The 72089-nt window shown below is 43.7% G+C and overlaps 1 protein-coding gene and 1 pseudogene across 3 annotated transcripts; both read right to left on the reverse strand.

Annotated features, from left to right (window-relative positions):
- Window positions 1-8233: 8233 nt before the first annotated feature.
- ZNF496 (zinc finger protein 496) lies at window positions 8234-54603 on the reverse strand. 3 transcript variants are annotated; one of them, XM_055551969.1, is made up of 10 exons: window positions 54459-54603; window positions 54074-54299; window positions 52572-52688; window positions 51797-52223; window positions 51196-51379; window positions 44955-45031; window positions 19431-19542; window positions 18822-18929; window positions 17625-17738; window positions 8234-11672 (listed from the first exon to the last, which is right to left on the reverse strand). In XM_055551969.1, exons 4-10 carry the CDS (start codon window positions 52184-52186, stop codon window positions 10915-10917), a joined length of 1743 nt encoding a protein of 580 aa, XP_055407944.1. In that variant the 5' UTR covers window positions 52187-52223; window positions 52572-52688; window positions 54074-54299; window positions 54459-54603; the 3' UTR covers window positions 8234-10914. The 3 variants fall into 3 exon arrangements, with proteins under 3 accessions (XP_055407944.1, XP_055407930.1, XP_055407937.1); XM_055551955.1 differs by having other exon boundaries at window positions 19431-19563; XM_055551962.1 differs by having other exon boundaries at window positions 19431-19563; window positions 54074-54264; window positions 54459-54591.
- Window positions 54604-65693: 11090 nt separating this feature from the next.
- LOC129626587 (nuclear transport factor 2-like) lies at window positions 65694-66174 on the reverse strand (annotated as a pseudogene).
- Between the last annotated feature and the right edge of the window lie 5915 nt (window positions 66175-72089).

Consider the following 72089-nt stretch of genomic DNA (forward strand, 5'->3'; position numbering starts at 1 on the left):
ATCAGGAAAGGAGTACATCAAGACTGAATATTTTTACTCTGCTTCTTTAACTTCTATGCAGAGTACATCATGTGAAATCCTGGGCTGGATGAAGCACAAGCTGGAATCAAGATTGCTGGGAGAAATATCAATAACCTCAGATATGCAGAAGACACCACTCTAATGGCAAAAAGTGAGGAAGAACTAAAAAAACCTCTTGATGAAAGTGAAAGAGGAGAGTGAAAAAGTTGGTGTAAAACTCAACATTCAGAAAACAAAGATCATGGCATCTGGTCCCATCACTTCATGGCAAATAGATGGGGAAACAATGGAAACAGTGACAGACTTTATTTTTTGGACTCCAAAATCACTGCAGATGGTGGCTGCAGCCATGAAATTAAAAGATGCTTGCTCCTTGGAAGAAAAGTCATGACCAACTTAGACAGTATATTAAAAAGCAGAGACATTACTTCACTGACAAAGGTCAGTCTAGTCAAAGCTATGGTTTTTCCAGTAGTCATGTATGGATGTGATAGTTGGACCATAAAGTAGTTTGAGCAAAAAAAAAAAAAAAAAAAAAAAAAAAGAAGAAGGCTGAGTACCCAAAGAATTGATGCTTTTGAACTGTGGTGTTGGGGAAGATTCTTGATAGTCCTTTGAACTACAAGGAGATTCAACCAGTGAATCCTGAAAGAAATCAGTCCTGAGTATTCATTGGAAGGATTGATGCTGAAGCTGAAGCTGAAGTTCCAATACTTTGACCACCTGATGGAAAGAACTGACTCATTGGAAAAAACCCTGATGCTGGGAAAGATTGAAGGCAAGGTGAGAATGGGATGACAGAGGATGAGATGGTTGGATGGCATCACCAACTCAGTGGACATGAGTTTGAGCAAGCTCCATGAGTTGGTGATAGGGAAGCCTGGCTGCAGTCCAGGGGTCGCAAAGAGTTGGACACGACTGAGTGACTGAACTGAACTGAAAGTTTATGTGCCTGATGCACAGTGAGGCCAAATAAAAATAAACATTAAAGTTTGGAGCACAGAAAGATTTACTAAAGGGCCAGGCAAAGAGAATAGGTGGTCCAGGCTTAAAAACGTTGAATTCCCCTATGGTTTAGGAGGGAAAATTTTTATAGGCACAATGTGAGGTGATGTGTGACTTTCTTCTGATTGGTTGATAGTGAGATAACAGGGCAGTACTCCAGAGATCTTTTACTCAGCAGGAAGTTACCATCCTCCAGCAGGGTAGGGCTTAAGTTCCAGTAGAACTTAAAGAAATTGCTACTATATTTCTTGAGGAGGAACCAAGACAATGTCCCAAGGCTGCACTCTTGTTTCTTGACCACTCCTCCCTTGTTTCTGCATTCCCTCCTTTTCCAGATTAGCAAATGCTTGGATCTGCCCTTTTGAACCCAGGGAAGGTAAAGAGGCTGAATGAAGCCTCAGTTCAGTTCAGTTCAGTCGCTCAGTCGTGTCTGACTCTTTGCAATCCCATGGACTGCAGCACACTAGGCCTCCCTGTCCATCACCAACTCCCGGAGTTTACTCAAACTCATGTCTATAGAGGCGATGATGTCATCCAACCATCTCATCCTCTGTCGTGGCCTTGTCCTCTCACCTTCAATCTTTCCCAGCATCAGGGTCTTTTCAAATGAGTTAGTTCTTTGCATCAGGTGGCCAAAGTATTAGAGTTTCAGCTTCAACATCAGTCTTTCCAATGAATATTTAGGACTGATGTTCTTTAGGATGGACTGGTTGGACCTCCTTGCAGTACAAAGGACTCTTAAGAGTCTTCTCCAACACCACAGTTCAAAAGCATCAGTTGTTCAGTGCTCAGCTTTCTTTGTAGTCCAACTCTCACATCCATACACGACTACTGGAAAAACCATAACCTTGACTAGATGGACATTTGTTGGCAAAGTAATGTCTCTGCTTTTTAATCTGATGTCTAGGTTGCTCATAACTTTTCTTCCAAAGAGTAAGTGTCTTTTTATTTTATGGATACAGTCACCATCTGCAGTGATTTTGGAGCCCCCCCCCCCCAAAAAAAATGTTACTGTTTCCACTGTTTCTCCATCTATTTCCCATGAAGTGATGGGACCAGATGCCATGATCTTCGTTTTCTGAATGTTGAGCTTTAAGTCAACTTTTTCACTCTCCTCTTTCACTTTCATCAAGAGGTTCTTTAGTTCTTCTTCACTTTCTGCCATAAGGGTGGTGTCATCTGCATATCTGAGATTATTAATATTTCTCCCAGCAAACTTGATTCCAGCTTGTGCTTCTTCCAGCCCAGCATTTCTCATGATGTACTCTGCATATAGGTTATATAAGCAGGGTGACAATATACAGCCTTGATGTACTCCTTTTCCTATTTGGAACCAGTCTGTTGTTCCATGTCCAGTTCTAACTGTTGCTTCCTGACCTGCATACAGATTTCTCAAGAGGTTGGTCAGGTGGTCTGGTATTCCCATCTGTTGAAGAATTTTCCACAGTTTATTGTGATCCACACAGTCAAAGGCTTTGGCATAGTCAATAAAGCAGAAGTAAATGTTTTTCTGAAACTCTCTTGCTTATTCGATGATCCAGCAGACACTGGCAATTTGACCTCTGGTTCCTCTGCCTTTTCTAAATCCAGCTTGAACATCTGGAAGTTCACGGTTCACATACTGTTGAAGCCTGGCTTGGAGAATTTTGAGCATTACTTTACTAGTGTGTGAGATGAGTGCAATTGTGCCGTAGTTTGAGCATTCTTTGGTATTGTGTTTCTTAGAGATTGGAATGAAAACTGACCTTTTTCTGTCCTGTGGTCACTGCTGAGCTTTCCAAATTTGCTAGTGTATTAAGTGAAGCACTTTCACAGCATCATCTTTTAGGATGTGACCTTTTAGAAAAGGTCAGTTTTCATTCCAATCCCCAAAAAAGGCAATGCCAAAGAGTGCTCAAACTACCACACAATTGCACTCATCTCACATGTTAGTAAAGTAATGCTCAAAATTCTCCAAGCCAGGCTTCAGCAATCGTGAACCACGAACTTCCAGATGTTCAAGCTGGTTTTAGAAAAGGCAGAGGAACCAGAGACCAAATTGCCAACATCCGCTGGATAGTCAAAAAAGTAAGAGAGTTCCAGAAAAACATTTATTTCTGCTTTATTGAATATGCCAAAGCCTTTGACTGTGTGGATCACAATAAACTGTGGGAAATTCTGAAAGAGATGGGAATACCAGACCACCTGACCTGCCTCTTGAGAAATCTGTATGCAGGTCAGGAAGCAACAGTTAGAACTGGACATGGAACAACAGACTGGTTCCAAATAGGAAAGGAGTTCGTCAAGGCTGTATATTGTCACCCTGCTTATTTAAAACTTCTATGCAGAGTACATCATGAGAAATGCTGGACTGGAAGAAACACAAGCTGGAATAAAGATTGCTGGGAGAAATATCAATAACCTCAGATATGCAGATGACACCACCCTTATGGCAGAAAGTGAAGAGGAACTAAAAAGCCTCTTGATGCAGGTGAAAGAGGAGAGTGAAAAAGTTGGCTTAAAGCTCAACATTCAGAAAACAAAGATCATGGCTCTGGTCCCACCACTTCATGGAAAATAAATGGGGAAACAGTGGAAACAGTGTCAGACTTTATTTTTTTGGGCTCCAAAATCACTGCAGACAGTGACTGCAGCCATGAAATTAAAAGATGCTTACTCCTTGGAAGGAAAGTTATGACCAACCTAGATAGCATATTCAAAAGCAGAGACATTACTTTGCCAACAAAGGTCCGTCTAGTCAAGGCTATGGTTTTTCCTGTGGTCATGTATGGACATAAGAGTTGGACTGTGAAGAAAGCTGAGCACCAAAGAATTGATGGTTTTGAACTGTGGTGTTGGAGAAGAGTCTTGAGAGTCCCTTGGACTGCCAGGAGATCCGACCAGTCCATTCTGAAGGAGATCAGCCCTGGGATTTCTTTGGAAGGAATGATGCTAAAGCTGAAACTCCAGTACTTTGGCCACCTCACGTGAAGAGTTGACTCATTGGTAAAGACTCTGATGCTGGGAGGGATTGGGGGCAGGAGGAGAAGGGGACGACAGAGGATGAGATGGCCGGATGGCATCACTGACTCGATGGACGTGAGTCTGAGTGAGTTGGTGATGGACAGGGAGGCCTGGTGTGCTGCGATTCATGGGGTCGCAAAGAGTTGGACACAACTGAGCGACTGAACTGAACTGATGCAAAGCACACAATACTTCCTGGTTTTCTGTCTCATGAATTCCCCTCAGGACACACAGTCAGGAGAGTAGGGGGTGGGGATGGTAGGGCTACAGTGGCTGATGGCTTGATCCTTGTTTACGGAATGATAGGCAATATTCCCTATCCACAGTGGACACCCACCCAGTTGGTGTCAGAGCAGTGGTGTCAGGATAGCAGCAGGCTCTTCTCAGCATCTGGACCCAAGCTGGTTTTCAGGAGTCCAACAGGAGTCCATTCTCTCTTGGGAGGGCAAAAGTGACAAGGTGCACATTGCACATTATCAATATCCCACTCTGTATCAGATACTGAGCTGACAATGTAGACAGATAAACTCAATGAGATTTCTGCTCTTGGTGATTAGCAGTGGAGAAAGCTTTGAACAATCTCCTTCCCAACTACAGTGTGGATCTATGCCACCCTCTCTGAACTCCAATACTGCCCACCTGCCTAGCACTTTCTCAAAGGACAGAGTGTGCCCAAGCCAAAGTTATGTGTTGTCACCAAAGGTAACCACATGAAACTCTCCAAAGGCATGAGAGAAAGCTTTAAGGATGCTGGGGCCCCTGTTTCAGTAGCCATCTTTGCTGGAACACCTGGGTCTGCATCTATAAATTTGGTGAGTGCACATCTGGTTAGACTTTTGGCTTCTCAAACAGATGGTTAAGGGAAGTTGCTAGTGAAGTTTTCAGATCGTGACTCCCATATCATCTTGAGATTAGGCAAGCCATTCTAGAAAAACATGAGTGGTAAAAAAGGGGAGTCCAAGATAAATTTTGTCCAGCCACTCAGCAACCCCACACCCTACACCCCACTCCCCCTATCTGCAACCTGACAACTTAAAGTTTGCTGAAGATGAAAACTGTTGGTGTGATTCCCATATGAGTTTACATACTTTTCCACCCAGATCTTCTTCCTCAAAAATACTCAGGGAAAACACTTAAAAATGTGTAGAAATCTCATTTTGAATTTACCTTCAATGGACTAGAAGCAGGCTCCCATCTCTTCTGAGCACACAGACACCTTAAAAGGGGAGGCAGCTTGATTCGGATAGGATTAATTTACCCCAGCTATTAAATCTGCACTTTTTCTGACCTGCAACATTTTCAGGACAGGTATCCTGGCCCCTTTATATTTTGACAAGATGTAGCAAGACCTGTATATAATAGGCTAGTATAGACACAACTGTATCAAAATTTTTTTTTTTTTTAGCGAGTGATGGAAAAGGTGATGCCATTTACTTACATGCTAAGAGTACAGTCCTTTGACTTGTGAAGGTTACCAACCTGGCTGTAATACTGAGGTAGAAATTGTTAGGCAGTTAGTGTAGGAACTTGGAGACCTCAGCCTATTTCAATAAACATCCCACTGCATTAACCTAAAATTATATCCTTTGTCCCAAATTCCTGGCTCTCAGAGGAATGTGTTCTGGGTCTGATAATTTATCAGCACTCAGATCCAGGAAAGGGGAGTAATTAACTTCTGTTCCATATGCCTGAGGGAAAAACAACTGGTGATCATTAATTTTTAGTGCATATATCTGGTCCATTGTACAATAAGGTGATAAAAAAGGGTCACGGTTGGCAACTAAATGTCTAAGACAACTTAAAACCTGAGGATCAAAAGATAACTCAGGAATGCTACAATAAAAATTGTGACCTTTAAGTTGATTGGTTAAAAATGACATATGCTAAGGGTAAGAGCCAACCAGAAACATATAGATCAATACTAGTAAGAATATAAACTACTACAGATAATGCTTTCAGGGGACACTTCACCCCCTATCAATGTCTATGCTGAGAACTTTGTACTTGTCTTCTCTCTGAAATAAATTCTGTCTGCTTGCTACCCTGAGTGTTTGCGTGTTTGTGAAGTTCTTTCTTTAGCTCTGAGAACAAGAACTCAGATTCCCGTTTCAATATCCTTGGCTATAGCCTAGATACACAAGGGAAGCCTGGCCCTTCCCACTTATATATGAATCTGGTCTTCCATTTCATCTGCATTTTTTTTTAGTGGGGAATTGATAACACTGCAATGTACCTTGGTGATTATATGCACATTAATCATGGTACCTTGGTTGTTGACTATGGTTTAGAGAGAGGATAAAATTCCCAGTCTGTATGGGATGGTCAAAGCAGGTTTGGCTGGAATCCAGGGCTTTGTACTTGATGAACTTATGGCCCTTTAATAACCAGCCAGCAGATGCTGGATGCCTTAGATGTGGGGTGAGGCAGCAGGAGAGCCTGTCATCCAAATTTCATCCCGATGTTCATTTCCTGGCAGCAGGAGAGCCTGGTCATCCAAACTTCATCCTGATGTTCATTTCCTGGCCAAGCACAGGTTCACATGTTACCTAATCTGTAGACTTGTTTGCATTGGAGGACTGGTGGGCATTGACTATTACTTATAAGATAAAACAGCATTAACTTCTGTTGCTAACAGAAAAACACCTGGGCTTGTTTGGTGGAACTGGGTGTGTGTGGGAGGGGGAGGTGACATAAATGTCATCAAATTCCCTGTATTACACTGCAAGCAGAAGTGTTTGTGCCTGATCAAAATTCTGCTTTTGGTAGAGGATGGAAACTATCTCATGGCAGAAAAGCAACCAGGACCAATCTCCAAGTCTAAGGTTGGCACAGACTTGTGCCTTCTCTTCCACTTGTATCATGATTTTGTTGATTAAAAAAGACGCACAACTTGACAGTTTTGAGATAAGTTTTATTTCAGGGCAAAATGAGGACTGCAACCTGGAGGACAGCACCTCAGATAGCTCTGAGACTGCTCCAAAGAGGCGGCGGGGGAAGGGCAATACATAAGATTTTGGTGAAAGAGGAGTTCAATACAATGAAATGTTCACTTTATGAAAGTCTTTCTGCCAGTCATGAGGAGCTGATGGCATCATTTAGTGATTTAGTGCTTTTCAAGATATGAATAGATGCAAGGGTCGGGATCATGAAATCAGTTCCAGAAAAACTATCTGAAGACCTGGTTCCCCGAGATTCCCTGGAGCACAAAGTGCCTCCACTCCACCCTGAACTCCCTCAGGGTGTTGAAGGTCAACAGCTGCAGCAGCACAGGGTTCAATGTCCTCCGCAGAGGCAGATGCCCTTATTCAGTCACTGGCAATCCTCCTGGCAAGTGCCAATTTGTAGTTGACAACTTATTAGCAAGGGACCTTTCCACCATTGGCTTAATCTTGGTTTTTCCCAGCTGGGGCAAGAGGTTAGGAGAGGTTGTATGAAAATGGCTGAAGTTGGGTGAAACAGCTAACAGCTATGGTGCGATCAGGAGTGTATCCTAATCCTGTTCCTGGTTACTGGGATTTCCCTAGTGGTCCAATGGCTAAGATTCCATGGCCCAGGTTTGATCCCACATGCCACAACTAAGAGTTTACATGTTGCAACTAAAGATCCTGCATGCCAGAAAAATCCCACATACCACAACTAAGACCTGGTACAGTCAAATATATATATATAAATAAACAAAACATTAAAAAAAAATAAGTCATTACTTCCTCTCTCTTCTAAAAAGAGAGGTAATCAGATCAGGTGACCAGAACTACCTATCTGAGGCCTAAAAGTTTTATAAGGTGATGTCTGACATCCAGAAGGGCTATTTTCAGCATCCTCCCACTTCAAGTTCTTTTCTAAAAATTGTATTTATTTCACTGTGCTGGGTTTTCCTTGCTTCGTATAGGCCTTCTCCAGTTGTGGCGAGCAGGAGCTGCTCTCTAGTTGTGGTGCACAGGGTTCTCATTATGGTGGCTTCTCTTACTGTGAAGCACGGGCTCCAGAGCACAGGCTTAGTGGTTGTGGCACACAGGCTTAGTTGCGCTGTGGCATGTGGGATCATTCCAGATCAGAGACTGAACCCGAGACTCCTGCATTGGCAGGCGGACTCTTTACCACTGAGACACCACGGAAGCCCTCAAGTTCTCTTTGTCAGGCCAACTGATGAGCTCTCTCAGCTGTGCTACTCTTACTGTTTTAATTGAAAAGTCAAACACGAATATTAGTTCAGCAAGTCAAATTTTTATTTTGCACCTGTGAATTTATGGGAACAATGCCAAGGGATCAGAGGAAGAGGGAGGACAGATATTTTTTGGATGTGGGGTCTGCAACATCCACGGGAAGGTACACACACGGCTCATCTGTCTGCCCAGCCACCCAGGAAGGGAGGGGAGGAAGGGTGAAGTGGGTCGGTTCTATCTTCTGGAGAAGCTTTTTCCAGAACCCAATGGTTCCTCTGCATGGGAAGAACCTGGGATTTGAGCTGCACCATCCAGAGGGGCTTCTGAATCCAGGGGGAAGGTGGACTTCTGATTAGCTAGGTACCCTGGTCAGGTTTGTGTCAGTGAATTTGATACTCCCTCACAATATTTGGTGGGTACTGATCAGATATATAGCCTCCCCATGGGTTTCAATTCTGTTACACCCCCTTTTGTCTTTCTTACTTATGATCTGATTTTACAGATAAAATATACTAAACAGACCAGTTTTCTTCTTTTATACAAATATCTAAAGTGGGTGAGTTCATAACTTCCTCCCTTAATGGGACTGTTGGGCAAGAGTGCATAGGTGGGTAGAGCAAATGTACACAGAATCTGGCCTCTATTTGAAATTTTCTCTTCCCTTGTCCTTCAAGATACATATTTTCCCCTTTTCTGGCAAGGTCAACCCAAGAGGGAAACTATTTAGAAAACAAAGAGCCCCAATAGTTTATTTCTTGTTCAGGGTATAATCAAATTATTTTATTTACTGTTCCTGGGTATATAGATGTATCTACACAGGCACAGAAATCATAACTGTAAAACTGTTACTATTTCATTGGCTTTGTTATCTCTTGATGTGATAATGAAGTGACAAAGAGCAAAGGGTCTTGCATTCATTTGCCCGGCCTTACTGCCTGCTAATGGGACCTGACATATAAATATAAAACACAGGCCTGGTAGCCGGCTTTCTGACTCAGCCATCGATATACCCACCACAGCTTCCGTGCTTTTTCATCACAGAGCTGAGCCAACCTGGCCAGTCTTTCAGGATCAAGACGATGGTTTTCATTGCTTGAGGCTTCACTACCAGTGTCACTCCCAGTCCAGAACCCCAGGCTACGAACTTTAAAGGCTATCCTGCAGAGGATCCCCCACTCTGGGAACAGAATCTTGAATCTGAGTTCTGCTTCCAATGGAACTCAGAGTAAGCTAAATCAACTTTGTACTAATTCATCTGAGAATGAGAAATATCAGCAGAACCTCAGGATTATCTAGTATTGTGGGTTAAATTGTCTTCCCATTCCCCCAAATTCATATTGAAGTCCTAACCCCAGTACCTCAGAATGTGAACTTTTTTGGAAATAGGGTCATTGCAGATATAATTAAGATGGGAACAGTCTGGAATCAGTAGGGCAGGCCCTACTCCATATGACTGGTATCTTTATAAAAAGGGGAAATTTGGAGACAGTCACATACACAGGAACACCATGTAAAGACGGAGAAGATGGGGTGATGCTTCGACAAGACAAACAACATCAACAATTGTCAGCAATCACTGAAGCTAAAGGAGAGGCAAGGAACAGATCCTTCCTTTACAAGAATCTAACCTTGCTGACACCTTGGTCTTGGACTCCAGGCCTCCAGAACTGAGATGATGAATTTCTGTTGTTCTGAGCCACCCAGCTTTTGGTACTTTGTTACAGCAGCCTTAAGGAATTAATACAACTGGCACACGAAGTTAATATATATATAGAATGACTTCATCAAAAGTTCTGTTTCTCCTGCTCAGCTCATCCAGACCTAAGAACTTCTCATTCATGGGACCTGAGCTCTCCTTTACGGGACCTGAGTGAGCTCTCCTTTCCTAGACATGACACAATGGGGAAGGGAAAGTTAAGCGCCTTTCAAATGATGGTGCTGTCACTTCTATCCCACAACCGAGTACACCAAGGACCTTCAAGGTACTCTTTGTAGTGTGTGCCAACAAACAAATTAAAATGTGGGCTTTAACGTGGGCTTTGCCATGAATGAGCTCACAATTCCCAATAACCAGTCACCACCATAAAAGAAAGACTTCCCTTTGGCAAGCTATAAAGTCCCCCACAAAGGCTTCTGAGCCTGGAAGGGCCATCTGATCATTCTGAGGTGTTCTTATGGACCAGATGGTGCCTGGGACACAGACTTCTGATGACGTGACATGGCTTGGTGTGCTTGGCCCTGCTGCCCTTGTGCCAACAGGTCCAGCCCCACCTTACTGTCTTCCCTAACCCATCACCCCACCTGCAGCTTCCTGCTGTCAGGTAGGAAGAAATTACCTCCAGACCTCAGGATGGGGTAGGAATTCAGACAGGGCAGGAAGGGAGTACACTGCAAGCTGGCAAGGGACAGACCCCTCAAAGGTTTCCTGCGGTAGGGGGTACCCCAGTCCCTCCACCACGTGGGAAGCACTGAACAGGGTTCTTTTAGACCCGAAACACCGGGCAAGTCAAAGCTGGTGCTGACACACTCTCCTGGCTTTCGGCACAGCAGAGACAGAGCAAATACTTAACTGGCCACTATCTCGTTTCTACCTGAGAGTTAAAGGTCAGGAGGACGTGGTCTCTGTCCTGGGGGAGTCTGAAACTAGTCAGTACCAAGCACAAGTGGGATACACTCTACCCACGCTGGAGCTGCACGCAAAAATGTGTGCTAAGCCCCGGACTCAGTAGGAGTTCAGAGCCTGCTTGGACCGGCGCTTCATGTGCAGGCGCTGGTGGCGGAGGAGGTCCGAGTTCTGGGAGAAGCTTTTGACGCAGTACCTGCACTGAAAGGGCCGGGACTTGTCCATGTGAATGTTACTGCGGTGCCGGGCCAGGTGCTCAGGCCGCTGGAACACCTTCCCGCAATCACAGCACTGGCAGCGCAGCTTGGCCTTGCCCTTTGTCAGCGGGTCGTCAGAATCCCCACCCGTGGTCCCTGACGCCTCCTGTTCTTTCTTCTTCACTAACTCTAGTCCGTCTGGCTGCAAGTGTATCCGCCTGTGTGAGAGCAGGTGGGAGTTGAGGCGGAAGCTCTTCCCACAAGCACCGCACCTAAAAGGTTTCTGGACCTCGTGGGTCTCCAGGTGCCCGTCTAGGTCCTCACTGTCACTGAACAGCTCCCCGCACACCGAGCACTCGTGTGGCTTCTCCTGCTCCCTGCGGCTCCGCAGGTGTCGGATGAAGTTGACCCTCCAGCGGAAGATTTTGCCACAGTTAGGGCACACGTAGGACTTTTTAGAGGAGGTCTGCACCTCACCCGCTGCCTCAATGCCGCTCAGGTGGGAGATGGGGAGGCTGTGCTGCTTCTCTGTGGGGCTCCGCGGCTCGTCTGTGCAGTAGGGGCCGAGCTGGGAGTCCTCATCTCCAGAGCTGGACAGCACAATCTCGATCGTCACCTCCTCATCCAGGCTATTCTCGGGGAATGGTGCATCACCTCCCACTACCAGAAAGCAACAAGGTGATCAGTGATGCTGCCCAGGCCACATCTGAGCCCCTGCAAACCCTACCGAAGAAGGTTCTGCGTTGGTCCAGAAACCCACATGTTTGTAAGGAATCCCCTGTAGCTATCTCTGTGGTATGTCTTGTGAGAAGGAATCCAAGGAGCATGGGCCACACTGCTAACCCATTCTGCATACCTCTTTCTTCTCTCACTTCCCTACCTTTTTCTCCTAAATCCCCAGATCCAGTCCTTTTATTCGTTTCTTTTCTAGCCACTGAGATCCCTCCAAGCTCTAAGACTTTGTATCTATCCGTGTAAGCCTTGACCATTTACACATCATTTAACTCTACCTTTCTTAATCAGACAAGGGAAAAATTGTCAGGGTGCATTAAAAGCCTTAAGACAGAGAAGGGTCCTGTATTTTATAAACAGTGACAGGAGGCTGCCAGCTACCATATTCTAGGCACTTAAATTCCCTAGGGGCTATTCAAGACTTCTGACATGCACAAGGCCATTTGATCCTGGACACAAGCCAATAATGTACTACTTGCCATTATAAACATAGGCAAACTCAGGTCACGTGCTTAAGGGCTCAGGGCTAGTGATATTGAGCCCTGCTGTGATGGCAGGGCTTTTCAAAGGCTCCAGATTACTCAAGGTCATATCTCCCTCTCGGTATCATATCAGAAGCCAACCAACAGCCACTAGTGGTAATGCATAAAGATGCACTGGACTTTATAAACTAACTGAAGCTGGCTCAATGGATCTTGAGTCTGTGATGTTGGAAAGATATACTGTGGGGAGGAGCTGGGTGGGCAGTGGGGACCCTGATATGAGGTCCTTGCCTGTAGCCCAGAGACCATTACACAGCTTTCCTTACAGTTGTTTCCTCATTTTTGTGAAATGAGAGGCTCAGGTCTAAAACAGGGGTGGGGGATAGTGGTACCAGGTCCTTTGAGACAATAATAGGAATATGGTTATTCTGGACTTAACTGCTAGAAGGAGGAGAGTTGTGGCAGCTTAGGGAAGTGAGGGCAGGTGAAACTGGACAGAACATAGCAGGAACACCCAATACCATACCAAGCAGGGGAGACACTGGGCAGTGGAAGAGTCTATGCGGGTATTTATCCATACATCAGAGCACAAGTGTGAGGGGACTGGGTACAATGTGAAATGGGGGAGTGGGAAGGAAAGACTTGAAGATTTAGAAAATTTTCAGTCTATCTATCCTGCAAAAAATGAGAAAGTATGTTCTGGAGAGAATACCAAGCATGTGGCAGGACAACCACTGATCCTATCGAGCATCTAAGAAGCCAAGAGTGGAGATGAGATAATCCAGGAATGGTCTGTAGAGGACCCTCTTGTCCGATGGCCTGGACCCTTGTAAATTTCATGGGTGGCCAACAGTGTTTCTGAGAATATCCATCTTGGAATAAAAAGGAAAGAAGATGAACTAAAGGAAGGCTTTCAGACAGTCCATGAGGTCAAAGAGTTGGACAAGAATGAGCAACTAACACTACTACCTCTATCAAACTTCTAAAATAAACTAATAGAGCTATCTGGATGCAAACATGGATTATCCTTGAAAGAAAAGGAAGACAGCCCCAAAGGCAGTTCAGAGGTTGACAGAGCTGCCACTGCATCCACAGGTGCATAGGGTGGACAAAGCACTAAGCCAAAGATGAATCTCAAACCCTAAAATCTAATGGAATTTGCCCTGTTAGGATTCAGACTTTCTTGGGAACCATCAGTCTTTCTTCTTAGATGATATTTAGATTAAGTTATGGATTTAGAGCTGATGCTGGAAGAGATTAAGGGATGTTGGGATAGAATGGATGTATTTTATATATGAGTAGTATGAATTATGGGAGAACAGAGAGTGAACAGGAACAAGTATGGATTATGGGGGAACAGAGGGTGAAGTATTACAGGCTGAATTGCACCCTCCTAAAAATACATAATCCCTAGTAATTAAGAATGTGACTATAGTTGGAGATAAGATCTTTCAAGAGATAATATGCAAGAGACCTCTTGGAAGAAGAGATTAGGACATAGACATGCAGAGAGACGACCATGCGAAGACACAGGGAGAGGACAGCTGTCTGCAAGCCAAGAAGAGAGGCCACAGGAGAAACCTCTCTACTGAAAACTTGATCTCAATCTTCTAAGCCTCCACAATGTTGAGCAAATCAGTTTCTGTTGTTTGAGCCTCCCAGTCTGCAGTACTTTATTATATCATTCCTAGGAGACTAATGTAGTACATATGGGATTTGTGCTTATGTGCTAACTCACTATAGTCGTGTCTGACTCTTTGCAACCCCATGGACTGTAGCCCACCAGGCTCCTCTGTCCATGTGATTTTTCAGGCAAGAATACTGCAGTGGGTTGCCATGTCCTCCTTCAGGGGATCTCCTAAACCCAGGGATCAAACCTGCATGCCTTAGGTCTCCTACATTGGCAGATGGTTTCCTTATCACCAGCGCCACCTGGGAAGCCCACATATGGGATGACAGCCCCCTGAAACCAGATCAAGTGACTAAAAATGGATGCAAAGTTTCTAAAAAGGGGAAAATAATTCAACAATAATGTTGCTGTGTGCCACTGACACAACAGTGTAAAGAATTTCTAGTAGATGAGATGAGACTTACAGAGGTGTGTCCATAATACTGCAGAGAAAAAGTAACATTAGGGATGTCTCAGCTCAGCACTGAGATAATATTATGGGTGATTGGGGGAAGGTGCAGGGCAGGGGGGAAGGTGCAAGGCAAGAGAGAAGCTAAACTGTTAGGATAACAGTAGAGAAAACGGAAAAGTTACTGGTTATACGTGCTTTTACCTGTATTGTATCAATCTTCAACAATAACCCCATAAGGTAGACTTGACTATTATCTCTATCTTACAGGAGAAAAATTTAAAACAGATAAAATAGCCCAAGGTTCAGGGGAACTGTGCTTAACTGGGGGTGGGGGTAGGGGTATGTTCTAAGATTATGACCATGCTCTTCCAAGGCCAAGGAACAAAGGCTGCTTTGTATTTTCAAGAACAAAAAGCTCATGACCAGGTTGATGGCTAACTCCTCAAGAAGGGTAAGCTGTGGCTTGGGAATAAATCATTCCCTGTCAGCTGGAGGTGCTAAGGAGAGAAGCAGGAGGATAGGAAGTTATACGTAAAAAAGTAAGTAAATAAAGACACCATAACAAAAATATCCTTATAACGTTAGGATGGGGAGGCTTTCTTAAGCAAGATACACAAAAAAAGAGATGAATAATTGTATTTACATATTTAAAATGTTTTTTAAAAGAACATTTCTGTGCAGACTTCCCTGGTAGTCCAGTGGTTAAGAATCTGCCTGCTAATGTGGGGGACACAGGTTTGACCCCTTCTTTAGAAAGCGCCATGTTGTCACAGGGTAACTAATCCCATGCGCCACAGCTACTGAAGCCTGAGTGCCTAGAGCCCATGCTCCACAAGAAAGGCCACCGCAATGAGAAGCCCATTTACCACAATGATGAGTAGCCCATGCTCACTGTAACGAGAGAAAACTGGCAAGCAGCAATAAAGACTCAGTACAGTCAAAAATAAATAAATAAATAAAATTTAAAAATTATGTGCTAAAAGACACATAAAGTTAAAAAGTAGTAAGAATTATGTACAAATAATTAGGACAGGGTTTCCCCAGTGGCTCTGCAGTAAAGAATCCACCTGCAATGCAGGAGACACAGGAGATGCAGGATAGATCCTGAGTTGGGATGATCCCCTAAAGGAGGGCATGACAACCCACACCAGTATTCTCGCCTGGAGAATCCCACAGGCAGAGGAGCCTGGTGAGCTACAGTCCATGGTGTCGCAAAGAGTTGGACATAACTGAAGTGACTGAGCACGCAACGCATGCACTTAGGAGGCAATTCACGGAAAAGGCAAGCAGATATGGAATAAAGAGCATGGGGTCTGGAGCCTAATCACATGGGTTCAGATCCTCAGTCTGATACTATGGGCCAAGGATTTGTGTCTTTCCAAAATTTGTATGCTGAAGCACTAATTCCCAATGTGATGGTATGTAAAGTGGGGTCTTTGGAAGGTAATTAGGTTTATATGAGATTTTGAAGGTGGGACTTTTGTGATGGGATTAGTACTTTTATAAGAGGAGACAAGAGTTCTGTGTACCAAGGAAAGGTCATGTGAGCACATTAGGGAGAAGGAAGCCAACTAAAAGCCAGGAAGAGAGTCCTCACCACACACTGAATCTGCTGCTGACCTGATCTCAGACTTCTCAATCTCCAGAACTGTGAGAAATAAATTTATACTGTTTAACAGAACATATCTCTTTGGTATTCTGATCTAGTAGCCTGTGCTGACTAAGATGGTATTTATCTCAGAAGGTGCATAAAGATACATGAATATAATCACATGAAGACCTTATACTGGTGCAGTGCTTGGGACATAAAGACACAGAGCTTACCAAATGTGAAGGGGGAAGGGAAAAAATGAAGAAAAAAGAAAAGGACCAAAGAGTATTCACTAGGCAATTCACAGAAAAAACACAATAAACAAGAAAAGATATCAGTCTCAGTGGTAGCATTATAATGTGTGGTTGGACTGACACAAATGGAACTGGTTGGAAGGATCCTTTGTTGAGTGTGGATGTGGCTATGCAGACCCTTCACCTGCTGTGAGAAAGTGTGGGAAGAACTACCAAAATAAAAACGATGCCTATTCTCTGCAATCTATCATCTGACTGATCTTAGATAGATAGCAAGCCTTAGCTTCTTGCCATTTCAAAATAGATTTGGTATCAGAGCTCAGCAATGGGAGAGTAAAAACTCCCCTGTGGTAATGAAAATCCACATTCTGTAAGTATGCTGCCAGGGCTGAGACCTCCTGTGAGCAGGCAGAAGCAGAGAGGATTCAAACTTCATCTTGAGAATCAAGCTGAACTGGGAATAAGCCACACAGGGACGATCACCCTCGGCACGCAGAAGCAGGCTCCTCAGAAAACCAGGGCATTAAAGCTTGTGGGGAGGGAGTACTGTCAACCTAGATCTGCTGTAGATTTACAAAAACAGAAAATCCCTTTAGTTTACACAGGATAGGGGGTGAATACAAATGACTGTGAACTCTGCATGATACTAGGTGGAAATACCAGAATATCACACAAATCTTGCCTCCAAAAGGTATCAAATTGTGCATGAGTCACTGTATTTGCAAAAAACCCTCTGTGACATAGTGGATTTAAGTAAGGACTGGAGACTCAAGAGTCTAAATGTTGCTGGGCACACTCTCCAGTGGTCCTCCTTTTAGCATTCTGCTAACCTGTTCTTCAAATGCAACACTGTCCAGGGACTCTGGTCTTTATGCTCAGAGAAGAAATATGCAGACCATGTGTCCAAAAGCACTATGTCAGCACCCTGCCTCAACCAACCCACAAGAGAAAGGCATGGAGGGGAAGGCCTCAGATTGGGAGTCAGCTGGAAAAGATCCTAGAAAAACAAAGCTAGGGCAAGCAGCCTCAGGAACTCTCAGCAGAAATTTCAGAAAGTTCAATTTCTGAACCTACATCACCCCCACCACCACCAGCACAGATGTATATACATATACAACACACATGCACACACATATATCACATATGCACAATTTTACACATACAACACAGCAGACATTATATAAACATACATGTACCACATACATAAATGCCCGCAGGCATGCTCACATGTATACAACACATGCCACATACCCCACACATATACACACTCACACACAATACACCAAACATACTACATACACACACAGCATACATGCCATTACCACATTCATGCACACACATACACGGATGCACATGTACACATGATACCCCCATGCTACATGCACCCGCATACTACACACATATATACACACTCAACCCACACATCACACACAGGTGCACCCACCCCCACACCCTCCTATGAATTCCTTTACCTGAGCAGGTGCTTTGAGGGAGTGCTGTCTGCTGGCTTGTCTGGAACTCTGGCACCTGCAGCTCATCCCGCTTTCTTCTTTCTTCTACCTGGAATGGCTGGAGACTTGGAAAGTCTTTCCAGAGAAGAAAATGAAAAATTCATTTTTCCTCCTGCTGCAGCACTACCTGGAAAAGGCATCTTAAGAGATGTCAGGCTATGATCCAAGAGCAGGCCTGGGCTCTCTCTCAGGACAGTCACTCAGTAAATTAATGTCTGATGAGCAAATGAATCTGTAGGCAAAATGGGCCAACACCATAAACATGGGTTTTGAAGCTAGAGAGCGTGAACGTGCATCTGGGTTCTGCCCCGTCCACTTGACTGTGGACAAGGAACTGCCATCCACGCTGTCATTTTCACTTTCCGTGGTGGGATTTCCAGTAGTCCATGCAGACCCTGCATAAACACAGTCTGGACAGTCTGCTGGGGCAGAGACGGGATGGGAAACTGAGCACACCAGAGGCCCTGGCTGCTTGTTCCAGGTGTGGGTGGCGAGTGGAATACTGATCTGCTCTGTGCCAGCTCAAAGTCCCAAGAGAAAGGAGGCCTGGGGGTACTGCTGGCACGGTACAAAGCTTTTCCCCTGAAGAAGCAGGCGTCTTAAGGCATTAAAGCACAGTGGTTATAAACACAAGCTCTGGTGACATGGAAAGCTGGGGGTGGGGGTAGAGGGGTGGGAAATGCTGCTTTTGAGCTGTGGCATGTCAACCAAACCCCAGTACCTCCCCAAGCCTCAGTTTCCTTACACTTCCTGCAGTATGTGGCTGGAAGAAGACAGGTGAGGCATCCAGAGGCACTGTGCCCAGTGCCCAGCCAAGAGGTGGCATGGCCTCCTCTTCTCCTACCTGACTTTTGGAGACTATCTGACCTCACTTATAAAGGGGTCATTGCGTTGTTACCACAAGCCAGGTGTTACTTACAGTGGAGGAGAAAGATATTCCTATTATATCCTAGTTCTTGGTTGAAAGAGGGCAATCCCCACACCTGGGAAAATTGAAAAACCACATTCTTTCCGTAAGGAATGAGGGATGAGGCAGGATTCATTCTACCAAGACATGGTCCAGGGGTAACAGAGGGCTCAGAGAGTGGCAGAAGGAACAGGCCTGCTTCTGGCTGGCAGCAGCCTTCCATTACACTGAGTTCTGGTATCATTCCTCACCCAAGTAGGAGACCTGGGACATGTCCTTCCCCTGGAAGTCCTGCAACTCTGGAACACGTGGCTCATTCTCTTCTCCCTGGGAGAGATCCAGCTGGGCAGCTGCATCATCTGTTCACAGAAAAGGGAAGGATATGCATTCATCAGGCCTCTGCTCCCACAGGAAACCAGGGTGGGAGGACAGTGGTGACTCTGAGACAGGTAGAGGAGAAAGAAGTTGGAGGGACACACAACACACCAAGAACACCAACAGGGGCCATGCAGGGAAAGTGGAAGGACCAGGGCAAGCAGGGAGAGGGCAGGGGAGGGGACACTAAAGGGGAAGTTGTGGGCTTGGGATAACTCTTTCAGGCCTATCAGAAAACCAGCAATGAAAAGAGTCAGAATAAGAACGATAGAAGAAGAGTAAATGCAAGGGATACAAGTTATATTTGGTTGTGTATGTAAAATAGGTAACAAGCCTAACTTTCATGTGATAGCACCAAGCAATGGTTAATCTGCAGAGTGGCCTTGGCACTGCTGTGCACAGGTGCCTCCCATTAGGGTGGACAGTGAGGTAAGATGTGGACCCCTAGGTCCCTGGTCTCAGGAGAGAGCTGAGTTAAGTCTTACTTGGAGGCAGTGAGACCCCACAGTCTTCTCCAATGATGAACTCTCCATAGAAGCCAGTCTGGGCAGGGTCTAGAAGGGACCAGTCCTCTTCTGAGAAGCAGAAGATCATATCCTTGAAAGGAGAAACCCGGTTCTGAAACCACAGAACAAGTATACCTCAATCCAGGCACAAGCTAGGGGAGGGATGTGGGAAAGAAGATGAGTCTGAGGCAAAGCCCCTAGCAACATATACAGCTGGGATAAAGACAAAGCAGAGAGGCTGCTCCAGAGCTCACAGTCTCCCCAATTCTAGCCTGAGATCCACCCTCAGATGTATATGGTTTGGCAGAATCCAAACAGTGGATACCTCACAGGGTGGCCAAGGATGTGTAGGACAGGTCTTCCTACACAGTGCTGGAGAGGCTGCATATCTACAACCCCAAGCAGGCAAATGCAGAATGTCCCCAAATGTAATGCAGAGATCCCAGTTCTTGAGTTTATTCTGCACATGTGCAGCATGAGGTCTATATGAGCTCCTCTGCTGCAGCACTAGTGATGATAGTTAAATTTATTCTCAACAGAAGACTGTTTATGTATGCTGCAGAATATCCTATAAGGCATAATCACCAGTATTAGAAAAAAATAAGAGCTTATTTGTCCTGAGTAGGAAGCCCTCCAAGGTGTATTGTTACATGAAAAAAGCATCGTGCAAAGATGGTCTAGATCCCACCTAGAAGTCTTGACCATTGGCTGCTTCTGCAGAGTGAGCTAGGACTTCCCAGATAAGTGTAATATTGAGACTTTTCTTATACTTTGTGTCATGAACCATGGGAATGTATCAAAAATTAACTTTGTTTGTGAAATGATGGCACATCCACATAATATCAAGAGACCATAAAAATAAAGAAGTCTTTTACAATATGGAATTACAACTCTTTGCCAGTTAGAGCATGATGCTAGGTTCTCAAATTTCCTGTAAATACTGATATAACAATAGATTAATGGCAAATGTAAATGTCACTGAAAAATTACTCATTTTGTTTGTTGTAATCTGGAACCTCGATCATTTGACAGAATAGTTGGGAGATGTAAAATGTGAAAGATGGACAATTACTGGTCTAGTTGAGATTTCTGTTTGCACCTTCTAATTCCAGAACAGAAATACATAAATACATTTCTACTAAGCATGTCACTATACATTGGCTTAACGTGCACATATTTTCTGCAAAGGGTTTTAATCACAAAGCATTTAAAATAAAATTCTATTTGGGGTTTTTTAAAAAAGCCCATTATACATTTAATTGGAAAAGACTTCAAAATATTACCAGTTATTGCCATATGGTTGCCCTGGGGCCAGGTGCCAGGAGGAAGGGGCATGGGAAAGGCTGGGTAAGGAGAATTTTTGTTAGTTTTCTGTTTTTGACCATGTGGTATGTGGGATTTTAATTGCCTGAACAGGGATTGAACCCATGTATCCTGCATTAGAAGCATGGAGTTTTAAAAACTGGACCACCAGAGGAGTCCCAGGAGAGTTTTCAGTGAATCTCCTCCAGTATCTTAGGACCCTTCCTCCCAGCCACATACATACTTTTTAATTTTTTCAAATTAAGCATAGAGAAAACAGTAATACAATAAACATGAAGGATATACAACCCTGCAGCTAGAGTCAATAAATTAACATTTTGTCCACAGTACGTTTCTCCCAACGTGCATCAATGTGAATCTCCTACTACTAAAAAGTTATTCTCCTACATCAGTACAATTTTTTTTTTGTTTTTAGCACAGTGGTTCTCAACCAAGGGGGACTCATTCTATGCTCAGAGGATACCTGGCAATGTCTGGAGACCTTTTTATCACCACTGAGGGGTGGGCGCTACTGGTATCGAGGGGGTGGAGGCCAAGGATGCTGCCTAAGACATCCCTGGGTGGTGGTGCCCAAGACAGCCCAATGCAACAAAGAATTATCTAGCCAAAATGTCAACAGAGCCATGGTCAAGAAACTGTTCTATAACACCCAAGAAACAACACTGGTTCAATAAGCATCTTCTGAATTATGAACTAGCATTATACTTTCAAGGAAAAAAATCATGAAGAGTTACACAGGTAACTGTGACAAGAAGTCAAGATAGGAATTTGCTGGGTTAAAACTTTCTAATAGGCCCCTAGAAGTCTTTCTAAACATGCATTGCCTTAAAATGTCAATCATCCGAATATAAATAAAATTCAACAGTCTTATGCTCGTATAACCATAGGTGTATGCTTACAATTACTTATTTATAATTTTGGGTTTTTTTTTTTCCAAAATCCAATCATTAGAAAAAATTAAAAGTGTGATTCTCCCCCAGGTACTTCAGGATGTAGAAAAGTAGGCCTTTATACACAATTAGGAAAAATGAACACTTGAACAACATTTGAGAGAATGTAGCAGAAGGATACCCTGTGATCTAGTAATTCTATTTCTAGTAAATCATTAGAGATGTAAGTAAAAATGAAGGTCCCACCACTAAATCTTCCCAGAAGGAGGCTTCGCTATGGAATTGGTGTTTAATATTCTGTGCATGTCTTTCAAACTCCCACTACATATGAATACAGCATGAAATGACAGCATTGCTCTGTAAGTTCTCATCTGTCACCTCATCCATGTGTAAGAGTGTCTCCAGAGTATATGTGTAGAAGGAGTAATGGGAACACGCATTTTGACTGATATTAAGTATTTCCACATTGGTTTTCAGGTAGAGTACCTAAAGGACATTTCCACTGGCAACCCAGTGGCATGCCTGTTTCCATACACCTTTGCCAATACATTGGGTATTGTGAAAAATCTAAGGTTCTAGCAACACTGTGGGTATGAGGCAGTCATGGCAGTAACTCCCCTTACCTCAATGAACATCTTGTTGTGGATTTACTGGTCAATTGGGTTTTGTCTTAAGAGGCTCATTTATTTATTTATGCTAGTTTTCACTGAAGTATAGTTGATTTACAATGTTGTGCCAGTCCCTGCTGTACGGACTCAGTTATACACAAATGTGCATTCCTTTTTTTCACATACTTTTCTATAAAGGTTTATTACAGGATACTGAATATAGTTCCCAGTGCTATACAGTGGGACCTTGTTTATCCATTCTAAATGTAAGAGTTTGAATCTACCAATCCCAAATCTCAGTTCAACCCTCTCCCTCCATCCTTCCCCAACCACAAGTCTGTTCTCCATGTCTGTGAGTCTATATTTTGTAGATAGGTTCATTTGTGCCATTTTTTTAGATTCCACATATAATATCATATGGTATTTGTCTTTCTCTTTCTGACTCACTTAGTATGGTAATCTCTAGTTGCATCTATGTTGCTGCAAATGGCAATATTCCATTATTTTTTATGGCTGAGTAGTATTTCATTGTATATATGCACCACATCTTCTTTATCCATTTATCTGTCCAAGGACATTTAGGCTGTTTCCATGTTTTGGCTATTGTGAATAGTCCTGCTATGAACACTGGGATGCATATATCTTTTTGAACTATAGTTTTATATGGGTTTATTTCCAGGAGTGGAATTGCTGAACCATATGGCAGTTCTATTTTTAGTTTTCTGAGGACCCTCCATATGTTCCCATACATTTTTTTCCACTTACTTTTTACAGTGGCTGCACAAGCTTGCATTCCCACCAACAGGGTAGAAGGGTTCCATTTTCTCCACACGCTCTCCATGTATTATTTGTAGATTTTTTAATGATGACCATTCTGACCAGTGTGACGTGGTAACCTCACTGCAGTTTTGATTTGCATTTCCCTAATAATTAGCTTAGGGCTTCCCTGGTGGCTCAGTGGTAAAGAATCCATGTGCCAATGCAGGAGACATGAGTTTGATCCCTGGGTTGAGAATGCCTAGAGAAGGAAATGGTAACCACTCCAGTATTCTTGCCTGGGAAATCCCTGGACAGAGGAGCCTGGTGGGATTGAGTCAGACACAACTTAGAGACTAAACAACAACAATAATAATTAGCAATGTTGAGAAGATGCTTGTTTATCTAATGAGTTGCTCTTCCTTTTTTTTAAGCAAAATCAGCTTGTTATTAACTGTGGCTATACTTAACTATCATAAAATAAAAAATAATAATACGATTTCAATTAGAAAAATTCTAAGTATACTTCAATCACTTTATGGTGGTATGAGTAATTAATCAGTAATATTAGTGACACAGAAAGAATTGCAAGAAAATGTTTAACAAGTTAGTAGGGTGATCATTTTAGAAAAGAACTTCAATATCAGAAATGTGGCTTTGGAACAAAAACAGGCCAACACAGAAGAGAAGAAAAAGTTCAGAAACAAGATTTGGTAATATGTAAAAATTTGATTAATAAATTTTACTTATGGAAAAAATCTATAAGTAAAAACAGGACCCTAATCAGTGGGGGGGGGGGGGGGGGGGGATATGATTTTCATCTGATGTGCCTGATACAGTTGGCTAACTACTTAGAAATAAAACTAGATTCTGATCTTTTATCATAATTACTACAAAAAACAAAAACAAACAAAAAAAAGCCTTGGGGCCCATCCCCCAACTAAAAAGCTTTCAAGCACTAAAAATAGAGAGGCCATATGAAAAAGTAATTGGCAGATACTCCACATAAATTATAAATATTCATAGTAATGAAACAGCATGAATGAAATTAAAAGACAAATGACAAACTGGGAACAAAGATATACCATTAATGAAAGGCAAAGAGTACTTAAAATATATGGAACCCTTACAACACAACTGGTATAGCTTTCTAATATAGTAAAAAAAGGTGAGGGAACCAAGTAAATATTTTAAAACATATAAAAAAAATTCACCTGTACTAGTACATGAAAAAAATGTATATAAAATACCAGTACCAATGTTCTCTTTGATGAAGTTTCAAAAAGAAAGGTGATAAATTTCATCTGAGCCCAGAGGTCAAAAGTCCTACAATCCAATCACAGAAATCCCCTGGAATCTTCATAAGAGCTTCTATACCAATAAGTAAAATTAACAAGGTTGCTGGATAGTCAATATTCAAAAATCAATTTTATTTCTATATATGAACAAGTGGAAGACAAAATATTAAAAAACCATACCACTTACAATAGCATCAAAAATCATGAAATTCTTAAGGAAAATGTTTACTAAATATGTACCCTATCCAAACACTGAAGAACTAAGTAAATGGAAGGATTTAAATGTTTCCAGATGGGAAGACTTCAAGCTATTATGATGTCAATTGCCCCACAATGATTTATAAATTCAGTGAAATTTCATATAAAAATTCCAGGAGGCTTTACTTATTTAAGTTGATGTGTTGACTCAAAAATTTATGACATACTAAGAACTTAAGTACGGATGTGAGAGTTGGACTGTGAAGAAAGCTGAGCGCCGAAGAATTGATGCTTTTGAACTGTGGGGTTGGGGAAGTCTCTTGAGAGTCCCTTGGACTGCAAGGAGATCCAACCAGTCCATTCTGAAGGAGATCAGCCCTGGGTGTTCTTTGGAAGGAATGATGCTAAAGCTGAAACTCCAGTACTTTGGCCACCTCATGCGAAGAGTTGACTCATTGGAAAAGACTCTGATGCTGGGAGGGACTGGGGGCAGGAGGAGAAGGGGACGACAGAGGATAAGACGGCTGGATGGCATCACCGACTCGATGGACATGAGTCTGAGTGAACTTCGGGAGTTGGTGATGGACAGGGAGGCCTGGCGTGCTGCGATTCATGGGGTCGCAAAGAGTCGGACACGACTGAGCGACTGAACTGAACTGAACTGAACTGAAGAACTTAAGAGTAGCCAAAAGAACTCTGTAAAACAAAAGTCAACCTGGAGGACTCACTACCAACTGCAAGGACAAAGTATAATGTTATAGTGTTCTTGACATAAAGGATCAAAACATAAATCAGTGCACTGTATAGAGCCCAGATGTCCAGACATATGTGGACAATCAATTTATGACAAAGGTACCAAGGCAATTCAATGGAAGGGAAATCTTTCAGTAAATTGGGATAACTAAATATCAACATAAAAAAACCAAACCAAACCAAAATAAAAAACAAACCCTACGCCTCGTACCATACACAAAATATTTTAAAAGGAACCAAAGGGACTTCCCTTGCTGTCTAGTGGTTAAAACTCCATGCTTCCATGGCAGGGGGGCTCAATCCATGGTCAGGGAGCTAAGATTCCCACATGCTGCTCATTGCAGCTGGAGGGGAAAAAAGAGAGAGAGAAAAAAAAAAGGAAGCAAAGACCTAAATGCAAAACCCAGAACTATAAAACACAGTAGGAAAATATTTGTGGCCGTAGGCTAGACAAAGATTTGTTAGATAGGACACAAAAAGTATTAAATGATAAAAGAAAAAACTGATAAATTCAATCTCACTAAAATTGAAGATATACAATCTTCAAAAGTGAAAGTGAAATTGCTCAGTCATGTCTGACTCTTTGCAGCCCTATGGACTGTAGCCTACCAGGCACCTCTGTCCATGGAATTTTCCAGGCAAGAGTACTGGAGTGGGTTGCCATTTCCTTCTCCAGGGGATCTTCCTGACCCAGGGATCAAACCCAGGTCTCCCACATTGCAGGCAGACGCTTTACTATCTGAGCCACCAGGGAAGCTATGATCTTCAAGATCATTAAAACAATGTAAAGGCAAGCTGAAGACTGATAAAACATACTTTCAATACATGTATCTGACAAAGGACTTAATCTAGAACATATATGCTTTAAAAAGTTCCTAAAACACAGAAAGACAAGCAACCCGATGAGCAGGGAAAACATTTGGACACTTCCAAAAAGATGCAGAAATGATGCACAAGCACATGAAAAGATACCCAACTTCATTAGTCAACAGAGAAGTACAAATCAAAACCACATTAAGATATCCATTTCAATAACCAAAATACATGTTTTTAAAAATGACAGTGCCAGGTTATGGTGAAGATATGTAAAAACTGGAACTCATATTCATTGCAGGTAGGAGTATAAGTGGTTAGATCAATATAGAAAACAGCCAGTTCTATAATTCATTATATACATTTCCCCTATGGCAAGTGTATATACCATATTCATTCCTAGGTAATTGCCCAGGAGAAAGGAAAACATATATTCACAAAAAGACTTGCATATGAAGGTTCATAAAAGCTTCATTCATAACATTCAAAAGCTGAAGTGACCCAAATATTCACCAACAGGTCAGTGAATAAAGCAACTACGTGTGTTTGTTTTTGGCCACACTACATGGCTTGTGGGATTTTAGTTACCCAACCAGTGTGGGCCCTCTACAATGAGAGGGGAGTTTTAACCACTGGACTGCCAGAGAATTACCCTGGATAAACTAACTGTGACACAGTTATACAACAGAATACTACTCGGCAATAAGAAGGGACAAACTACTAATACACACAAGATGAACGATGCTTAAATCACTGGGCTGAGAAAGAGAAGCCTGACTCCAAAGATACATACTATATGATTCCATTTATATAAAAATTTAAAACAAGAACAAACCTTATTGTGACAAAAAGGAAATCAACGCTGGTCTGGGAAAAAGAGCATGCAAAAGGACACAGGGAACTCCTAGGATTGATGGAGATGTTTTATATCTTGATTGGTTAATGGTTACATGGGTAGACAGTTGTCAAAAACTCTCTAAACTTTACATTTAAAACAGGTGTTGTTGTTCAGTCACTAAGTCATATCTTGACTCTGCAACCTCATGGACTATAGCATGCCAGGCTCCTCTCCTCCACTATCTCCCAAAGTTTACTCAGATTCATGTCCAAAAATAGGTGTGTTGTATGCAAATTATAGCATAAAAATTAGATTAAAAAAAGTGAAAATATACAGACCATCTTCAGTCATCATTTCAACAAAGATTAAAAAAAACATTAATATTAAAAAATATCTATGTAACAATTATACATAAATTCTATATATGTGGGTCACATTAAAAATCACCTGAGATCCTTACCCCTGAGGTCAGAGCTGGCATCACCCATATAGGGAAAACCACTTCAATGGCCAAAACATGCCACACGGGGAAAGACACAACCCAGCTTGGCACTTCCACCAAAATATGCAACCTGAATCTCAATGTGAGTTAAAACCTATCTGAGCAGAGTCTGCATTACAACTAGTCTTCACTCTTCAGAACTGTTGACACTATGGCAAACACTGAAATTCCAAGGAGAAAATGTCAGACACAGGACAACTAATTGGGAAGCATGATGCTCTAAGATTACTATTTCAATGCTGAATTTCCAGAATGTAGTAACTGCATTATGGTTATGCAAGGAACTGCCCTGGCTTTTAGGAAATATGCCCCCTTGGCATGAACAAAGAGATAAAAGGAGTAGAATTTCCGCATATAACTCCCTAAAAATTCTGGGGAAAAAAAAATGGGGGAGGGGGTGGGTAGAGGTGAGGCAGAGACAGAAAGACAGTGGGAGAGAGGGAGGGACAAGCGAGAGAAAGTGACAGAGGATGGGGGAATTAAAGCAAAGACCAGGGCTCCCCTGGTGGCTCAGTGGTAGAGAGTCCGCCTGCCTATGCAGGAGACATGGGTCCCATCCCTGATCCGCACAGCAACTGAGTCCATGTGTCACAACTACTGAACCTGTGCTCTAGAGCTGCAACTGCTGAGCCCACATGAAGCCTCTGTGCCCTAGAGCCCATGCTCCGCAACAAGAGAAGCCACTGCAATGGCAAGTCTGTGCACCACAACTAGATGAAAACCTGGCAGCAATGAAGACTCAGCACAGCCAAAAATAAAAATATAATAAAATTACAAATAAATAAAGTAAGGCTCTTTGCAAGTCTACTATTCTGGCAATCTTCCCCAAAATTGATATCAATGCCAAAGAAAAAGTTAAAAATAAAAATAAACACAATATTTCAGGGACTTCCCTGCCAGTCCAGTGGTTAAGGCTCCTTGATTTCACTGCAGGGGGAATGGGTTCAATCCCTGGTCAGGGAACTAAGATCCTGCATGGTGTGCAATGCGGCAAAAAAAAAAAAAAAAAAAAAATCAAAACTTTCTAAGGCTGAATCAGTTTGGAACTGGACTTCTCAAACATGGATACATATCACTCAAGCACCTTGGTAAAAATGCACATTCTGCCTCTGCAGGTCTAGGGTGGAACCTGAGAGCTCACATTTCTCAAGGGGTTTTATTGCTAGCCAGAGGCCAATGGGGGAGAAATCTGTCCTCCAAGATAAGTTCCACAGAATGGAAGACAAGGCTCAGGAAGTCACAAGCTCTCCTCTCAAGGGCCTGCAGGAGAGAAATTGATATTGGTCTTAAAGGGGGTAAGAAATACGCCACCCTGAAATACACCACTTTGGCCCAAAGATCTTTGAGTTGTAGGGAACGGATAAACAGAAAGACTGCAAAAAAAAAAGTACCCTCCCCCCATTTGCCTAAAGGCAGGTTGTAAATGTTTCTCTGTGAAAGTATGCCTCCCCTCCTACCAGGGAGGTAAGGTGACTTAATCACCAGACAGAATTCTAGACTCTTATCAGCCCAGAGACAGCATAGTGAACTTAACTAAATCATCTTTATCTTCCATTAGTTTACATATCTACCTTCCCACAATTTATTAGCCCTTGAAGCTCAAAATCCTCTTGTCATTTCTCCATAAATGAACTGCCTGTGGTTAAAATGGGTTTTCCAGGTGCTGCAGTGGTAAAGAATTTGCCTGCTGGTGAACGCAATGGCACCCCACTCCAGTACTCTTGCCTCGAAAATCCCATGGATGGAGGAGCCTGGCAGGCTGCAGTCCATGGGGTCGCTGAGGGTCGGACATGACTGAGTGACTTCACTTTCACTATTCACTTTCATGCATTGGAGAAGGAAATGGCAACCCACTCCAGTGCTCTTGCCTGGAGAACCCCAGGGAAGGGGGAGCCTGGTGGGCTGCCGTCTATGGGGTCGCACAGAGTCGGACATGACTGAAGTGACTTAGCAGCAGCAGCAGCAGCAATAGACACAAGAGACTCCGGTTTGATCCCTGCGACAGGAAGATCCCCTGGAAGAGGAAATGGCCACCCACTCCCAGTATTCTTGCCTGAAAAATTCCATGGACAGAGGAGCCTGGTGGGTTACAGTCCTTGGGATCTCAAAGAGTCTAACATGACTGAGCACACACACATGGTTAAAGTGGTATATAAATCTCTGGATCTGACTGCTTTCTAGTTTTCATTCCTGTAAGGCATCCCATAGGCATACAAAATAAAAAATTTTCACCTGTTAATCTGTCTTCTATCAGTTCAATTTGCAGTTTCCTGGCCACTAAACCTTAGACAGTAGAGGAAAAAGTTTTATTTTCCTCCTCCTTGGGAAGTCTCTCAATATGAGAAATTGATAAGGAAAAGATAGTAATTGACACTATTGATGAAATATGAAAGAAATCAGAAAAAATAGAAAAGAAATTCATGAAAACACTCAGAAATCTCAGAAAACTGGAAACATGTAATACTGTTTTACTTTTCTAAAATCATGCCAATTTTTATAAGAATGGGTGAGGGAAATATATAGGTCCATTTAAAATCAGATTTGCAGAGGAGACCTCTGTTTCCTTCTTGAAGATGGAGGAGACATACCTTTCTTTAAGTGCTCCCACTAAGTAAAACTAAAATCCTAGGAAATGATATATTAAAAAACAAACAAACACAGCAGACTATGAAAAGTGGAGAAAGGGAGGCACACCAGCTAGAAACCTTGGATCAGGAGGAACAACAGTGGTGAGTACCCTCATTTTTCTTTCGGCCTCATATATCAAATCAAAACTTGAAGCTGAAGGAGCCAGTGACTCCAAAACCCCAATACACAGAAGTCGCTCAGTCGTGTCTGACTCTTTGCGACCCCATGGATTGTAGCCCACCAGGCTCCTCGGTCCATGGGATTTTCCAGGCATGAAAACCCCAATAGGTACAGATAAAAATAAAACCCTAACAAAAGCCTGTTCTCTCAGGCACAGGACTGAGAAAGTAGCTAGACAGACAATACCTGCTCTACTCCAGCCAAGCACCACAGAAAAAAAAAACCCTCCAACCTTGCTCATAATAGGAGTGAGAGAGTGAGAGTCTAAACTTCCACCCTCATTAGGCTGCAATGAAGTGTCTAAACACCCCCACTGGGGTGGTCTCAGAGAATGCCAAGCAGGGATCTGGAACTTCCGTCCCTGCCTGCTGCTAACAGTCCTCCCCACTACCACCACTGTATCAGTGGAGACCATATCAGGAACTACCAAGCAGTATCAGGAACTACCAACCCCCCTCAGGAACCCTCTGACTTTGGAGCCAATGGAGACAAGTTAAGGAGGAAGCTTGATTTGTTCCCTCACCTGTCAGTAATATGGTAGCCTACCTGCTTGTTTTTCTCTCTCCACCTTTAAGATTTTGCTGTGTTTTTAAAAAATGTATAATTTCCTGGGATTTTAGTTGTACTTAATGAGCGCAATTAAAGAGATGGGAATACCACACCACCTTACCTGTCAAACCTGTATGTAGGTCAAGAAGCAACAGTTAGAACTGGACATGGAACAAAAGACTGGTTCAAAATTGGGAAGGGAGTATGTCTTACATGCAGAGTGCATCAGACTAAACGCTGGGCTGGATGAATCACAAGCTGTAATCAAGATTGCCAGGAGAAATATCAATAAGCTCAGATATGCAGATGATACCATTCTGAAGGCAGAAGGCAAAGAACTAATGAGCCTCTTGATGAGGATGAAAGAGGAGAGTGAAAAATCTGGCTTAAAACTCAACATTCCAAAAAGTAAGATCCTGGCATACAGTCCCATAACTTTATGGCAAATAGATGGGTAAAAAGTAGAAACAGTGGCAGATTTTATTTTCTTGGGCTCCAAAATCACTGCAGAAAGTGACTGCAGCCATGAAATTAAAAGACGCTTGTTCCTTGGAAGAAAAGCTATAACAAACCTTGACAGCATATTAAAAAGCAGAGACATCACTTTGCCAACAAAGGTCCACAATCAAAGTTATGGTTTTTCCAGTAGTCATGTAGGGATGTGAGAGTGGGACCCATAAATAAAGCTGAGAGCCAAAGAATTGATGCTTTTGAACTGTGGTGTTGGAGAAGACTCTTGAGAGTCCCTTGGACTGCAAGGAGATCAAACCAGTAGATCTTAGAGGAAATCAGTCCTGAATATTGATTGGAAGGACTGATGCTGAAGCTCCAATACTTTGGCCACCTGACGTGAAGAGACAACTCATTGGAAAAGACCCCGATGCTGGGGAAAATTGAAGGCAAAAGAAGAGGATAAGATGGTTAGATAGCATCACCAACTCAATGGACATGAATTTGAGCAAACTCCAGGAGATAGTGAAGGACCCAGAAGATACATCATAAGAAACTTCTGAAACCTAAAGACAAAATTTTAAAAAATGGGATCTTTCCTATAGGAAGAAAGGAAATTCATGTGATAGCAGATTTCTGGTCAGAAACTGTGCACGAAACGTACTTCTCAAGTGCTGAAAGAGAACTGTCAACTGTAGATTTTATATTGATGAAAATATACTTAAGGAGTGAAGGGAAAATCTAGACATTCCCAGAGGAATAAAAAATAGTTACACTTGCCACCAGCAGATTTATCTTAAAAGAATGGCTAAAGAAAGTTCCCTAAACAGAAGGGAAACAAGGAAACAATAAAAGGAATTGTGGAACATAAGAAAGGAAGAAAATGTTAAGCCAAAATATGAGCAAAGACAATAGGCTTTCCTTCTTCTTTTTAGGTTTACTAAATAATGTTTGACAGCTGAAGCAAAGGTTGTAACACTGTCTAACATAGTTCTAAATATCAGACATGGTTTTTAATGTATGCAAAAAAAATATTTAAATCAATCGTATTATAAAATGGGAAGGGTGAAGGGATGTAAAGCATTGGGATAAGTTCCGTATAATACCTAGAGAAAGTGAGACAGGAAGGAAGAGGGCAGGGCACAACCATTATGACACAACCATTAACAACAGAATAGGATATAAATGGGTTAGAACCAACTAGGCCGAGGAGGGTGGAAGATTTCCCTTCTGTTGGACTTGAGCCTCATTATACACTCTTGAAACACATTAGTATCGAAATGACATATCCACAGAGGCCACGGCAGTTCAGAGGACAACCATAAAAGGCCAAAAAGTGAGTGGTGGCCCAATTCCTGGAAATCTCTGCTCCTTCCCCAAATTAGAATAATCTTCCCACTCGTTAGCCTACGAAGTTACTCAGCTAATAAAAATAACCACCACCACACCTCAGGGCCACGCTTGCCTTCCCAGACCATATACACTGTGGAGTATTTTCTCCCAGCGCCTCGTACTTCCCCAGACCCCAACCTCATGCTCTGGGGCTGCTGCTCTCAACTTCTGAAATGACCCACACTGTCCACAGAGTGTGAAAGTTAAAGTGTTAGTTGCTCAGTCGTGTCCGACTCTTTGTGACCCCACTGACTGTAGCCACTGTCCATGGCATTCTCGAGGCAAGAATACTGGAGTGAGTAGCCATTCCCTTTTCCAGGGGATCTTCTCAATCCAGGGATGAAACCTGGGTCTTCCATACTGCAGGAGGATTCTTTACCACCTGAGCTACCAAGGAAGCCCATCTACAGAGTGTGTATTTCTCTAAACTCGCTTCCACTTTACTATGGTCTGCTAGTGAATTCCCTCCTGCACAAAGCCAAGGACCCTTACTTGGAGGACTGTCCCAGGGAATCATTCAAGACCTAGGACATGACCATCCTCTCCTGTGTGCCATATTTTTTCTGCAACACTATCACTAAAAAGTTATATGACAAAAATTCTTTGCTTGATCAAACTTTAGTCAGGCTCCTGAACCTTCCCCTATGCCCTCTGTGCACTTCCTCATAAAACCCAATTTCAGCATTAAGTCAGTTTAACTAGCAACTAAGCTTAGCACAGCATAGCGGTTTAACCAGAATCTTCTGTCTTCCACAACTGATTGTGTTCCTCATCCCTTACCATCCCCTAGGTCATGTCTGATCACCCTGGTCCAGGGGTCCCCAGCGCCCGGGCCATGTACTGGTACCGGTCTGTGGCTTGTTAGATAAACCAGGCCACACAGTTAAGAGGTGAGTGGTGGACAAGTGAGCAAAGCTTCATCAGTATTTACAGATGCTCCCCATTACCGCATTACTGCCTGAGCTCTGCCTCCTATCAGATCAGTGGCAACATTAGATTCTCATAGGAGTTTGAAGCCTACACTGAACTGAGGAGATACTCCACGTCCAAGGTCAGGAGCGGTGGCTGACTTCGCTGGAGTGGCTGTGAGCAGATACCCCACATCCAAGGTTAGGAGCTATGGCTGCACTTTGCTGGAGTGGCCGTGACCGGGTACCCTGCATCCAAGGTCAGAGAAACCCCAGCAAGACAGAAGGTGCTAGAATGGTGGCTGCTTGGTGCTCGAGCAGCTGTGAGAAGATACCCCAAATCCAAGGGCAAAGGAGATGCCCCAGCAAGAGGGTAGGAGGGGCGAATTCGCATTTAGAATCAAACCCCATTCCTGCCAGAGATGCTCAGAGGGCTCAAACAAACCTTGTGCACACCAGGACCCAGGGACCCCATAGAGACTGAGACAGAACTGTTTTGAGTGTCTCCTGGTGATTGCAGCCATGAAATTAAAAGACGCTTACTCCTTGGAAGGAAAGTTATGACCAACCTAGACAGCATATTAAAAAGCAGAGACATTACTTTGTCAACAAAGGTCCGTCTAGTCAAGGCTATGGTTTTTCCAGTAGTCATGCATGGATGTGAGAGTTGGACTATAAATAAAGCTGAGCACAGAAGAATTGATGCTTTTGAACTGTGGTGTTGGAGAAGACTCTTGAGAGTTCCTTGGACTGCAAGGAAATCCAACCAGTCCATCCTAAAGGAAATCAGTCCTGGGTGTTCATTGGAAGGACTGATGTTGAAGCTAAAACTCCAATACTTTGGCCACCTGATGCAAAGAGCTGACTCTTTGGTTGGATGGCATCACTGACTCTATGGACATGGGTTTGGGTAGACTCCGGGAGTTGGTGATGGACAGGGAGGCCTGGCGTGCTGAGGTTCATGGGGTTGCAGAGTCGGACATAACTGAACTGACTGACTGTGCGGGTATGGGTCAGCAGTGGACTGCCACAGGGACAGGGGCTCTGGGTGCAGCAGACTTGGGTTTGGCATAAGTCCTCTTGGAGGAGGTTGCCATTAACCCCACCACAGAACTGCCAGAACTTATACAGGACTGGGAAATAGACTCTTGGAGGGCACAAACAGAACCTTCTGTGCACCAGGAGTCTCCAGAGGAGGTGTGGGTTGGTGGTGGCCTGTTGCGGGGTTCGGGGCAGTTAGTGTAGCAGTGCTTGGCATGGGATATTTTGAAGGAGGTCCTCATTATCTTCACTACCTCCACCATAGTTTGGCCCCAGGTAAATAGCAGGGAGGGAACACAGCTTCACCCGTCAACAGAAAATTGGATTAAAGATTTACTGAACATGACCCCACCCATCAGAACAAGACCCAGGTTCCCCCTCAGTCAGTCTCTCCCATCAGGAAGCTTCCATAAGCCTCTTATCCTTCTCCATCAGAGAGCAGACAGACTGAAAACCACAATCACAGGAAACTAACCAGTCTGATCACATGGACCACAGCCTTGTCTAACTCAATGAAACTATGAGCCATGCTGTGTAGGGCCACCCAAGACGGACGGGTCATGGTGGAGAGTTCTGACAAAATGTGGTCCACTGGAGAAGGGAATGGCAAACCACTTCAGTATTCTTGCCTTGAGAACCCCATGAACAGTATGAAAAGGCAAAAAGATAGGACACTGAAAGATGAACTCTCCAGGCCAGTAGGTGCCCAATATGCTACAGGAGATCAGTAGAAGAAATAACTCCACAAAGAATGAAGAGATGGAGCCCAAGCAAAAAGCACACCCAGCTGTGGATGTGACAGGTGACAGAAGCAAAGTTCGATGCTGTAAAGAGCAATATTGCATAGCAACCTGGAATGTTAGGTCCATGAATCAAGGCAAATTGGAGGTGGTCAAACAGGAGATGGCAAGACTGAAGGTCGACATTTTAGGAATCAGCGAACTAAAATGGACTGGATGGGTGAATTTAACTCAGATGACCATTATATCTACTACTGCGGGCAAGAATCCCTTAGAAGAGATGGAGTAGCCATCATGGTCAACAAAGGAGTCTGAAATGCAGTACTTGGATGCAATCTCAAAAACAACAGAATGATCTCTGTTCACTTCCAAGGCAAGCCATTCAATATCATGGTAATCCAAGCCTATGCCCCAACCAGTAACGCTGAAAAAGCTGAAGTTGAATGGTTCTATGAAGACTTACAAGAACTTCTGAACTAACACCAAAAAAAGATGTCCTTTTCATTATAGGGGACTGGAATGCAAAAGTAGGAAGTCAAGAAACATTTGGAATAACATGCAAATTTGGCCTTGGAATACGGAATGAAGTAGGGCAAAGACTAATAGAGAAGACTCTACATATGGAAATCACCAGATGGTCAATACCAAAATCAGATTGATTATATTCTTTGCAGCCAAAGATCGAGAAGCTCTATACAGTCAGCAAAAACAAGACCGAGAGCTCAGATCATGAACTCCTTATTGACAAATTCAGACTTAAATTGAATAAAGTAGGGAAAACCACTAGACCATTCAGGTATGACCTAAATCAAATCTCTTACGATTATACAGTGGAAGTGAGAAATAGATTCAAGGGATTAGATCTGACTGACAGACTGCCTGATGAACTATGGACGGAGGTTTGTGACATTGTACAGAAGACAGGGATCAAGACCATCCCCAAGAAAAAGAAATGCAAAAAAGCAAAATGGCTGTCTGCAAAGGCCTTACAGACAGCTGAGAAAAAAAGAGAAGCTAAAGGCAAAGGAGAAAAGGAAAGATATATCCATCTGAATGCAGAGTTCCAAAGAATAGCAAAGAGAGGTAAGAAAGCCTTCCTCAGTGATAAATGCAAAGAAATAGAGGAAAACATAGAATGGGATAGACTAGAGGTCTCTTCAAGAAAATTAGAGATACCAAGGTAACACTTCATGCAAAGATGGGCTCTATAAAGGACAGAAATGGTATGGACATAACAAAAGCAGAAGATATTATGAAGAGGTGGCAAGAATACACAAAACTATACAAAAAAGATCTTAATGACCCAGATAAACATGATGCTGTGATCACTCACCTAGACCCAGACATCCTGGAATGCAAAATCAAGCAGGCCTTCTCTACAAACAAAGCTAGTGGAGGTGATGGAATTTCAGTTGAGCTATTTAAAATCCTAAAAGATGATGCTGTGAAAGTGCTGCACTCCATATGGCAGCAAATTTGGAAAACTCAGCAGTGGCCATTGGACTTGAAAAATTTCATTCCAATCCCAAAGAAAGGCAATGCTAAAGAATGTTCAAGGTACCTCAAAACTGCAGTCATCTCACACACTAGCAAAGTAATGCTCAAAATTCTCCAAGCCAAGCTTCAACAATACATGAACCATGAACTTCCAGATGTTCAAGCTGGATTTAGAAAAGGTAGAGGAACCAGAGACCAAATTGCCAACATTCTCTGGATCATAGAAAAAGCAAGACAGTTGCAGAAAAACATCTACTTCTGCTTTATTGACTAGGCCAAAGTCTTTGACTGTGTGGTTCACAAGAAACTGTGGAAAATTCTTCAGGAGGTGGAAATACCAGACCACCTTACCTGCCTCCTGAGAAATCTGTTTGCAGGTCAAGAAACAACAGTTAGAACCTCAGATATGCAGATGACACCACCCTTATGGCAGAAAGTGAAGAAGAAATAAAGAACCTCTAGATGAAAGTGAAAGAGGAGAGTGAAAAAGTTGGCTTAAAGCTCAACATTCAGAAAACTAAGATCATGGCATCCAATCCCATCACTTCATGGCAAATAGATGGGGAAACAATGGAAATAGTGAGAGACTTTATTTTCTTGGGCTCCAAAATCACTGCAGATGGTGACTGTGGCCATGAAATTAAAAGACACTTGCTCCTTGGAAGAAAACTATGTCCAACCTAGAAAGCATATTAAAAAGCAGAGATATTAATTTGCCGACAAAGGTCCACCTAGTGAATGCTATGGTTTTTCCAGTAATCATGTATGGATGTGAGAGTTGGACTGTAAAGAAGCTGAGTGCCAAAGAATTGATGCTTTTGAACTGTGGTGTTGGAGAAGACTCTTGAGAGTTCCTCGTTCTGTAAGGAGATCAAAGCAGTCAATCCTAAAGAAATTCAACACTGAATATTCATTGGAATGACTGATGCTGAAGCTGAAGCTCCAATACTTTGGCCACCTGATGGGAAGAACTGACTCATTTGAAAAGACCCCGATGCTAGGAAAGATAGAAGGCAGGAGGAGGAGGGGACGACAGAGGATGAGATGGTTGGATGGCATCACTGACTTGATGGACATGAGTTTGAGAAAGCTCTCAGAGTTGGTAATGGACCATGCTCTAGTCCATGGAGTTGCAAAGAGTCAGACAGAACCAAGCTACTGAATCGAACTGAGCAACAAAGATCCAGTAAAGTCAAAAAAACAAAAAAAGCAACTTTTTTAAAAAAGAAAAGAAGTGTGAATATAGAAGAACTCAATAGCACCATCAAAAATAAGATCTAAGCAACATTTATACGCTACTTCACTCAAGAACCGCAAAATTTTTTTTAATTTAAATGCTCACAGAATATAAACTAGACAACCCTATACTGGATCATCAAAATCCTGGAAGAAGAGGAGAAACTCCCAACAAATTTGAAATCATACAATATGTTCTCTGAAAACAATGAAATTGAACTAGAAATCAATAATAGAAAGATAAAAGGAAAATTTTCATATCTTTGGAAACTGAACACCACACTTCTAAAGTATGGTGAAGAATAAGGCTCAAGAGAATTTAAAAATACACTAAAGTGATTGATAATAAAACAAAAACACACTGTACTACAATTTGTGAGATGTTGTTAAAGCAGGATAGCATGAAAATGCTTACATAAGAAATGCTTACATTTGGGGACTTCCCTGGTGGTTTACCGGAGAAGGCAATGGCACCCCACTCCAGTACTCTTGCCTGGAAAATCCCATGGACAGCGGAGCCTGATAGGCTGCAGTCCATAGGGTCGCTAAGAGTCAGACACGACTAAGTGACTTCCCTTTCACTTTTCACTTTCATGCATTGGAGAAGGAAATGGCAACCCACTCCCGTGTTCTTGCCTGGAGAATCCCAGGGACAGGGAAGCCTCGTGGGCTTCCGTCTATGGTCGCACAGAGTCAGACATAACTGAAGCGACTTAGCAGCAGCAGTAGCAGTGGCTGGTGGTTTACCTGTTAAGAATATTGTCTTCCAGTGAAGGAGACACAGGTTTGATCCCTGGTCAGGGAACTAAGATTTTACATGCCTTGGGGCCAACTGAGCCCACAAACACTAGAGCACATATGCCATAACTAAAGCTTTTGCATTGCAATGTAGATCCTGCATGCTGGAACTAAAATCTGATACAGCCAAATAAATAAATATTTTTTAAAAAGGAAAAGAAAAACACAGATTACCACAACTCATCCATTGTGAAATAGATAGCATGACCAGTCCTATACCATTAAGGAAGTTCAATCTATAATTAAAATAACACACACACCCCACTCCACCCTCAAATCTTTATAGTTCATGTAGTTTCCCTAAAGAATCCTACCAAACATTCAAAGAATGAACACTAATTCTACACAATCTCTTTTAGAAAACAAGAAGAGGGAACACTTTACAGTTAATCTTCAGAAGCTAGTATTACCCTTGCCAATTTAGGCAAAGACAGTAAAGAAAACAAACAAAAACCACTGACAGACATCTCTCATGAATAAAGAATAAAAAATCCTTAATGACATAATAGCAAATAAAATTCAGCAATATATAAAGAGAATTTCACATCAAGAAGTCATGAATGACAAGAAAGCATTTATTCCAGGGATGAAAAGCTGGTTCAAATTCAAAAGTCAATCAATATAATCCACAATATTAACAGTCTAAAGAAAATTCAAACGATCATATCAACTGATAAAGGAAAGGTTTTGACAAATTCAACAATCACACATAATAAAAACTCCAGAAAAACAGGAATTAAGAAACTTGAACAACTTGATAAAGAGAATTTATTTAAATTTTACAGCTAACATGCTTAACTGTGAAAGACTACATGCTTTCCCCCCGAGATGGGGAATAGGGCAAGGATGGAGATTTGTTCCCACGTCTGCTATTCAACATTATGCTGGAAGTTCTATCCAGTGGAATAGGGCAAGAGAAGGAAATAAAAGAATAAAAACTGAAAAGAAAGAAATAAAACTGCCCTAATTTGCAGATGACATAATTGTACAGAAAATCCAGGACTGCTTAAAATTAAAAACAAAAACCCCACCAAAACCCTTCTTAAACTCACCAATGATTCCAGCATGGTCTCAGAATATAAAATAAACTTACAAGAATCAAGTATGTTTCTTATCCTATAAATAAATGTGGTTGTCACCACAATTTTAAATATATTATAATTTACAACTGCTGATAAAGTGAAGTACCTAGGTCTAAATCTAACAAAACACATAGAAAATGTATATACTAAGAATTTATATAACAGTGATGAAATAAATTTTTAAAAAAGTAAATGAAGAACAATATTGCATTCACAGATTGGAAGACTCAGATGATAAAAATGCCCATGTTCCCCAAACTGAAATATAGGTTGGTTTAACAAAATCCCTATCAAAATATCAGTAAGATCCTTTGTAGTCATGGACAAGATTATTCTAAAATTTACAGAGAAAAGAATTAAAATAGCTAAAATCAAAGGGATTAAAATAGCTAAAATAATTTTGAAAAAGAAAGAATAAAATAAAAGAATCAATCTACCCAACTTTAAGACTTAGCATATAGCTACAGTAATCAAACTTGTACAGTACTAGCAGAGAAAGAGACAAATAGATCAATGGAACAGAATAGAGAACCTAGGAAAACACTCACACAAATACGCTCAACAGATTTTTGACAAAGGGACAAAAGCAATTCAGTAGGGGAGAGACAGCCTTTTCAACAAATGGTATTGGAACAACTGGACATCCACTGGTAAAAAATATGAACCTTGACCTCAATCTCACATTTATACAAAATTAGAGGTCATGGACTTAAATGTAAATGGATCATGGATTAACGGTAAAAAGGACTCAAATGTAAAAGGTGAAACTATCTCACTTTTAGGAAAAAATAGGAGAAAATCTTTGGGATCTAATACTAAGCCAAGAGTTCTTAGACTTTATACCAAAAGCCTGATACTTAAAAGGAAAAACTAACAACCTGGACTTAATCCAGATTTAACACTTTTGCTCTGTTAAAAACTCTGTTAAAGGGATGGAAAGACAAGTTTCAGAGTAAGAGGAAAAATCTGCAAAACACATATCCAACAAAGGACAAGTATCTGGAATATATATTGAGTTCTTAAAACAATAGTAAAAAAGTAAATGGTCCAATTAGAACCATGGGCAAAAGTCATACAGAAACATTTCACATAAGAGGATATTCAGATAGTGGAGAAGCATAGGAAAAGATATCCAACTTTATTAGCCTTGAGGGAAATGCAAATTTAAACCACAATATCACTTATCAGAATGGCTAAAAAAAAAAAAAAGTGACAACAATAAATGGTGAGAGGATGTAGACAATGTCATTATTCATACATAGCTCACAGGAATGCAAAATGGAACCCTTACTCTTGAAAAGGAAGTTACTCTGGAAAATAAAAGTTTCCCTACAAAACTAAATATACACTTCCCATTAAACCTAACAACTGCATGCCTGAGCATTTATCCCAAAGAAACAAAGACTGACATTCACACAAAACCTGTACACAAATGTTTACAGCAGCTTTATGCAAAATGGCCCCTGTGGGGAGAGAGCAAATTAGCCAAGATGGCTGTGTTCAGGCTCTCTTGCCCCACATTTTGTAAATAATGACTATTAACAGTTGAAATCATTTTTATAGCACTGCACATGCACTCATGAGGTACTCCCTTGGCTACTTTGTGGGGTATCCCTGTATGAGCTTCACCATGAAAAACTCTGGCTGCTGCTACATTGGGGCCATGCTGGAGGAACATCATGATTATGTTATATGAGATTATATTATGGCTCTGTTATGGCTACATTATGATTACATTGTGGCTGCTGCTATGGCTCCCACAACAGCCAGGAGAGAGGCTGTATTATGGCTGCCATGCCAGCCAGGAAAAAATAAACGTGTCTCAAGTTCCTATGGCTCCTCAAGTCTTCTTTCAGCCTCTTAGCTCATGCCTTGCCTACCCTGGGTTCAGCGAACAGTGTGGACAGTGTGAAAAGCGAGACAATTGGCACTGTGAGCAGGATCAGCAAGAGAGCCCCAACTAGAAACAACCAAAATGTCCTTCAATGGGTGACTGGTTAAACAAACTGTAGTATAGCCATACCAAGACATTCTACTCAGCACTAAAAAAGGAACAGATTACTGATACATGCAAAACCCTGGCTGAAGCTCCACAGAATTATGCTGTAAATTCCCAAATGTTACATACTGTATGAATCCATTCATATAATTTTCTTGAAACGGCAACATTCAGTTCAGTTCAGTTCAGTTCAGTCCAGTCACTCAGTCGTGTCCGACTCTTTGCGGCCCCATGAATCGCAGCACGCCAGGCCTCCTTGTCCATCACTATCTCCCAGAGTTCACTCAAACTCATGTCCAGCAAGTCGGTGATGCCATCCAGCCATCTCATCCTCTGTTGTCCCCTTTTCCTCCTGCCCCCAGCAGCATCAGAGTCTTTTCCAATGAGTCAACTCTTTGCATGAGATGGCAAAAGTAGTGGAGTTTCAGCCTTAGCATCATTCTTTCCAAAGAAATCCCAGGGCTGATCTCCTTTAGAATGGACTGGTTGGATCTCCTTGCAGTCCAAGGGACTCTCAAGAGTCTTCTCCAACACCACAGTTCAAAAGCATCAACTCTTCGGCGCTCAGCTTTCTCCACAGTCCAACTCTCGCATCCATACATGACCACTGGAAAAACTATAGCCTTGACTAAACGGACCTTTGCTGGCAAAGTAATGTCTCTGCTTTTCAATATGCTATCTAGGTTGGTCATAACTTTTCTTCTAAGGAGTAAGCATTACAGAGATGTAAAACAAGTTAATAGTTGTCAGAGAAAGATGAGAGCGTGGTGTAAAAGAGAAGTGGGTTTGGCTATAAAAGGCAAAATGAAGGATTCTCCAATGAAGCAAATGACCTGTATTCTTTATGTATCCATGTCAACTCGCTAGTTGTGACACTGTATATTTTCACAAGATGTTGCCCTTTAAGAACTTTCCACAGTTTGTTATGATCCACACAGTCAAAGGCTTTAGCGTAGTCAATGAAACAGAAATAGACGTTTTTCTGGAATTCCCTTGCTTGTTTTATGATCCAATGGATGCTGGCAATTTCATCTCTAGTTCCTCTGCCTTTTCTAAATCCAGCTTGTACATCTGGAAATTCTTGGTTCACATACTGTTGAAGCTTAGCTTTAAGGATTTTGAGCACTACCTTACTAACATGTGAAATACGAGAGAAATATCAATAACCCAGATATGCAGATGATACCACCCTAATGGCAGAAGCACAAAGGAACTAAAGAGGCTCTAAGAGGAGAGTGAAAAAGTTGGATTAAAACTCAACATTCAAAAAACTAAGATCATGGCATCCAATCCCATCACTTCATGGCAAATAGGGAAACAATGGAAACAATGGAAACAACGACAGACTTTATTTTCCTGGGCTCCAAAATCACTGTGGATGGTGATGAAAAGACACTTGATCCTTGAAAGGAAAGCTATGACAAACACAGACAGCATATTAAATAGCAGAGACATCACTTTGGCAACAAAGTTCCGTATAGTCAAAGTTATGGCTTCTCCAGCAGTCACGTATGGATGGATGTGAGTTGGACCATAAAGAAAGCTGAGTGCTAAAGAACCGATGCTTTCAAACGGCGGTGCGAGAGAAGACTCTTGAGAGTCTCTTAGACTGCAAGGAGATCAAACCAGTCAATCCTAAAGGAAATAAGTTCTGAATATTCATTGGAAGGACTGCTGCTGAAGCTGAGGCTCCAAAACTCTGGTCACCTGATGCGAAGAGCGGACACAATGGAAAAGACCCTGATGCTGGGAAAGACTGAGGGCAGGAGGAGAAGGGGGGTGACAAGAGGATGAAATGGTTGGATGGCATCATTGACTCAATGGACAAGAGTTTGAGCAAACTCCAGGAAATGGTGAAGGCAGGAAAGCCTGGCATGCTACAGTCCATGGGGTCAGAAAAAGTCAGATATCACTTAGTGACTGAACAATAACAAATATTACTTAGTATAAAAGTATAAGCAATCTTATACTTAGTATAAAAGTGTAAGGGATCTCTTGTGAGTCTGAGATTCAACTTCATGTAAATTGAACTATATGTGATTTTAGTTATGTAAAAAAATTAAAAATATATAAATTTCATGTGCACCATGATCTCAGAACAGCATTATTAACAATAGCCAAAAGGCCGAAGCAACCTAAGTGTCCATCAATGAATGAAGAGATAGACAAAATGCATTATATACATAACAGGAAATACTATTCAGCCTTAAAAAGGAAGGAGATTCTGCACATGTTACTTCAAGGATGAACCTTGAGGTCATTATCCTTAATGAAATAAGCCAGTCATGAAAAGAAAAATGCTGTATGATTCTACTTATAGGAGATATCTGGAGCAGTCAAATCATAGAAGAAGAATGGTGGCTTCAAGGGGCTGGGAGGTATGGAGGGAGTTACTTAATTTGTGAGGAATTTCAACTTGGGCAGATGGAGAAGGAAATGACAACCCACTCCAGTATTCTTGCCTGGAGAATACCATGGACAGAGGAGCCTGGCAGGCTATAGTCCACGGGATCGTAAGAGTCGGACATGACTTGGAGACTAAACCACCACCAGAACCAGATGAAAAAACACTAGAGGTTGGCTCCACAACAATATCAATATGTTTAATATTACTGAACACTTAAAAACACTATGTGAAAAATGGTTAAGATAGTATATTTTGTTATGCCTATACTACCATAAATTTTTTAAAACCCAAAAAAAAAAAAAAAAAAAAGATTTTCATGATGGTGATTTCTAGCTCATTAGGCAGCAACTATCTTCAACAGAGTGATAAAACAACACTGAATATCAAAATATACATCTTTTTCCCACAAGATGCATATCAAGGCTCATTAGATATTAAATTTACAATATCTCCCTGTGTGTCACACTAATCAAAGATATATCAATTTTTAATAAGAAATATGAGTTTCATCTCCTTTGGGTCATGTATGTTCAACAACCATCACAGTACATGATAGATACTGAAACACATGTGCCAAGCACTAAGGCTCATGAGTGATTGCCCCAGAAATCACTCACCGGGAGTAGCTGGAAGGTAGTCACCTGCTGTGCATCCCTCAAACTTGCTTCCTGAAGAATGGAAGTGTCTTGCAGGACTGAAAGAGATCAGAAAAGAATCCCATAAAAATCTGAGTCTCTTTTCTTACCTGTAGAAAAAGAATTACCAGATGATGTACGTAAAAAGCATTTGCAAATCATAAGGGTTTCTATTGCTTTGCTTTAAGACACGTCAATGTGGGCTTTAAAACAAAATGCTTGGGTTCCAGTTGGCTCTGCCACGAACCAGCTATGTGACTCCCTGCAGGTCCAGGGACCTCAGCTCTATCATCCATAATATGAGGGAAATAAAGGTTAAAACTCCATGGAGTAAAAGGTCAGTAAGAGCTGTTGGCAACAAAGATTTTGTGGGACTCTAGTGTCATGTAACTTTTTACATTTATAAGTTTATAAATCGCACAGCTCCTTAAGGAAGCCTATCTTTCTTATCTCTATAAGATGTTCCTGGAAGAGTACTTGGCACAATACTCTAACCAGTAATCACACAAAAATGTACACAAAAAATGTAGAGTGTAGCATTGGGATCATCTCACTTTCCCTTATCCTGGGCTACCAAGAGCCTCTGCTATATTCTCATGTGATTTCTCTCCCCTGACAAGCTCCTGCCTGCGCTTCTGCAAGAAGTGAGCCATATACCTGGCCTATGGTGCAGTCATGTCAAATGAGCTGTGTTTCAAAAAGTGCTCCTTTCATAGAATAAACTTGGAAGGATGCACTATCATCTCTCAGTTTAGAGACAATTCAGATTAACCTCAGCTCATAATGCAAAATCAGTGCCAAATAGAAGCCAATGCTCCTTACCTTTCACACCTGAAATGCAAAGCTTTCTGCAAACAGGGGCAGGTGTGACTACTTGGAACAAGAGTCTAAGACAGGAGCCAGCTCAGCCAGCAGTGACCTTTGGGGAGCAGTTCCCTATGGGAGGCAGCCTCATCACTCTGCTGCCAGAAGCTCAGGGTTGGTGGGTATGGATTTAGGGAAGGGATTTTTTAAAAATAATTATTTTATTTATTTGGCTGTGCCAGGTCTTAGCTGTGGCACTCTGGATCTTTTATCTTCATTGTGGCATGCTGGATCTTTAGTTGTAGCATGCAAACTCTTAGTTGCAGCATGTGGGATCTAGCTCCCTGACCAGGAATCAGACTTGAGCCACCTGCTTGTGAGCACAGAGTATCAGTCACTGGACCACCCGGGAAGTCCCTTGAAGAAGGGATGTTTCAATTTTGCTCTCATACCTACCACCTTCTGAGGGATAAAACACAGCCCTACCCTACCTTTCAGCATGATAAATGAGCATATCAATACTTTGAGGATTACTTTGAAAAGCTTTCTGCCTCTAAATAAAAACTATATTTTGGGGAAAATCTTCAAGACTAGTAACTATATGGTTTTTACTGGAAATTCTTCCCAGTGATCAATCACCTGAATGTTTAAGGTATTGCTAATAGCTAACTCTCATCATGCTTTCTTTGTCCATTTATTATTGCTCAGGGAAATGGCAGCACTGACCCTTCTGACACGCAGCAGCTGGCTTATCTCAGAACTCTACCAGGAAGTGAGTAGGCTGACACAGTTCCTTAAGACCCTCTCATAGCCACCTGTAGAACCTGTAGAACCCAGGCTGCTGGCACGGGCATGCATGCTAGGTCACTTCAGTTGTGTCTGACTCTTTGCAACCTTATGGGCTATAGGCCACCAAGCTCCTCTGTCCATGGGATTCTCCAGGCAGGAATATTGGAGTGGGTTGCCATGGTGGTTCTCCCCCAGGGGATCTTCCCAACCCAGGGATTGAACCTGCATCTCTTGGGTCTCCTGCAATGGCAGGTGGGTTCTTTACCACTAGTGCCACCTGGGAAGCATTGTTTATCTGGGCAAATGGTTGTTTCTCACGCCTGTGGTTGTGGGCTGAATTGCATCTCCACTGAATTCATATTAAAGACCCAACCCCCAATACCTCAGAACGGGAATAAATTTGGACATAGGATTTTTCAAGCAGTAATTAAGTTAAAATGAGGTAATGGGAGTGAGCCCTAACCCAATATGCCTGATGCTCTCATAAGAAGAGGAGATTAAGACACAGACATACATAATGAAGACCATGTTAGGACACAGAAATTTCTGTTATTTCAGCTGCCCAGTCTGTGGGACTGTATTACAGCAGCCCCAAAAAACTAGCACATCTGTCTTGACTTTTAACCAAGGAAAGGTTGGAGTTTATTTGATTTGTACAAAAATTAGTATAGTTTCACACATAAAGAAACGTAATATGTAACTTTTCTACACTCCAAAGCTTATTACAGTAAAGACAATTTCTGTGAATCACCAAGAATGGATTTCTGGTCTCCTTATACTTTCTTCTGCCATCTATAATTGTAGTACAAAGTGATAAGTGCACCTGAGCTAACCCTCACACCATACAGGTCACTCTCTTCAACCTGAGAGCACCAATTTTTTCCATGGTGATTACAACTAAAAATCATGGGCAGGGGACTTCCCTGGTGGTCCAGCGTTTAAGACTCCATGCTCCCAATGTAGGGGCTCAGATTCAATCCCTGATTACAGGGTACTAGATCCCACATGCTACAAGGTGCAGCAAAAAAAAAAAAAAAAAAAATCTTAAAAAAACTCCCTGGACTTTCATGGTGGCTCAGTGGCAAAGAATCCACTTGCCAATGCAGGAAGTTCAATCCCTGGTCTAGGAATATTCCACAAGTCTTGGAGCAACTAAGTGTGTGCACTACAACTATTGAGCCTGTGCTCTAGAGTCTGGGAACTACAACTACTGAGCTCATGCGCCGCAACTACTGAAGCACATCTTAGGGTCTGGGCTCTGCATGAAAAGCCCATGTACCGCAACCGGAGAAAAACCCTCACAGCAACAAAGAGCTGGCACAGACAAAAAGAAATAAGTAAAATTAAAAAACAAAAACCCTAGGAGTTTGCATGCCACAACTAGTGAACGCCACAGTGCAGCCAAAAAAAAAAAAAAAAAAAAATCACGGGCAACTCACCCCCGCTAGTCAGTATTTTATGGGTAGCCAAGCATACCTCATTTTATTGCACTTTGCAGATATTATGTGTTTTAAAAAGTAAAGATTTTTGGCAACTCTGCATCAAAGCAATCCTACTGGTGCCAATTTCCCAACAGCATTTGCTTACTTCATGTTTCTGTGTCACATTTTGAGAGTTCTCATAATATTTCAAACTTTTTCATTATTATCCTGTCACAGTGACCTGTGATCAGTGAGCTTTGATTACTATTACTATACAGTAACTTTGGTTACTATTGTAATTGTTTTGGGGTGCCATAAACTCTGCCCACATAAGACAGCAAATTTAACAGATAAATGTTGTGTGTGTTATGCTGGCTCCCTCATTTCTCTCCCTCTTCTTGGACCTCTATTCTGTGAGACACAACAATACTGAAATAAGGCCAATGAACAATCCTACAAGGGCCTCTAAGTATTCAAATGAAAGGAAGAGCCACATACCTATCACATTAGAAGATTTAAAACAGTGAGGAAGGCATATCAAAAGCTGAAACACACTGAGGGACTTCCCTTGTGCGGCCCAGTGGCTAAGACTGCACTCCCAATGCAGGCGGCCTGGGTTCAATCCCTGGTCAGGGAACTAGGTCCCACAAGTAGCAACTAAGAGTTTGCATGCAGCAATTAAAGATTCTGCACGCCACCAACCAAATAAATAAATATTAAAAATAAAAAAAGCTGAGGCAGGCTAAAAGCTAGGCCTCTTGCATCAAACAGCCAAGTTGTGAATGCAAACAAAAAGTTATTGCAAGAAATTAAAAGTGCTACTCCAATGAACACACAAGATGGTGCCATAGCCTTATTGCTGGTACAGTGGAAGTTTTAGTGGTCTGGATAGATCAAACAAGCCTCAACATTCCGTTAAGCCAAAACCTAATCCAGAACAAGGCCGTACTTCTTTTTATTCTACAAAGGCTGAGAGAGGTAAAAAAACCATAAATAAAACGTTTGAAACTAGCAAATGCTGGTTCACAAGACTCAAGGAAAAAAGCTCTTCTCCATAATATAAAAGTGCAAGGTGAAACAACAAGTTATCCAGAATATCAAGTTAACATCATTAACGATGGTGCCTACACTGCACAACAGATTTTCAGTGTGGATAAAGCAGCTTTATATTGGAAGAAGATGCCACATAGGACTTTCATAGCTACAGAAAGGGCAATGCCTGGCTTCAAAGCTTTAAAGAACAGGCTGACTCTCTTGTTAGGCACTAATGCAGCTGGTGACTGTAAGTTGAAACCAATGCTCATTTACCATTCCAAAACTCCTAGGACCCTGAAGAATTATGCTAAAGCCACTCCGCCTGTGCTCTATAAATGGAACAAAGCCTAGATGACAGCACATCTGGTTACAACATGGTTTACTGAATATTTTAAGCCCCACTGAAGAGACTTACTGCTCAGAAATAAAGATTCCTTTCAAAATAGTACTGCTTTTTGAATAGTCTCCCAAGAGATCTCTGATGGAGATATACAAGATTAATGTTGTTTTCAGGCCTACTAACACAACATCCATTCTGAAGCTCATAGATCAAAGAGTAGTTTCAACTTTCAAGTCTTATTATTTAAGGTAAGAAATACATTTCACAAAGCTATAGCTGCCATACACAGTGATTCTTCTGATGGATCTGGACAAAGTAAACTGAAAATCTCCTGGAAGGGATTCACTGTTCTAGATGCCATTAGAATATTCATGAGAACATTCCCGGTGGTCTAGTAGTTAGGGGCTTCCCACATAGCTCAGTAGGTAAAGACTCTGTCTGCAATGCAGGAGACCCAGGTTTGATCCCTGGATCAGGAAGATCCCCTGGAGAAGGAAATGGCAACCCACCCCAGTATTCTTGCTTGGAGAATCCCATGGACAGAGGAGTCTGGCAGGCTACAGTCCATGGGGTCGTAAGAGTTGGACACAACTTAGCGACTAAACCACCACCACCAGTGGTTAGGACTCAGCACTTTCACTGCCAGGGCTCAGGTTCAACAGCTGGTCGGGGAACAAAAATCCCACAAATCGGCATGGCCAGGAAAAAAAAAACCACTCATGGGAAGATACCAAAATATCAACATCAACACAACAGGAGTTTGAAAGAAGTTGACACCAATCCTCATGGATGACTTTGAGTGGTTCAAGGCTTGAGTGGAGAAAGAGATGGCAGATGTGGTAGAAACAGCAAAGAAACAGAATTAGAAGTGGAGCTTGAAGATGTGACTGACTTGTGAAAATCTTATGATAAAACTTGAAGAGTTGCTTCTTATGGATGAGTAGAGAAAGCAGTTTCTTGAGATGACATCTACTCCTGGTGAAGGTGCTGTGAAAACTGCTGGTGAAATGGCAACAAAAGCTTTAGAATATTACATGAACTCAATTGATACAGCAATGACAGTGAGAGGACTGATTCTATTTTAAAAAGAAAAAAGTTCTGTGGGTAAAATGCTATGAAACAGCATTATATACTATAGAAAAATTGTTCCTGAAAGGAATGATTCAATCGATGAGGCAAAAGTTAATTACTGTCTCATTTTAAGACACTGCCAGTTACGCCAACCTTCAGCAACTGCCATTTTGATGAGTCAGCAGCCACCAACATGGAGGCAAGACCTTTCATCAGCAAAAAGATTTCAACTTGCTGAAGGCTCACACAATGGTTAACAATAAAATATTTTCAATTAAAATAAGTACAATTTTGAGACATACATATCACCCTGTTCCCTAGGGGGCATTTTTATGTTTTCTTTCAACATTATAAAATCTTGAGAGCAGAAGCTACTTAAGTGAGAAAAGAGATGTTCAGAGACATGTCTATACTCAGAGGACATGGCTATACTCAGCTCCCCACGCAGGCCCTATTTGGACAGTGATGGTGCCCAGCTGTCTCCAAACCAACAAAACAAACTCAGAGATGTGCCCTCAAAGCAGTGAGATGATGCAGCCTCAAAAAACACCTACTCACAGAAGAGGTCCCTCTGGGCAGACCTGGCACCACAAAGAGGACACTCTCATGAGATTCTCATTGAATTGTTCTAGGGAAGGACCAGACCCTGAAAAAGGTTCAGGGCCACTCAGGGGGCAGGAGAGAACCAAAAATGTCAAGAGCTACTTCCAAGTGCACAGGGCCAGGAACAAACGCCCCTCCCCCACTCCCATGGGCACCCTACCTGGGTCCCCGCTGAGCTGGCCTGAGAGCCTGCTTGGAAGCCCAGGGCTCTGAGCCAGAGCTATGGGCTGGGCATCCTGGCTCTTTGCAAGGTCACTGTGGGGCTCTGCTGGCAGCTGCTCTTGCTCTTGGTCTGGAGGGCTGTCCCCATCGTCAATCACCACAGGGTCTTCACAGTGCTTGAGCTGCAATCCCAGAGAGGGCTCTTTAGAGCTCGGTGGAGAGGTCCCTGGCCAGATGAGGACCAGCAATTGTGCCAGGGACTGGGCAAACTTCCCCCTCCCTGGGCCTACTGACCATTAACACAACCACGAGAAGCACAGACCCACCTTGTTCAGGCTATAAAGAGAGATGACAAAACCGTGTCACAAATTAGAGCCTTTAGGTAATGGATTCTGCCTTTTGGGGGTATCAAACTTCAATGTGGACATAACGAAAGCACATGGCTCTAGATGGAATTCCTCATCCCTGGCCAGGGAATATGTGACCCCACCAAAGCATCAAAGTGCGTGGCCACCCTCTCCACATCTGCTGCCCAGCCCCACTCTCTCCCTTTCCCTTCCCATCCTCCCAGCCAGCCTAGCCCAGCCCCCTCTGCTCACCCATTGCCAGGGTCTCCCTGGCTCTCGTTCCAGGGCCTCCACAGCAGACACAGCCTGATCACCACTCTCAGGTTCCTGGGCCCGCACCCAGCCCTGGACCTCCCGGGGCAGGATGGCCAAGAACTGCTCCAGCACCAGCAGCTCCAGGATTTGCTCCTTGGTGTGCCTTTCAGGTCGCAGCCAGCCCCGGCATAGGTCCCAGAGGCGGTGTAGGGCCTCCCGGGGGCCTGCAGCCTCCTGGTAGCAGAAACGTCGGAAGAGGCGGCGGGAGGACTCGGGACTGGGAAGCTCACCCTGGGAGGAAGGGTTCTCTCCCGGTGGGCTCCTCATTTTCCTGGGCTCCTCACTTTCCTTTGGAGCCAAGACTCGGGGGCACAGGGCTGTGGGCATGATGGGATTTGATGGGGGTCAGCAGCAGAAGACGACCCTATTTCCAAACAGAAATCACTGGCTTCAATGTTCTGGTCTCCTGTAGTAGTTTTTTAGGGGTGGTGATGGGAAAAGTGAAAAAGCCCACAGAGATCAGCCTTTGGGAGAAGCACCAGGATATGTGACATTTGTCAGTGTGGATGATCCTTACATAAAGGCAGAGAAGGAACAACCCCATTCCCAAAAGCATCATTATATGATTTCCCTAACTGAGGATTGGATGAACAAGGCAGGCAGTCCAGGAGAAAAGCAGTGACATTTCAACGTGGCACTGGTGTTCCAAGCATCCCAGGAGACCAATGGGGCCGCATGCAGGAGAGAGATGGTAATTAACACTCTGTGGTACCTTCGATGGCCAGGTCCTCCTGGAAGGGACCTGAAATGGACGAGCTGAGAAGGCCGCTATCTTGAGGCTTCAGAGCCAAAGTCACCGTCCTTGCCCTTGAGACCTTTACAAAATGAGCTGAAAAGACAAAGACAGACATGCACAGGAAAAGCCTTCAAAGCTGATCCAGGACAGGAAATTCACCCTGCTGGTAGTGAGTGCTATCAGAGTTAGACCAACACAGAGCGAGTAAGCCTTGCTCAGTGGAATATGCACCAGGAAGCAGGGAAGAAAGCAGACAGCCCAGAAGACACCCAGACAAAAGAAGCATGTGTGCACGTCAGTCGCTCAGTTGTGTCCAACTCTTTGTGATGCGATGGACTGTAGCCTGCCAGGCTCCTCTGTCCATGGGGATTCTCCAGGCAACAATACTGGATTGGGTTGTCATGCCCTCCTCCAGAGGATCTTTCCGACCCAGGGATCTAACCTGCATCTCCTGAATTACAGGCAGATTCTTTACTGCTGAGCCACCAGGGAAGCCCCCAAACAAGAGATGGGGAGAGTCAAAAGAGGCACACCCTGAGTTTACTACATAAAAATAACAGTAAGTATTTAAAAGCACCGGGGTTTTAAAAGGAGCCTCCACCAAATTCACTGAAGTCTGAATAGTAAACTTCAGTATATATTTAAAGATGTCTGGACTTTTGACCTGGCCTCCACCTATCTTGCCTTCTCTTCTCTTGTCATCTTCAAACCACAATGAAGAAAACCACACACACCTCACAGACCTTCCCCAGGCAGGATAGAGGTGGGGCACTAATGGCACAGCCTCCACATATGAGGGGCTCAGGAGCCCCTGCATCTCCTCAGTGAACATTTGCAGGGCAACATCAGAGTAGCAGCCACTAAACCAGAGTACGGGACCCAGGGAAAACGAATGGCAAATACGGTCCCCTCCCCCACCATTAGGCCTCTGAGATCATTGGACGTGGTCCCTTGCTCTCAACACCCGGTTTAGGAGGCTCCCCAGCATGCCAGCACACATTACAGTTTGCCCCACCACAGGATTTCCCCCAGTGTCTGTTCATGCATCTGACACCCAATCTCAGCCCTACTCAACTCCACCTTCCCTGAACTCGGCCATCACACACCTCCAGGGCCTCGAGGTTCCTCAGGTCTGCACCCACCCTTAGTACTCTAGGGCATCTGGCTCTGGGCTTAGCCCATCATCCCTAACCAGACAGCCGTTCCTGTCACCCTGGCACCGGCACGTAGGAAGCTCAGAAACGATGAGTGATGAATGAATTAACGTTGATTAATTCAAGAGGATCCAACAGGGGGCGGGGCGTACTTATAAGCCGCTCTACGAGAAGGAACGGAGCTGGATGAGCTGAAAGGGAAGGGGATGAGCATACCGTATGCCAGGGAAAGGGGCAAGCTTTCCTTTGATCCAGATTTCTCTCCTTTTTCCCTCCCTATACACCCGCACCCACCTCCACTCTAGCCAGCTCCCGGCTCCTCACCTCACAGCATGGAACTCCTTCTCAGCGTCTACCTCAAAGCCCTCCTGCGGCGGAAGTCTACGGCGGCAGCTCCTCATCCTTCCAGCCCGGTCTCCCGGGTGTCCTTCCTGAGGCGGGTTCTCTGCGAGGGCCACTCTGTCCCTGGCTAGCCAAGATCCCGTCTCCTGCTCATCCAGAAAACCACGGCTCCGCTTAAGAGGGAAGAAGTGGGATCAAATGCAGGCGCCTGAAAAACATTTGTGTCGTCTCATCCCCCTGCCCAGAGATTCAGAGCTCAGCTCTGGGAAGGGAGGCCGGAGCGCGCGGGGCTGGGAGCCAGGGGACCGAGGAGCGCGCAGTCGCGTGCGCGGGCCGCAGAAGCCGGGGCCGCCCGGGCCGTACTCACCTCCTCGCCGAGTCCCAGTTGGCGGGCCGTACAGGCCTGACCGCCTCCGGAGCCCGCCGGACGCTGAGGAAAGGAAAGGCCGAAGCCCTCCGGCTCCCTCCCCTGGGACACTTCCTGCTCCGCTCTAGGACCGGGGAGGTCTCCGCATCTCAGTGGTTCTCTCCTCCGCCCCCCGGCCGAGGTGTGCGCTAGGGGTGACATTCGACACCCCCGGCCCGGCCCGGCCGGCGCGCCCCGCCCTGCCACGCCCCGCTTCGCGCGCGCCCAGGCCTCGGCGCCTGGCCGGGGGCTTTGTGGGTCCGTCAAGCCGCCTCTGCCGGGCCTCCCCGCGGGCTTGCGCCGGGGGCGCGCGTCGAGGCGGGGCGGGAGGCAGGGGCCTCGAAGGCGCGACGGGGACCGCGCCTGGAGGCGGGTGGCGGAGTGGCGGGGCAGAGAACCGGGCCAGCTGGAGGGTCGCGCGGGTGCGCCCTGCTGTGGGCGGCCGCCTGTGGGAAGGTTGGTCTCGGGGCTCCTCTCTTCTCTGTTCACCGCCTTGGGACTCGTACAAGGGGCTTGTTTACTCCCGGAAGGGCCGATCCGGGAGCCGAGGCTGAATGCTGGAGTTGGGAGGGGGAGCGGAGGAAGAAGGCTGCAGCGCACCGCGGGCCGTTACATTTCAGAATCCCCGTGTGGCACGCCCACCCCCCCACCCCACCCCCAACGCCTGCAGGCCCAACCTCCTTCCAGTCTAAACCGCTCCTCTACCCTCGACCCGCGGCCGCTGGAGAGGCGAGGAAGGCTCGGGAAAGGAAGACTCACCTCCCGCCTCTGTCCTCTATCGGATGCCCAAGGTGTCAGCCCTGGCTTTCGGAGGGTTTGCGGAGTTTCACAGCTACTCGTTACACGTCCCTTCTGGGCATCAGGACAACCCAGGGAGGGCCCAGAGGGACTTCGGTCCGTCTTGGCCCCCAGTGGGTGGTCGGGGTGCTTATTGCTCCCTTAAGTGTAGGGTGTAGCTAGCTGTTCACACTGGGTCAGGGGAACGGGCTAATGGACTTTGACTTGAAGTCGAGTCGCGGCGAAGGCCAGGAAGAATTAGGGCCTCTGGACTTCTAGACAGGGCTCCTTGCCACTACACTATGCTGAACATGTAGCTCGAAGACAGGTCTTCCTGGAACCATCCTTAATCTTCCAGGTTCTGGAGCTTGGGAGAAAGCATGTCTGGGGGTCCTGAGCAGAGCTGATTGACACCGACACTTCTCTTTTTTCATCTGCTGAGCACTGAAGTTGAACTTTCCCATAGAAGAAGGCAAAGAGATGTCTCTATCTGCTAAAGAGGATGGGCTTCCCAGGTGGCTCAAGTGGTAAAGAATTGGTAAAGAATCCGCCTGCCAATGCAGGAGCCACTGCATATGCGGATTGGATTCCTGGGTCTGGAAGATCCCCTGAAGGAGGAAATAAATGGCGACCCACTCCAGTTCTTGCCATGACTGAGCATGCAGACAGACTAGAGAGGATACACTACTGCAGATAACTGATGTCCGGTCAGATCAAGCAGAACAATACCAGTTCCCCTAAAGAAAGGAAGTGGGCTGGTTGAACAGATGTGAAAGAGGTGGATGGACCCTGAAACTGTATTTATGTATTTATTTATATATTTTTTGGTGGTGCCGCATGGCATGTGGCGTCCCAGTTCCCCAACCAGGGGTGGAACCTGCACCCTCTGAATTGGAAGCACAGAATCTAAACCACTGGACCACCAAGGGGGGTCTGGAACTGGATATCTTGGCATTGCTTTCCTCATTTCAAGGACTTGGGAGCCTTTTGTTTCTTCCTCTAAATAACAAATAATCATTCCTGAGTAAGGGAGTTAACAGGGAGCCACCGTTTGGGATATGCTTGGATTCTGTGACTTTTGCAGGAGATAAAGCAAAGGAGTAAAATTCATTTTTGTGAACAGTGATTGGTCTCCCAAATGACAGCCAGGTGCAGTCAGGGTCACCCATCTCCCTGGAACCTGCAGATACCAGTGGGAACTACCCCCTTCAGATTTAACTGGATTCAACAGAACTCATGTGTATCCCTTTCTCAGGAGCACCAGCCAGGCACCATGGCTTGGAGGAGAGCAGGGGAGGAACCAAGGATTAGCCAAGGCAGGTCAGACTAAGGTGCTTTGGCAAATAGTGCAGCCTGCTCTAAAAGTCCAGATCCTATATGCCTGAGTTCCCAGCCCTGTGATCGGTTGGGTGAGGGAACTACCTGTTAAGTGTTGGTAATCTGAGCTCATAGTTCTGTCCACTGCAGTTCTAAAGCAGGTAAATTCAGAGCCCAGAAATCCCTAACTCACAGCATCAGATCAGTCCTCACTGCCCTGTCTAGTTTCTTTCCCTGAACTGACACCTCTCTGTGAACTCTCTCTTCGAAGCTTTGTGTTTATTTACTGCATTTTGCTCAGTACAGTGGTTATGAGTCAGAGCACCCAGGTTAAAACCTGCCTTGTCAATTCCTAACCAGATGATCTTGGCTATACTTAACCTTTCTGTGCCTCAGTTTCTTCACCCAAAAAATGGATAATGCCGTCTACCTTACTGAATGTGTGGGGCCATTCAGTTATTTGACAAACGTGTACTGAGTACTCACTAGGCATTCATGGTGCTAGGTTCTATTCCAGGTTCTCAGGGTGCGTCTGTGATTGGCTGAGGGGATCGGTGAGAAGGGCAGGACAAAATCAATAAAGTGATCTGCTATGTTTGATTTGCACTGGAGAGGAAGAAGAACGTTGAGCAATATCAGGTAATGGATGCTGGGAATGAGCTGGGGATGGTCACAGTATTAAGAAAGAGGTCAGGGCAGGTTCCACTGTGATGGTGACATCTGAGGTGAGGGAGTTGATCAAGCCCAAGCATGGGTGAAAACAGGGTCCCAAGTGGAGGCCACCATGACAGCAAAGGCCCTAAACATGTAGAAGCACAGGGAGGCAGTTAGTGAGTGAGGGCCATGGTGTGTCAGCTTGGGGTGGAGGTGGGGTGGCAACTGGAGACCATGGGAAGGTACTTTTTTGACATCAAATGGGATTATGACAGATACCACGAGTAAAGCAACAGAAAACCCTGAATGTAAATCCTACTTAAGGACCATTGAGCCATCTCACAAGTAATGTTTCATTTGGTTTCTATTATGTTGCTGATTGAATGTATTTTTATAAAGTGCTTGCTGTGTGCCACCAATTTTGCCAACCTTGGGGAGATCATAGTGGATAGACAATCCTGGCTTTTAGGAGCTAGAAGAGGAATCAAATGATAGATGGCATGAAAAAATAAAACAAGGTAAGAAGGAGCCTGCTAGGGTGGTTGGGTAGGACCTTCATAAGATAACATTTGAGCAGAGAGCAGGTGGAGGGCAAATTGAACAGAAGTGTGCAGCAGAGGAACAGCATATGCAAAGGCAATAAAGAAGGAGGTTTGTCCTCTGGCTAGAGAAAGGGGAGACTGGAATGGAGTAACCATGGATTTTACACTTAGAAATTTTCAAGTGAGGGCATGGCTTGATGGGGTTTTAATTTTATCATTATCACTGTGCACAGCAGATTGGATCTGGATAGAGGGAGGCAGAGGCTATTTTTGAAGCAGCCACAGAAATGCAAGCAGGACATGGGCCATTCCAGAGTCAGCTGGTGGAGGTGAGGCTGGTAAGCAGTAGTGGTTTCCTCCATGGTGTGCTACTGGGTGAAAGGAGTGAGAAATGTGTGTAGTTTTGGCCCTAGTTGGGTGATTGGAGAGTCTGCTCAGGAAACTGCAAAACAGTTTCTGGGAAGGGGTTGGGAGACAAAGATGAGTTTTGGACTTGCTAGGTCTGAAATGCTCAAGACAAATAGCTATGATGGTTCTGGGAGAAAGCAAAGGCTAGAGGTGGAAATCTGTTGTCACAGCACACAATAGGAGTTGAGATCCTAGAATAGACTAGCATGGGTAGAGGAGCTGTCTTGGAGAAGTTGAATGGTCCACACTAGCTTTGGAGACTAGAAAGAGGGGAGAGAGATCCAGAGGGGAAAAAGAGGAAAGGGGGAAGGGGGTAGGGGGAGGAGAAGGAGCAGCCACTATGAAGTGGAGAGAAGTCTGGGCAGTGCTGAGCCTTGGAATCCCATGCAGGCAAAGGTGTTTTCAAGAAAGAGGGATAGTCAATGAGGATAAGTGCTGCTGCAAGATCAAATGAAATGAAGAAAAACCACTGATAAGAGCATTGACCCATACTATTTGGTATAGAGGCCCCCTGAGCAGAACAGAGGTAGAGCTGCTGGGATGGGGTAGTTTGGAGAGAGAAAGGAGGTGAGGGAGTGGAGACAGTTGGGTAGAAAAAAGTGGTAGTAGCTGAAGGAGAATGGGTCCCATCTTAAAGATGGGAGAATTACAGTGTGTGGCTTAAAGGAAGGAGGGGCTGGGCAGGAGCCAGGAGGAGCAGAGAAGGGAGAAGAGGAGGTAAGACGGTCTCTGGACCCTGAGCCTAACAGGGAGCAAGTGAGTGAAACTCCATGGTGGACTTCTGAATACACAGACACTTCAGCAAAAGAAGCAGGATGTGATGGTTTATTTTATGCATCAATTTGGCAAGGTCTTGGTGCCCAGTCATTTGATCACACAGAAGTCTCAAATTTGCTGTGAAGATACTTTTTGAATGAGATTAACATTTAAATTGGTAGACTTTGCATAAAACAGATTATCCTCCATAAATGAATGGGCTTCAATCAGTTAGTCTCTAAGAGTAAAGACCAAGGGAATTCCCTGGTGGTCCAGTGGTTAAGACGGCACAGAGTTTTAACAATGTAGGGGGCATGAGTTTGATCCCTGGTTGAGGAACCAAGATCACACATGCCCTGCGGCACTGCCAAAAGATTAAAACAAGAGTAAAGACTGAGGTTTACACACACACACACACACACACACACACACACACACACACTGTCCTCCCCCCATCCCACACTTAAGGAATTCTGCCTGCAAACTGCCTTCTATCTTGAACTGCAACATCATCTCTTCCCTTGGTCTCTGATCTGCTGGCCTACCTTGCACATTTTGGGCTTGCAAGCCTCCACAATTATGTGAACCAGTCTTGTGAAATAAATCAATCGGTCCCCTCCCTTCTTCATACACACACACACACCCCCTATTGGTTTTGTTTCTCTGGAGAACCCTGACTGACAGGAAGGAACAAGAGATAGTAGAGATGTGAGAGCAGGAGGAAGGCATGACACACTCACCTTGCAGAGTAGAAAGGTGAATGGACTGTAGCAAAGGAAACCATAGATTATGCCAAACATGGAAAGTGAACTTTGCACCATAAAGTACCACGTATAGCTTTCCCCAAAATGCCGTATCTACAAACAGAAGGGCAGCAATTACATCTTCCCCTGGGGAGAAGGTCATCATTCCACAGGATGTACTTGTAAATGAATGACAAATACAGGTGTATAAAATGTGACACCTTGTTGTCTGATTCCTGGACAGCCACATCTGGCTTACCTGAGAGCTCATTAGAAATAGAACCTTCGGGTCCCAAACACAGTCTGAATCATTAACCAAATACTAGGACTAGACTTTCTAGTTACTTGCAATTTGTTTTGTTTTGTTTTTTTTTGGGTGAGTTGAATGGCATGTGGGATCTTAGTTCCCTGACTGGTGTTTGAACCCATGCCCCTTGCAGTGGAAGCTCCACTTCCACTTCCACCAGGGAAGTCCAGCTCTTTGCAGTTTGGGAAGCTCTGTTGTAAAGAAGTCAGCATGATTCTGGGCAGAGTAGATGCTCAACAAACTATAGCTTGACTAGCAGTCCTAAGAATAACAGTGCTGAGTATTACTATGACTTCTTCATAGACTTCTAGGAAGCAAGGACAATAGGGTTCTGACCTGGTACCCCAATATCCAGCAGAGGTTATGGCTGATAAAAAGGGCTCCGAGAACCCACTGAGTGAAGAAATTTGGCTTGATTAATTTTCTTGCAATACAGGCCTCCCAGCTGTCACATGAAGGCTGCTCATCTATTTTTATATTTTGTTTTGTTTTGTTCCTTTTGCCAAAGTCAAAAAGACTTTGAGAACTACACAAAGACCAACATAACCAACTATTCAAGGGCTCCAATGAAAGCACCTAAAATAACCCAGTTGTTCACTGGAAAAAGGTGCCAAGGATGGAGGAGAAGGAGGAGGGTGTTAGGGAAGTAGGGGTCATTTGCACTTTGGATGCTCTTTAGAGGTGGACTCAGGACAGGTGGGATTAACTAAGGATCATGAGTTGTCAGGAGGTGAGGGTGACTTAATGGAATAGTCACACATGAGTATAGCAAGCAGATCTGGGGTGTGGGTGGTAAGAAAATAAGAGTCACTCCAAGATAGGTGCATTGTGGCATTTCACAGTTGCGGCAAAACCTTAGGAAAGCCATGTTTCTTGTAAACACATAGATACTTTATTGTGTCTGTCTTTCCTGCCTGTTCTTTTTTAAAAAAATTTTATTTATTAAAACCTTAGGAAAACCATGCTTCCTGTGAACACATAGATGCTTTATGTGTCTGTCTTTCCTGCCTGTTTTTTTAAAAAAAATTTTATTTATTTTGGCTGTGCTTGGTCTTCATTGCTGTGCACAGGCTTTCTCTAGTTGCAGTGAGCGAGGGCTACTCTTTAGTTGCTGTGCTCAGCCTTCTCATTGTAATGGCTTTGTGCCTTGCAGAGCACGGGTTCTGGGCAAGCAAGCTTCAGAAGTTGTGGCTCACAGTCTCTAGAGCTCACCCTCGGGCTTGGTTCTCTTGAGGCAGGTGGAAAATCCCAGAGCAGGCATCGAACTTGTGTCTTCTGCACTAGCAAGCGGATTCTGAACCACTGTATCATGAGGGAAGTCCTCCTGCCTGTTTTCTCTGTCCACTCTAATTTTCAGTTTTGCTCCTGGGTAGTCTTTGACTCTTTCTGGAGGGAATCAACCCTGGCCATTGCAGTTCTTTGAATGTTCCCTTTCATTCTGTCTGTTCCTTAAGTGAGGTGAATCCCAGGATCCTGGAATTTCAGGAAGCTGGAGCTCAGGGAGAGAAAACTGGTCAAGGATCCCAGATGTATGGGGATCGGGGTGGGGAAGGCAGATGTCATGCACAATATGTTCGGCATATGCTAGGCTTACCATCTGCATTTTATCACTTAATGCACACTGGAATCCCAGGAAGCTGGAGCCCTCAGGGCCACATGAAGAGCTTGGAGTCTGTCCTGTAGGACAGAAGTGTTCACTACATGCTGGATCCCACACTCTAAGGTGTGTCCTGATCCCTTCTCAGAGCACAGAACCTTTGCTAGCCCCTTCATCTCTATCTAGCCTTCCTATTCAAGTGTGGTTTAAGTCATATAACCATGGAGTACCTTTATCTTAGGTATTTTTTCTCAGTCAGTCTCAGGAACAGGGAAATCTTATTTCTGTTCCATTGCTCTGCAGGTTGCTTAGATGTTGGGAGGCAGTGGATAAATTTCTCTACTCATATATGATGATACAATACCTGGGTCACATGAATCAAACAAAATTTTTTGCATAAGTACTCCAGTGACAGGGGCTTCTCCGGTGGCTCAGTGATAAAGAATCCACCTGCAGTGCAGGATTTGCAGGAGATATGGGTTGGATTCCTGGGTGGGGAAGATCCCCTGGAGGAGGGCATGGTAACCCACTCCAGTACTCTTGCCTGGAGAATCCCATGGACAGAGGAGCCTGGCGGGCTACAATTCATAGGTTTGCAAAGAGTCAGACATGCCTGAGTGACTTAGCACACGCACACGCGCCCCAGCACAGAGTCAGGGATACTTAGGAGGTACTTACACGTCATAGTCCCCCTTTCCTCCTCAGTTAGCTGTACATGAACTTTTAAACTTCTTAGTGTTCAACACCTGTAATTATAGTGCATCTCAGTTTGAGTTTCTGCTACTGAACACCTGGATGGTAGTCACTATGTATTTTTGCTCCAGACATAGAGAATTCTGAATTCTGAGTCCTTATTCCTCAGATACTCTGAGTGCTTTCACTAAATCTTTTAAACATAGCATGATCTATTTCAGGAATTTCCTGACACTACTGACCCTTCTAATTTTTCCAGTCTCCCTTTAGCCCCATTCCCTCAAGCTTAGTTTATTTCACGTGCAGATAGGGATGGCAGTGGGAGTCCTGTAATGGGTCAAAATGTATCCCACAACATGATATACTTAAATCCTGATCTCTTATTACTGTGGAAGTAGCCTTATTTGGAAATAGGATCTTTGCAGTTGTGAACAAGTTATGACAAGGTCATACTGAATTAGAGTGAGCTTGAAGTCCAATGATGGGTTCCTTATGAGTAGGTCATATGAAGATAAATACCAGGATGAAGGCCATGTGACCATGAAGCCAGAGATGGGAGTGGTGTGTCTACAAGGCCAGGAATGCCAGGGATTGCTGGTAATCACCAGATGCTAAGAGAAAGCAAGGAAGGATTCTCCCCCTAGAGTGTGGTCCTGCCACGCCTTGATTTCACACTCTGGCCTCCAGAACTGTGAGAGAAGAAATTCCTGTTGTTTCAGGTTACCCAGTCTGTACGATTTGTTACGGCAGCCCTAAGGAACTAACACAGGCCTGGGTGCTTCCCTGGTGGCCCAGTAGCTAAGACTCCGTGTTCCCAGTGCAAGGGGCCTGGATTTGAGCCCTGGTTAGGGAATTAGATCCTGCATGCTGCAACTAAGACCTTGTGCAGCCAAATAAGTAAATATTAAAAACAAACAAACACAGGCCTTGACCCACCCACCCTCACACACCCACTAATTTGGCCTATAATATTAGAATACTTGTCACAGTCTTACTTCTGCCTGTTTGTGATTATTTCCAGCCTTGCTCAGTCTTTTGTAGATAAATTTGAGACCCTGCATTGAAACATGAAAGTTATCGGCTTTTCTCTGCCTTTTACCTCCCCGACCTACCTAACTGGTTAAAACTGACAGAGCCCCCATTCATCTCTTTTGCATTCTGGTTGTTTTTGTTGAGGTCATCTCCTTGGAACACCGAGATAATTGCCAGCACATATACTGTCCTAATCACTCTCCTCTTTGAGTTAATTCAATTTAGCATTTACTGGGTGTCAACTCAGAGCAGCCTGGCTCAAGGGTGAGCAAATGGAGCTTCTTCTGGAAGATGGGAAAACCTCATTGGCACAACACGAAGATGAAATAAGTGAGTGAATGACCATCATACAAAATACTTGTTATTTGGAGGGAATTGTGTGACCAACCTGCAGATGAGGTTAGAGGCTAAAGAATTTGGATTTCACTGGTAAGCTAGTACTTCTCATGATTTTTTTTGCCTGCAGCCCAAAGACATACAAATCATGATTCACGCCAATAATTTCTGCTCTATTCTATTATGCAGAAAAAAGGCTGGAGTGTTGTCAGATGCTCTATTCAGCCAAACTCTATCCAGGTTTCCCTGAGCATTTTTCCAACTATATCTGACTTTCAGGCCTCCATTCTTGCTTTACATTGTCCAACTTTAGGAGGAATCCTGCTCAGTCAGTTTAACCAGAGGCCCCCACCCTCAAGATTTCTGATTACCCTTGAAATCTCTGATCAGGTTGCTCATCCTCCCCACCATCCCTCAGGTGATATCTGATCACCCTGGCCTGCCTTAAGCAAGAATCCCCTTAGGTCAGGTTGCTTTATCCTGAATGCCCCTTTACTCCTAAGGTTTTCCCTTGGTAATATTCTATCCCCTGACCTTGCTCCTTGGCTATGAATTTCGACCTTTCCTTTTTGCCTTTGGAGTTGAGCCTAATCATTCTCTCCATTACAGAATCCCACTTCGGTGGTCTGTACACCTATCCCAGTAGTCCCCTGAATAAAGACTGCCTTATTGTGCTTTAAATAGTGTCATGAATAATTTTTCTTTAATACTATTATAGGCTCTTATGGGTCTTTTAACACAGTGGAGTGTTGATGAAGCGTTCTCCTTAGGCTAAGGGAACTGTGATGTGTACCAGAGTTCAGTTAAGTATTTTGGGAAAACCCAGGAGAGAGATATGTGGGCTGCTGGCTTACTGACTTGACAAGAAAACAGACAGTTGTTAGTGAGTATGGGAGTTGAAGGCCAGAAAGTCAGCTGCCCCGTAACTATAATTGAGTCCAGCCACTGATGAGGGGTCTTGTATGTCTCAGTCACCATTAGGTTGTGGAAAGGCATTGTCAGGTAAAAATTCTCTCCCAGAACTGTAGAAAGTCTGGGAACTAAAAACTCATCTTGTAGTAACTTGCTGAGAAATAACATCCTAAAGCCTGTGTTGTGGGCTTTGGGAATAAAGGTCTGGCTCCTAAACCTCATCACAAATAGTAATACCCAGAATTCCGAATTGTAGGGTGGGCCCTGGGTCTGGCTCATGCTGGTAGCCTTCCTGGAGACTCCCCAGCTGTGTCAGAAGGGAGGCAGGCTACTGGGACTTAACAAATGAGACAGATGTACTGTCTATAACCAACTCAATGCAAACACAGCTCTCTTCCTCTGTGGCCTGAATGATCCAGGCCTCCCAAACTAGAAACAGATAGTTTAAATGTTACTTTGTATTCTTATTTTCTTTCTTTACATTATTTAGGCTAGTTGAAAGGTTATCATCTACTTGTATCCTTGAAAGTGAAAGTGAAGTCGCTCTGTCGCGTGACTCTTTACAGCCCCATGGACTGTAAAGGAGCCCTACCAGGCTCCTCCATCCATGGGATTTTCCTGGCAAGAGTACTGGAGTGGGTTGCCATTTCCTTCTCCAGGGGATCTTCCCAACCCAGGGATCGAACTCTGGTCTCCCGCATCACAGGCAGACGCTTTAACCTCTGAGCTACCAGGGAAGCCCTAGCCTCACTTTAAAAAAAAAAAAAAAAAAAAAATCTGCCTTTATCCTCACAATTACTTGATATAATTGCTTGTTCTTTTTGTTGTTGTTGTTAGGAAAATATTTATGGTTTTATTGCATGATGAGGCATTGAAACATCTGAACAAATCAGTATCTGGGTAATGAGGCTTTCTCCTTCACTTTTATGGGTTACTAAAGCAATTTGTCAGTAGATTTTCAAAAAAAGAAAAAAAGACAACCTTTTGCATTACTTAAGTCATTCCAAGGTATATGCTGGTACAACACAAACTTCTATCAGATGCAGCTAGTCTAGGATCCAAATATCATGCAAAACAGCTCAGTAGAGCAGCACACTGCACCCATTCCCACCAAAGCCCTGCTTATTTGTTGATATTAGGAGCATCTGGAGGAATGTGAGTAGTTGAATAGTAAGTGGAAGAGGAAGAAGAAATAGCATGAATGCCTGGCTGGGAGGAGTTCAGTCCAAGTTGTGCAGGGCAAGCCTTGAACATGTCATTGGTACAAATCCAAGCAACCTTGATGCTCTTTAATTGGAACATCTGGTGGAACCACATGATGGAGTCTTCATTGGCCTTGAGCTGGCCAAAACTGTGCTGATGATGCAACTATCCGGCATGGGCTGATGGTCCTGAGCCATGATGCTGTGCTGGGTTTTCTGGGATGGAAGCTAGGCAACTTCTTCACAATGGCAGCTTTCCCTTGGAATTGCTGTCCTTCCCATGTGAATCCTGAGACGTTGAAATAAACTGCTCCTAGTTGGATTCTATCATTATCAAATAACTGGTAGTAATGTTGAATGAAGCTAGAGCCAATCTGCTCCCAAATTGGCTTGTCTCCCATTCTGGAGCATCACCCAGCCTCATTGAGATCCAAGGAGCTGGCACAATGGTGGCAGCGACCCAACTTGGTCTTCCTGTTTTGTTTTAAAATTTACTTATTCTACTAGTGCAGAGTTAACACCCTGATAAATCCTCAGAAGTTACCAGCATCAAACTTCTTAACTGAGTTGAAAACAAAGCCTGGAAAAGTTAATAGGGTATTTAAGGAATTTCCAGGGACTCAACAAGTTCATCTGACCTCTGATTTCTGGGACTGTTTACAGGGACTGCTGCCTGGTCTGTTATAACAGAGCCTCTGGTTGCTGGAGGCTGGACAATCCACGCCCTTGGCCTTCTCTTCTGTTCTCCACTGGACCCTCTCACCTTTCATAATTCCTCCTTGTTGTTGTTCAATTGCTAAGTCATGCCTGACTCTTTGAGACCCCATGTGTTGAAGGAAGGGAACCCCTTTTCCAGGGCCCAAGAGTGGGCTCTTGTCTGACACTCAGAAATGTATTGTTTAAGAAATGAATTGTCACATAAGCTGACAAAGCAAAAGACTTTATTAAGAAGAGGTGCTCATGCAAAGAGGAGTAGGGTAAGAGAACCCAGGAGAACTGCTGTGCCACATGGCTCACAGTCCTGGGTTATATGGTGATGGGATTAGTTTCCGGATTTTCTCTGGCGAATCACTCTGACTTAGGGTCCTTCCTGGTGGGTCAAGCATTGCTCAACCAAAATGGATGCCAGTGAGGATTCTGGGAGGTAGTAGGACATGGGGAGAAACATCAATAACCTCAGATACGCAGATGACATCACCCTTATGGCAGAAAGTGAAGAAGAACTAAAGAGCCTCTTGATGAAAGTAAAAGAGGAGAGTGAAAAAGCTGGCTTAAAACTCAACATTCAGAAAACGAAGATCATGGCATCCAATCCCATCACTTCATGGCAAATAGATGAGGAAACAATGGAAATGATGACAGACTTTATTTTTTTGGGTTCCAAAATCACTGCAGATGGTAACTACAGCCATGAAATTAAAAGACACCTGCTCCTTGGAAGAAAAGCTATGACCAACCTAGACAGCATATTAAAAAGCAGAGACATTACTTTGCCAACAAAGGTCCGTCTAGTCGAAGCTATGGTTTTTGCAGTAGTCATGTATGGATGTGCGAGTTGGACTATAAAGAAAGCTGAGCGCTGAAGAATTGATGCTTTTGAACTGTGGTGTTGGAGAAGACTCTTGAAAGTCCACTGGACTGCAAGGAGGTCAAACCAGTGAATCCTAAAGGAAATAAATCCTGAATATTCATTGGAAGGACTGATGCTGAAGCTGAAACTTCAATCCTTTGGCCACCTGATGGGAAGAACTGACTCATTGGAAAAGACCCAGATGCTGGGAAAGATTGAAGGCAGAAGGAGAAGGTGACAACAGAGGATGAGATGGTTGGATGGCATCACTGACTCAATGGACGTGAGTTTGAGCAAGCTCTGGGAGTTGGTGATGGACAGGGAAGCCTGGCATGCTGCAGTCCATGGGGTTGCAAAGATGCAATTGAACTGAACTGAACTGAGGACACGGGGTGTCTCCTTTTGACCTCTTTCAAATTCATCCATTGGTGATGGCTTGTTAGTTCTGTGTTCCTTACTGGGACCTCCTGTCTTAAAATATAATTCATGCAAATGGTTACTGTGGTGCCTGGCCAGGGTGGGCAGTTTCAGTCAGTGTGCTTCCCCTAACACATGGACTGCAGCATACCAGGTCTCCCTGTCCTTCATTGTCTCCCAGAATTTGCTCAAACTCATGTCCATTGAGTTAGTGATGCCATCCAATCATTTCATCCTCTATCGACCCCTTCTCTTCCTGCCTTCAATCTTTCCCAGCATCAGGGTTTTTACCAATGAGTTGGCTCTTCGAATCAGGTGGCCAAAGTATTGGAGCTTCAGCTTTAGCGTCAGTACTTCCAGTGAATATTTAAGGTTGATTTCCTTTAGGATTGACTGGTATGATCTTGCTGTCCAAGGGACTCTCTAGTGTCTTCTCCAACACCACAATTTTAAAGCATCAATTCTTCTATGCTCAGCCTTCTTCTTTATGGTCCAACTCTCACATCCATCTATTGAAAAATCGTAACTTTGACTATATGGACCTTTGTCCTCAAAGTGATGTCTCTCCTAGCCCATTTCAACCTGTGGGCACCCCCCACCCCCCACCAACACACACACACACACACACCAGCCTCCAGGAGTTTCTGGGGGCCTGCCCTGCCAGAGCCAATTTCTCTGATGCAGGAGTGGTTGAGCCTTACAAAGACCACGAACTGAGGGAGGGATGGGCTGGCCATAAGGGAGAGTCTAGAACTGTGGCCTCCTAGTCAGTCACTTGGACTGGGAAGGGGAGGGTCTAGATGTGTGCACATCTAGCCAAGTACATTTTGCCCTGTCTCAGGAATTTCTGAGGGTGGGCAATATATTTTAAATAGCCTACCCCCTGGCACTGGACTCCTGCAGTTGACCAGACCCAGGAGCTGTCCACCACAGTAGGTAATGACCTGTTACCAACTTTGGTTCTGTGACACCAACTCTGTTGTAAGAAAATCTCGTGTTGGCCCTAACACCATTGTAAGGGTGAAATTGCGGAAGGTCTCGGGGACCAATATCTATTCCAAAAATGCCTTGCAGATGTTTGAAATCAGAATTAACCAGAATTTCAGTTCTCCCATTTCTAGAGTGAAAGGTTGTTTAAAGAAATTTTAAATACAAGTAGTTTTCTTAGGGAGATTTATGAAAAAAAGAAGAGGAAGAAGGAGAAGCTAGCAGGTTCATGCCTCTCTATTATTTGATGACAGAAATTGAAGGAATGAGCAGGAACAAAAGGCATGGCACTCCCTGGGCTTTCTTGCGCCCCCTGCTGGTCTGTGCCTGCGGGGATTCCTCACATCTGCAAGTGAAAAACGGGTCTTATAGTTGAGAACCATCGCCACAGGGAAAATCTCGCCCGATTCTGAGCTTCCATTTCTCAAACTACAACTACTCTCCAGGTTTTGTGAATTTGCCTTCCCTTTCTTTCCACTTCCAGTGACTTCTCTGATAGCACCTTTTGCACATTTCCTTGGAGAAGGCAATGGCACCCCACTCCAGTACTTTTGCCTGGAAGATCCCATGGACGGAGGAGCCTGGTAGGCTGCAGTCCTTGGGGTCGCTAGAGTCGGACACGACTGAGCGACTTCACTTTCACTTTTCACTTCCATGCATTGGAGAAGGAAATGGCAACCCACTCCAGTGTTCTTGCCTGAAGAATCCCAGGGACGGTGGAGCCTGGTGGGCTGCCGTCTATGGGGTCGCACAGGGTCGGACACGACTGAAGCGACTTAGCAGCAGCAGCACATTTCCTGTTGTTGTTCTGAGTCTTTGTGACTCCATGGACTGCAGCACACCAGGCTTCCCTGTCCTCCACCATCTCCCCAAGCTTGCTCAAACTCATGCATGCCCTTTGAATCGATGATGCCATCCAACCATCTCATCCTCTGTCCTCCCCTTCTGCCTCTGATCTTTCCCTGTATCAGTGTCTTTCCTATTGGGGGCTTAAGAAAAAAAAAAATCTGCAAGTTGCCTATTGAATGCCATTCAGAATGAGAACAGGGAGCTCTTTTAACCTGGATTGTTCTGTCCGGTATGACTTTTTGCGACCCCATGGGCTGTAGCTGGCAAGGCTTCTCCATCCATGGGATTTCTGAGGCAAGAATACTGAAGTGGGTTGCCATTTTCTTCTCCAGGGGAGCTTCCGGACACAAAGGATGGAACCAGCATCTCTTGTGTCTCCTACATTGGCAGGCAGATTATCACTAGCACAACCTGGAAAGCCCTTTAAACCTGGGACCTTGCAGCAAATCCTCCTTTCCCAACAGGTCTTAGACCGGTGCATTTCACCCTGTGAGTTGCACATGGGTTAATCAATGTAGTGGGGCAACACTCATTTTTTTTTTTTTTTTTTAATAGAGGAGACTAGTGGAGATATCAGAGCACATTGCTCTAGTTTGGAAATGAGCCCATAGACTCAGGTATTTCTGAAATAGGGCTTTTGTTTTCTCAATATCTGCAAGAAGGAAGACTGAGGGGAGTATCCATCATCAAGAAACCACTAGTTAACTTCACTACAGTTCCCATTTCCACAATTTTATGGGTGCTTTTAGAGAACAAAAGGAGACACCCTCACCTTCCAAATACTGTTGGTTTGAATATCTACACTGAAGTCTGGGAAGTCCTCAAAAGTAAACACAATCTACCTTTGAAATCATAAGCTTTGAAATCTACCCTAAATAACCATAGATAAAGTGGAATTTGCATTTGGAAAGGGACCCAAATATACATTTAAAAGAGAAGTGGAGGACTCTCTCCTTTATGGGGAACAACAAGGAGAAACCGGACCTAGAGGGAGGAAAATTAAAGGAAATTTTTTGTTACATTAACCTTTAGAATTTTAGGCTATGTCAGGGTAAGTATTGTTCCCAGAATTTTGTACCTATTTTGAACATACATGCATATTTACATACACATACATAAATATGTACTCAATAAAAGGTTAAATGTATTTCTTTGGCTTGCAATTTTAGAAGTGTGAGAGACGGTAACCATATCATTATATCATTAGTTCTTTATTTTTTTCGATATTTATTTGGCTGCATTAGGTCTTAGTTGTGGCAGGAGAGATCAGGCATTGTGGTGCGATGGCTTAGTTGCCCCTGGGCACATGGGATCTTACTAGGGATCAAACCCGCATCCCATGCACTGGAATGCAGATACTTAACCACTGGACCACCAGGGAAGTCCTTATCATAAGTTCTTAAAGGGCAGTCTTTGGAATACCTGTGTTGAATTCCAATTGTGTGTATAATGAAAACCCTGATTCCTGGCTCCTTCCAAAACCTTGCAAATGGCAAGCACTAAGTGGGAGTCTTTTCAACCTGCATTTAGCACCATCTGACCATCGTTTATTCTCAAAGAGCAGTGGAATCCTGTCCGCATCACAACTACCTGGAGTTTTCTCTGAAAGCAAGGCTTCCTTAGTCATAGAACTGCTGGAAGGTGGACCCAAGAAATCTTCCTTTTTCCTAAGTTGAGGTGAGTTTCTGAAATAAAGTTTGAACTGCATTAGAGATTTGGGTACACTCTAAAAGTTTTTCAGTCATTACCCCATAGACTCATTTTTTTTTGTTGTTTTCATTTGTTTTTGTTTGGTTCACCCTTGGCAGTGACAGTGTGGCCCTCCTGTGGTCCCTGTGGACCACCAAGGAATTCCCCTCCCCCCCTTTTTTTTATATTAGCAGCAATTAGAACCGCACATGGAACTACTGACTGGTTCTGGATTGGGAGAAGAGTACATCAAGGCTGTATATTGTCACCCTGTTTATTTAACTTATATGCAGAGTGTATCACGCAAAATGTGGGACTGGATGAAGCACAAATTGGAATCAAGATTGCAGGGAGAAATATCAATATCAGTATGCAGATGACACCATCCTTATGGCAGAAAGTGAAGAAGAACTAAAGAGCCTCTTGATGAAAGTGAAAGAGAGTGGAAAATTTGACTTAAAATTCAACATTCAAAAAATGAAGACCATGGCATCCGGTCCCTACATTTCATGGCAAGAGATGGGCAAACAATGGAAACAGTGACAGACTTTATTTTCATGGGCTCCAAGATCACTGCAGATGGTGACTGCAGCCATGAAATTAAAAGATGCTTGCTCCTTGGAAGGAAAGCTATGACCAACCTCAGTTCAGTTCAGTTTCTCAGTTATGTCTGACTCTTTGCGACCCCTTGGACTGCAGCATGCCAGGCCTCCCTGTCCATCACCAACTCCTGGAGTTTACTCAAACTCATGTCGATTGAGTCTGTGATGCCATCCAACCATCTCATTCTCTGTTGTCGCCTTC

This window comes from Bubalus kerabau, chromosome 1, assembly GCF_029407905.1.
Source record: "Bubalus kerabau isolate K-KA32 ecotype Philippines breed swamp buffalo chromosome 1, PCC_UOA_SB_1v2, whole genome shotgun sequence".
In the NCBI taxonomy this organism is placed as follows: Eukaryota; Metazoa; Chordata; class Mammalia; order Artiodactyla; family Bovidae; genus Bubalus; species Bubalus kerabau.

Bases quoted from the DNA above. Each gene is read 5' to 3' on its own strand.
- ZNF496 (XM_055551955.1), bottom strand. From the start codon at position 52,186: ATGCCCACAGCCCTGTGCCCCCGAGTCTTGGCTCCAAAGGAAAGTGAG. The intron at 45,032-51,195 runs GTAGGGTGCCCA...GATCTCTTTCAG, and splicing joins CCAGCTCAGCGGGGACCCAG to TCCTGCAAGACACTTCCATT. The intron at 19,564-44,954 runs GTGAGTGATTTC...CTGTGGTTTCAG, and splicing joins CTACCTTCCAGCTACTCCCG to AACCGGGTTTCTCCTTTCAA.